Source organism: Acomys russatus, chromosome 17 (assembly GCF_903995435.1).
Source record: "Acomys russatus chromosome 17, mAcoRus1.1, whole genome shotgun sequence".
Taxonomy (NCBI): Eukaryota; Metazoa; Chordata; class Mammalia; order Rodentia; family Muridae; genus Acomys; species Acomys russatus.
In genome coordinates this window covers 3,865,256-3,936,901 of record NC_067153.1, presented here as the reverse complement: position 1 = coordinate 3,936,901, position 71,646 = coordinate 3,865,256, and the positions used below count along the sequence as shown (strand labels likewise).

Genomic DNA, 71,646 nt, shown 5'->3' with positions numbered 1-71,646 from the left:
TTAGTGATTCTAGTTATAAAACTTGAGCAGCGGTTCCCAGCCTTCCTAACTCCGCGCGATGTTGTGGTGACCCCCCCGCCATCAAAGTATTTTGTCACTACCTTATAACTGTGATGTTGCTACTGTTGTACATCCAGATGTAAATGTGTGATGTGCAGGATGCCTGATGTGAAATCACAGGATGACCTCTGTGAAAAGATTCTTGCAGCCCACAGGTTGAGAACTGCTGAGCTAGAGGCTCATCGTTTCAGATAGACCAACGGGGACGCAAGCTCCGTGGCCTCAAACCCTTCTCCTCACATCTATAGAGCGAGCATTCTCAGCCACCATGTCCCCAGACCCCGGGATTTTCAACTGCTCTTCCCACTAAATTCCAGACTCAGACCAACAGACAGTATTTCTTTTTCCTTGATTTTTGCTCCATTTCCTTTTAAGCCAGTGGGTATTTTGGTTTTAATTGGTCATTGGCGTTGCGTTCTTCATGGTTTAAAACTTAGGTTAAAAAAGCATGCCTTTGAGACATTCTGCCCCATCAAGCTGCCTCAGGTCCTCTCACTGGAGACCCCATTTGACCAGGCCGGGCACAGGTGAGCAGCGTGTGTACACACAGCTCCACGGACACTCACTTTCCTTTTTCCTTAGTCAAATGACAGCATAATTTCAGGTAGGCAATAGACAGCACTTTGTCTCACCTTTTATAGAATTCTCAGGATTGAAACCCAGAGGGACAAGACACCTGTGTGTGTGTGTGTGTGTGTGTGTGTGTGTGTGTGTGTGTGTATGTATTCCAAGCTTCACCATTGTAGAGGAAACATATATTAGCTGATATTGCCTCCTTTTTTAGCTGTTTACTAAAATGTTTGAATGACTCAAGGGAAAAAAAAGAGAGAGAGAGAGAGATGCAATCTTTTTGCTGTCACAAATAAGAAACACAGGAAGAGAACCGTGGGAGAGCATTCCTTTGTGCTTAAACCATTATGTAAGCTTGAGGAGTCAGGAGGCCACAGGAGACCAGGCAGCCTCCAAAAGTCCTAACATTCTGTACTGACAACGAGGCTATCTAATTTTCTCTTTTATATTATCACATTGATGTGGAAACTCGAGAGAGATTGTTCAAGCTGAAGTGAACAGAAGGCACAGCTGAAGTAAGGAGCCTGGATGACTGAAGCGTCCTTCTGTGTCACGGGATAAACGTCACAGTGGCGGCTGAGTCTTACTGAATTGGCTGGTGAAGGACAATTCGCTTTAGGGACTGTCTTACACTTGAATATGGACTAGGATCTTCCAGAAACTGACAATGCAGTTAACATGTTGCTTATAAAACAGACAGCCTGGGCCCCCAGAAGTGCAATTATAAACCAGAAGGCCCAGAATGGTACTACAGATGCCATGTCCCTCTCCACCCTGTGACATTTCTTGGGAATAATAGAAGGTCAATTTCTCTTCCATAAATATATGTCCTCATTAAAATACTTAAGTAGCATTTTAGACCTGATAAGTCTTCAAAAATAGTATCACCTAGCTGGGCCTGGTGGTACATGCCTTAAATTCCATCACTCAGGAGGCAAAGACAGGTGGATATCTATGTATCCAAGGCCATCCTGGTGCACAAGTGAGTTCCAAGCCAGCAGAGGCTTCATAGTGAGATCCTCTCTCAAAAACACCACCACCACCACCATCACCACCACCACCACCATCACCACCACCACCACCACCACCACCACCATCACCACCACCACCATCATCACCACCATCACCACCACCACCACCACCACCATCACCACCACCACCACCACCACCATCACCACCATCATCACCACCATCATCACCACCACCATCACCACCACCATCACCACCACCATCATCACCACCATCACCGCCATCACTATCACCACCATCACCACCACCACCACCATCACCACCACCACCACCATCACCATCATCACCACCATCACCACCACCATCACCACCACCACCATCACCATCAGCACCACCATCACCATCACCATCATCACCACCATCACTACCACCACCATCACCACCACCATCACCACCACCACCACCACCATCACCACCATCACCATCATCACCACCATCACCATCATCACCACCATCACCACCATCACCATCACCACCACCACCACCATCACCACCACCACCACCACCATCACCACCATCACCACCATCACCATCACCATCATCACCACCATCACCACCACCATCACCACCACCACCACCACCATCACCACCATCACCATCATCACCACCATCACCATCATCACCACCATCACCATCACCATCATCACCACCATCACCACCACCATCATCACCACCACCACCATCATCACCACCAACACCATCATCACCACCATCACCATCATCACCACCATCACCACCACCACCACCATCACCATCACCATCATCACCACCATCACCACCACCATCACCACCACCATCACCACCACCACCACCACCATCACCACCATCACCACCACCACCACCATCACCACCATCATCACCACCACCATCACCACTACCATCGCCATCACCACCATCATTTCCCAGCTTGAGCAACTGCTCATCTCAGTCATCCCTCCTGACCTCTGACCCTGGAAGAAGGAGCATGTCCATTTCATTAAGCACAAGTCAACCGCTGGTGTCTCAGATGGTGATGCCACAAGAGGAATTCCAGAAACGTTGTATGCAACATCAGCAACATTAAACAAGCGTATGGTGACATAACGTCACCGTTCCCCAGACTATCTTGAAGAAGATACCTTTGTGTTCTGGCAGAGTCCCTATCAACCACCACCATTGCTGCAGAGGCAAATGCAGCCTTCCAGGCTTAGGAGCCATGACAGGAAGCAAACCCAAGACTTGAAACTGATTTCCAAATTGGTGGCTTCTCCTGCAGACTTTGATCACATATTGAAATATTGCCTTGAAATATAAGCAATAGGAAGCACTTGGGTGGGTCGGATGCCCTCTGCTTGTACTCTACTCCTTTAAGGGTTTGTTTCTGAGTTCTTCCTAAGCTTGTGTGATAGATGAGGAATCAAGAGCAAAGCTAAAAAGTGCAAGCCTTGGCCGGGCGTGATGGCACTCCTTTAATCCCAGTGCTCGGGAGGCAGAGGCAGGTGGATCTCTGTGAGTTGGAGGCCAGCCTGGTCTACAAAGCGAGTCTAGGACGGGCAAGCCTACACAGAAAGACCCTGTCTCAAAAAACCAAAAAAAGAAAAAAAAAGTATAAGCATTATCTCAGACAAGGACATACCATTCTTCACCCTTGTGTGGCAGAATATTATCCTAGTTTTAACCTGGTTCGAGTTCCAAGTGATTATCCTCAGTAACATTTTCCTGGGTAGACCAGAAGACCAACCTACAAAAAGCACCTACATTTTTGTTTGGTTGGTGAGTTTTTAGATCAAAAAGATCCTAAGCCTGTTGTTTTGCATTTCAGCAGGGAATGGCTCTGTTTCATCTCCCAGCCTCCCCTAGCTCTGCCCTCAGGCGCTGAAACTTGGCCTTCCCCCCAGGACACCTAGGCACTGAGAGCTCTAAGTAGATGCCTGGATTTTTCCAGGAAATTCACTTTTGCATCTTTTAGCCAATTCTGGCAGCCAGTCAGGACAAGCAGCAGGCCTTTCGGAAACTGGCTCAGGGTCTGGTCTTCTTCTTTGATGTCAGTAAACTCCCTTGGGGGGTGGGGACGTGTGACTGTTCATAAGGAAGGTCCTTGGCTCCAGCCAGACCTAGCTCCTTTACCGAGAAGAGACTTGATACCCTATGAGCATATACAGGGGGAGGTAATCCCTCTCAGGAACAGTCATAGGGGAGGGGAATAAGGGGAAAGGGGGAGGGAGGGAAGAATAGGAGGACACAAGGGATGGGATAACCCTTGAGATGTAACAAGAATAAATTAATAATAAATTTTTTTTTTAAAATCAAGCCTGGAAGAGGATGAAAGGGGGTCTGTCACTGTCTTCATCAGGGCTTTATTGCTGTGAAGAGACACCATGGCCACAGCAACTCTCGTAAGGGAAAACACAACACACAACAAGGGCTGGCTCACAGATTGCCAGGTCAGTCCATTGCCGTCGTGGCGGGAGGCATGGCTGCGGCATGGAGGCAGACACGGTGCTGGAGAAGGAGCTGAGAGTTCTGCATCTTGATCCGCAGGCAGCAGAAGGAGAGAGGCTGTCTGCTCTACCAGATGTAGCTTGAGAACAGGAGACCTCAAAGCTGGCCCCAACAGTGACACACTTCCTCCAAAAGGCCACACCTACTCCAGTAAGGTCCCACTACCTAATAGTGCCACTCCCCACGGCCAAGCCTTCAAACACAAGAGCCTAGGCAGGTCACTCCTATCCAAACCACCGCAGAACCTAACAGGTGTCTCCTTCTTCTCCCAAGTGGAAGCTTCCTGGTTTCCTTGTTCCTTCCACAGACATGGAACTCAGAGGGCAATGTGACTTGAGAAGTCTCTGTTCCAGTTCGCAGGGAGGGAGGTGACCCAGATGGTCCCCAAGTCCTCAGAAATACTGTCATCCCAAGTCCAGCTTGTCTTTGTTTACCTCAAGGGTTAGAGTCCCCACGAGACAGCATTCTCTCTCAGGATGTGGATTTCCCACATCTTGATTAGGAAAATAATACAATATAAATAATTTAGTTCATTTTAAATAAATCCAAATCAATTTTTAAAATGTGTAGTTGATGATATTCGCTTCCCTCTTTTTTTTTTTTTTTTTTTTTTTACCCCTTCTTATAAATTTTCTCTTAAATACATAGAGATCCCACCTTCACCCTTCTGATTATGGTAATGCCTTGAGCTACAAACATTTGTAATAATTAAATTATAAACTTCTAGAGAATAGAAATAACAGGGCTGCTATAGGAGGGAGGGCCTGGGCTGGGAGTTTCCCTTTCTGCTCTCCGTGTACTCAGTGTCTGACCTTGGGCAGGGCCTTTCTCTCTGGATTGCCACTTTCTTGTTTATAAAATGAAGGGATTGGGCCAGGTCACCTCTAAAATCCCTCCAGCTCTGAAATTCATTGACTCGCTGACCCATTGTGGTCGCTTAATAAATAACAAACTCGCTTCCAGAGAGCCTTGGAAATGAATTGCTTTAGGCACTTCAGTCAACAAATATTTACTTAATGTTCACCGAGGGGAGTCAGATCCAAAAGGGGGAGTTAGCGCTCGCCTGTCCCTGTTGCTGCCCTAGTCAGTTTTTCATAAGATCATTAGAAGCAGACAGCCCTCGCAGAGGGAAGGAAGGGCCGGCACACTGCAGGGGGTGGTCCTGGAAGGAAGGGACCCCATGTCCTTTCACCAAAGTAAATCCCAGAAGTAAGGGAGGGAGATTTTTTTCCCCATTTTGTCTTATTTCTTTGTCTGTTTTACAAGGTAGTGAATCAGTGTTTGATTTTCACACTCTACATATCAAAAGTAATCGATTTTGAGGCCAGCATGATGCTACAAGCCTTTAATCCCAGCACTTGGGAGGCAGAGGACCAAGCTCTGTGGGATCTAAGCTAGCCTGGTCTACACAGTGAGTACCAGGCTAGTCTACACAGTGTGACCTTGGCTTTAAACAATAGCCACAGCCATAATCTGACTGAGGTACTGAGGTATAGCCAGCAATAGTCTACTTAGCATGTGCCACAGCCTTGAGGGCAACTTCTAGCGTCCTCCCTCAAACAAAGACATTATGTGCGGCTGAATCACAAACAGAACTGTTGGGCTTGTTAGATTTTCTCTTTAGACCTGTTGTTGGCGTTGGGTGTGTAGCTCAACATTAGAGCCTTTGCCCTTCTGAGGACCGGACATTGCTAAAGGACATGGCTGGAGTCTCGTAGCCTCCACGAGCACCAGCCAATCCCAGTTAGAGTCACAGATAGGATTACTCTAGAAGCCTTTAACTTTAAACCCCTACCCAGATCTAGCCAATGGTCAGAACAGTCTCCATACTTGAGTGGAGAGTGGGATATGATTTTCTCACGTACTCTGGTGCCTCACATTTGACCATGTCCCCTGGAGGGGGAGACCTGGTGGCACTCAGAGGAAGGATAGCAGGCTACCAAGAAGAGACTTGATACCCTATGAGCATATACAGGGGGAGGTAATCCCCCTCAGGAACAGTCATAGGGGAGGGGAATAAGGGGAAAATGGGAGGGAGGGAAGAATGGGAGGACACAAGGGATGGGATAACCATTGAGATGTAACAAGAATAAATTAATAATAAAAATTTTTTAAAAAAAGAAAGAAAAAAAAAAGAGTCTGTGAGTTTACCCTCTGGGTCGCCGCCAGTTTGTGTGGCTGGCTTACCCCTGCACGCAGGCTGTTTCTGCAGAATAACCGCTCTTTGTTTGTACATACTGTCTGAGTCTGGGGTCCTTCCTTCTCTGATTTTCACATCCTTATGCCCGGTAGACAGAAGGCCCTGCGTCACCTCCCAGTGCTAGAAAATATACATTTTCCATTTCATTGGAAGAGTGCCTTGTAGCATGCAAGAGACACTGGGTTTAATTCTCAGGACTCTAAGACTCAGCATGGTGGTAGACACCTGCTGTAATCTTGGCACGTGGAGGCAGGAGGATTAGGAGTTCAAGGTCATGCTCAGCTACATAGCAAGTTTAAGGCCAGCTTGGGTTACATGAGACCCTGTGTCAATAAAATAGTAGTAGTAGTAGATTTCAACTATTATGAAGTTTTCTGATTGATTTCTGCTCTGAATTGTTTATACTTTTTCCTACAATTAGAGCTCCAAACTAATAGCATCTTTTAGAATCTGCCAGTTACTAAGTCATGAAGCCAAAACAAGGATAAAGTATTGACATTGGTCAAAAAGTGTATGTGTTCCTCGGATATCCCAAAGATACAACAGGAAGGACCCACTTGTTGTCATAAACAGACTGAGAATGGAGAGAAGCGAGAAGGGGGCGGGGCCTCCTCAAAGTCAATCTACTAATACATATGGCTTCCTTTCCTAGCTCTCATGTGTCTAAAGGGTTGAAGAAGAACTCCGAATCTCAGCACTTCATTCCAATTGTCTCATAGACGCTTGCGGTACTGTGCTGCACGTCCCACAGGACAGGCACCATTCAAAGGGCCACATGTTTGTCTTCCCAGGTGGTGCAAACAGACAGAGGCTGGCATGTGAGTGTTCTTCACATGCTAGACTGGACAAGCCTTTCTCTATTTGCACATTGTAACTATACTCTCTCCGTCAGCAGCCAAGTGTGCCTGACACATTCAGGAGCAGCATATAATTTATGTGCATGCTTACAGATCCAAGAGACTTGTGACACTCGGGCTGCTTCCTGCTTCTTAAGCAGTGTATTGATTTGCTTCCTGCCTAAGTGGATATGAAGTTAAGTCATCAAGAGTAATATTGTAGGGCTGGCGTGCAGCTCAGTAGTGGGTCTCTTGAGTGGCGTGCACAGTGCCCTGCATTCGACCTCCAGCATGGCGAATAGTAAATAAATACACAAATAGCTTTTAGCAAGGTCATTGCATGGCTAGCAAATGGCACCAATCCTTTTAGCCTGAGACTTGCAACGTTTTTTGGTTTTGGTTTTGTTTTTTTAAGGCCAGAGTCTCTTCCAAACTTTGAGGTCATGAATCTCCAATTTCTTTTATTAAAAAACAATCTAAAAGAAGGGGTCCGTTTTAAGGGACAGTTTTTAAAGACATAATCAAAACAAGAATAACCCATCGTGCACACATACACACAAATACAATGTAATATAACAAAGGCAGATGATGTGCAGAAATCACTCGAAGATTAATTCTCAACAGACAACCCCTGGTGTGGCTTCTTCGGGAAAGGGAAAGCTATATGAAAACGTTTTTCCTTGACTTGAATCAGATGTCACCGTGACTCTGTCAATGTCCTCTATGGATAAAGGTCAAGTGTTTGACAGCTTTGAGTACTAAGCTGAGTATCTGACTCTGGTCCCCTGACCAGCTGAAGCTGCCTCCATGATCCTTAAAACCACAGCACTGAGTGGAACCCCAGCTACTTTGGAGGCTGAGGCAGGGGGATTACCTGAGCCCAAGTGCCCAAGCCTGATGAAAACAGTAAGATAGCATCTGATGTTTTAAAAAAAGAAAAAGAAAAAAAAAAGTCACTCCTTCGTGGTTTCTTAGACAACCTCTGTGTTGGTCAGTCTTCACCATGATAACAAATACCCAGGAGAAACAAGTTAAGAAGAAAAGGTCTCTTCGCTCATGGTCTCAGAAGTTTCTGGGCAACATTCCCTAGAAGCCCCACGTCAAGCAAGAAAGTGTGTGTTAGACTTCACGACAGCCAATGGGGAGGCAGAGAGACGCTGTGACACACTCTCTTCTCGCCCTCAGCTTATTGGATGGTGCCAGTCACAGGCAGGACAGGTTTTGCCCCATTTCCCAGTCATGAAACATTCTCTCAGATTGCCCCAGATATGTGCGTTAGGAATCATCTCGGTGTCTCAGCCCAGTCATGTTGACCTCACAGCTTTTCTTTCTAGAAAACTCTGCGGAGAGGATCATGGCTTCTCTACCAACTTCCTACGGCTTTATTGGCATTGTTTTCTACTGAGAATTCTTGTAATTTGAAGACATTTGCTATGATGATGAGCTTTTTGTGGTCCTGGTCTCTTGGTCCTCTGGAACACACACACCTGGATGGCAGAGGAAGAAGTTTGGGGCCATGAAAGCATCTCTGTGCTGGTAATTTGTAACCATCTCTCCATAAGATAACTATGGGCAACTCTCAATGTCTTTCTCTCTTCTCCCTCCTTACACACACTGGTGAGTGGCATCTTCAATCTCCAATACCTTCTACTCTTTATGAAACAGGCTGACCAAAACCTCACTGGATGTGGTAGTATAAAAAAAATATGAACCCACCGGGCGGTGGTGGCACATGCCTTTAATCCCAGCCCTTGGGAGGCAGAGGCAGGTGGATCTCTGTGAGTTCGAGGCCAGCCTGGTCTAGAAAGTAAGCCCAGGACAGTCAAGGCTACACAGAGAAACCCTGTCTCGGAAAAAAAAAATGAACGCCAAGGGCTGGGGATCTAGCTCAGTGGTAGGAGGCTCACCTCTCATGCACCAGGCCCTGAGTTTAGTCCTCAGTGCCACAAACAAAACCACAAACCCTCTGTCTGTTCATCCATAAGTGTTTTTGGAAGATGAGGCTTCAGGGATCATTGCTCCCTTCCTTAAGCACACTGATTGTAGGAGATTTCCTCAGAACAGGTCTGCAAAATTTAAATAAAATGCTACTTTGTATGCCAGATGGGGTGACCAACACCTTTAATCCCAGCACTGGGGAGGCAGGTGGATCTCTTGAGTTTGAGGCCAGCCTGGTCTACAAAGTGAATCCAGGCCAGCCAGGACTACACAGAGAAACCTTGTTTCAAAAAACCTACAATAAAATAAAATGCTTCTTGCCAGGGTTCATTTTGCATTGTTAACTATAAACGTTTCAAAAAAAGACTGAGTATTCTAATCGTTCCCTGCTTCCCACCCGCTGAAGCAGCACAGAAATGTGGGAGAGCTTTGCTTTCCCGGCTTCAAGTACTTGGTTTCTTGAGGCCAGTGACTCATAAAGACAGCAAGCAGCCGGAGTCCTGGGTCAGGGTCACATGGGAGGGGCCTAGAGATGGCTTCAGTGAGTACATCTGTTGTTACTCTCATAATTATAATATAGTGCTTTTTACATTTTTGTTTTGCTGAAATCACAGGTGAAACGCTTTATAAATCTCTTATTCACATGATTATATTTATTAGTTTAAAAATATACCAACACAGCCAGGTATGGTGGGTGGTGCATGTCTTTAATCCCAGCACTCAGGAGGCAGAGGCAGACGGATCTCTGTGAGTTCAAAGTCAGCCTTGTCTACAAAGTGAGTCCAGTACAGCCAGGGTTATTACCCAGAGAAACCTTGTCCCAAAAACCAAACAAATTAAAAAAAAAAATACCAACACAAAATATTTTTTTAAGTTGGGGGACTATATCATAAGTAGGTAGAAAAATGGAAAAAACCACCCTAAATCCCCCCTAGTTATGCCCTGCACCCCCAGCCATAGTCCTCACCCTCTCCCTCTCTGTGCCCTGCCGTCATCCTGTGTGAGATCTACCTGAAGACAGGAGGGCCAGGGAGAAGAGAACAAGGGAATGGTTTTGTCTTTGCATGGCCACAGTCACCTCCTTTCCTCAGTCTGGCTGTCATTACAGTCTGATTGCATTGCAGTCATATGCTGTCCCCTCACCTCTTCTGGGCGTCAAAGAGCAAGTGTGCTTGGTGCTGCCTTCCAGAGACAGATGAAGACCCTGAGCCCTTATAAACAAGACACTAAGCAAACTCCAGTTCTCACAAAGTGAGATCTCCAGAAGGAGTCCTTGTCCTTGGACTCTGGGCTGCTGAGGAATAGTTGTGTCTGGAGATGAGTAAAATTGGAATCTGCTAAAGATTTGCCTTGCTCCCGTCTGCCTCTACTGCTGACATCAATGAGAGGGACCTGTTTGGAAAGCACCACGGTGAGCTCAAGGTTCTTTCTGGACCTTTCTATCACATTTATCTGAACAGCTGCAGCGATACATACCTGTAATCCCAGCATTCTGGAGACTGGTGCAAGTGGATCCTGTCACAAAAAAACAAGAGTACTAACATAGCACAGTGATAGAGCACTTTGGGCACTCAGGAAGCTCCCCAGGTTCAAGCCCTAGCACTACAAAAAGAGAAGAAAAAGAGCCTGGTTTGGTGGCGGCCCACACCCGTATGCACACCATCTACTTAGGAGAGTGAGTCAGGAGGATTGAAAGATCAGGGCTGTCGGTGATACACAGTGGGTTGGAAGCTGTAATGGGGCAGTTTAGCTAGGCCCTCTTCCAAAAACAAAAGGGAGCGGGTGTCGGGGCTGGCATGTGGCTCGGCCGTAGAGCCGTTGCCTTGTGTGAAGTTTATGTCTCATGCACTCTTACAGGGGTGCATCTTCTGACAGGAAGGTCTGTGAAGATGAGTGAGGACAGATGTGCTACTTGGAAGAGAGCCACATCCTCCTTGACGCTCGGAGCTCTTACCCACTAGGCTTCGCCTACTTGGAGTCGGTACCCTACTCTCCCTGCTGTGGGTCATCCCTATCCCTATATCCAATGCCACAGTGCTCTCTGTCCCACGGTCCTCCTCCTTCCCACAGTCCTCTCTGTCCTGTGGTCCTCCTCCATCCCGCAGTCCTCTGGCCTGCGGTCCTCCTCCATCCCACAATCCTCTCTGTCCTGCGGTCCTCCTTCTTCCATGGGCCTCCAGCTCTAGAATTGTCACCACACTTCAGGTTTTCCTGTCCTCTCTGTTTTTTAAGCTGTCAGTCCATTCCTCTCTGTCTGTCTTTCTCCTGCTGTCTCTTCCTTGTACCTTGCCCTTGCTTCCTCCTGCCTTCCCCCCGCCCCCACACCCACACCCAGATATTATTTCTGGCCTTCTAATTTCCCACTTCTCATTTCTTCCATAAAAGGGATAAGTCTCACCATGGCTGACCAAGTCGGTCTATTTTTTGCTCACAGGGGCTTACATGCGCACCCCACTGCCAGTGTGTGCACCAGGTTCCGATATGACCATAGAGAGCAGAGAGCCCGCCCTGAAAATAAACACTCACTTCCTCCCCAGAAGGGCCGTTTAGCAGTACAAAGAACACTTCTTTTGAAAAGCAAACTATTTCTACACCAATGAGCAGCAAGAAAGTGGTCCAGGTCAGCCAACAACTGCTCCGAGCTGCACAGGGGTTGGCCAGCCGTGTGGAAGGTGGGGAGTTGAAGAAATCTCCCAAAGGCTTGGTCCTGAAGAAGACTCAGGAGACAATGGAACAAGACCATCCTCAGCGGCACACCCTCCATCACATGCTCCCTCCTTTTTCTTTATGTCACTCATCACCTTCTGATATGCCCTATGTTTTACCTATTATTTAATCAGCAGCACGCACGGGTGCACACACACACACACACACACCCCTCTACCGGCACTGATGCAAGCTTACAAAGGAGTCTTGTTCCACCTTGACCACCGCTTAATCCTTAGTAGCCTAACACGGTGACACCTCAAGCTCTCAAACACTGTGCTGGTTTTGCCACGAAAACACAGACATTCTCTAACGGGTGAGAATGTGTGAGGCCGGTGTAAAAATCTACCCCAGAGACACCTGGTAGGTTTGGGTTGACGTTAAGCAAATAAAGGGGACTCAAATGGGCAGAGTCATCTTTTGCTAAGCAGAAGAACTTTGGCATTCTCCGTCTCCAAAGCTTTCAAGGTCCGCAGAGAGAGGTCCACACCTGTAACCTTGGGAGGCCCAGGCAAAGGATTCTGTGAATTCTAGGCCAACATGGGTGACCCCGCAAGTCCCACCCAGGCCAATCAGCACTGTATGTCAAGACCTTGTCTCAACAGAGCACAAGGCTGTGGTGATGGTTCAGAGGCGAAGCTCGTGTGGTCCAGTCTGATGACTTCAGTTTGATGCCTGAGACCACCCAGGGGAAGGAGCGAGCCGGCTACCAGAAGTTGTCCGTTGACCTCTACATGTGTGCTGTCCACATTCATGTGTACTCACACACATACACACAATAAATAAAATACAGCACAAATTAAAAACAAAAATTAAACAAAAGCTTATCGTGCTTTTTGCCTTGGGGGATTGACCTGGTAGTGCTGGCTTTTCGTCTTAGAGAAAAGGAAACGCACAGCATCCCTGGAGCCTCGGAATAGAAAGGGAAGCTCGTCTCGACAGAGGCGGGCAGGACAGATTGAAGGGTTGAGTGTGAGTGTGGCATCTGGGCCTCCTCTCTGACCCTGCTGGGTGACCTTCAACATGTGACCTTCCTCCTCTGAGCCCTGCTTCCTCCAAAGACGATGCTGCAGACCACCTTTGAGATTGTCCAAACCTGAACCGAGAACACAAGTTGGTGTTCACCACAGTGCGTCTACTCAGCCCAGGAGAGCAGAGCAGCTCATAGAGTTCAGGGCACAAGGACAAACGTCCGAACTTGTACCTCTGTCCTTCCCAACTGCTAAGGGGGGCAGGGGCCTTCTATAGCTCCAGGGCTAAGTGTGTGTGTGTGTACATTTAGTTCCCAGGTCAGTTTCCCCCAGCCCTTTTACTCCTACACAAAGTAACACTGAACTGAACACAAATTAGGTGCCAGTAAATACTCCCCCCACCCATTCCAAGCTGTCCCATATCTGGCAGGGACTCAGAACAAGGAGAAAACACGGCCACACTTTGCCCTTCTACTGCTAGGAGGCCAGCCCACTTCCTCCCACAAACTGTAGGCCCTGGATGACTCAGCCATTAGCTGGCTTTCCCTCCTCTCCACCTACCTCATTGCTGGCCTTCCATCACTGCTGAAATGCTCTGAGCGGAAACACTCGGACAATTTCACAAGCTGGTAAAGCCATCTCCTTAGTGCGTCTCTTCTTTATCACACAACTGTATTTCTGAGTATACGAAACAAACCCCTTTTCTCCAGGCTGGAGGGAAAAAGCAAAAAGACACACAGTAGGACAGGAAGAAACAAGGTGGCAGGATGTGCTGGCCATGGTGGACTTCCCAGGGCCTGAGTAAAGGTGTGTGTGAGGACCACTCAAGGAAGGGACTGGATTTCCAAGGCCACCTGTGCCTCCAGGCCTCATTTCCCCTGTCTGGCCAACTTGAGCCCTAGATAAAATTTGGAACCCTTGAGACTAATCCTGGGACTCTAGCTGAGGTTACCCCCAGCCTGCGGCCCCGGTTGGCTTTTATTTGAGTCATTGATTGCTGACCACTCTAGAGGTGACAGGACCCGGAAGAGCGGAGCCGGTAAACAGGGCAGATGAAAGTCTCATGCAACAGGCAACTTTACCCAGAGCATCTGACCCTGAGGGTTAAGATGGGTCACACGGGTCAAGTGAAATCACAGTAGCACACGTAGCGGGCAGGTGGCACCTGGCAGGCAAGCTGCATGTGACAAAAACATGCTCTTCCGGAGAGGAATATAAACTAATAACAACAGCCAGTTGTAATGCAGACTCTGAAGCAAACTCGCTCCTACCCGCTACGCCTAGGAGGGGCACGAACTTTCATTCCCAAAACAGTTCCGTGTTGTGAAGAAACCGAGGTCACTTAGACCCTTGTCTGGGTTGCTTGGAGTTTTCCCGCAAGCACTTAGAATTCTTCTCACACGACTCCTGCTCTTGGACCCTGTTTGGAGAGCTGCTGTCACCAAAGTAAAGCCTGGAACTGGTGCTGCTGTTGCTGTTAAGGATCACATCTGCCAGGCCCTGAGACGGACTCGGAAGGAAAAGAAGCTCGCTGGCCCAGACCAGTCCTCACACACACCTTCGCTCAGGCCCCAGGAAGTCCATCACACCAGCACATCCTGCCACCTTGTTTCTTTCTGTCCTGCCGCGTGTCTTTTTGTTCTTTTCCCCACCCTGGAGAAAAGGGGTTTGTTTCATATACTCAGACACGTAACGATTGTGATAGGTAAGCACCAACTCCTGCCACTGGTCTTCAGACCTCCCCATATGTGCATGATGGCACACTTGTGCATCCCCTACACACACACACAGACACACACACACACACACACAAAATACTTCTGTATGTAACTTCCTGTTGAGTTTGGGAGCTACAGCCATAACCAGACAGATCAGGCTCTGGTCTTTCTCCCATGCAGTGCTGGAGATCCTACTCAGAGCTTCAACCTTGCAGGCAAGGCCTCTCCCACTGAGCTACGTGCCCAGCCCGAGACACCAAGGGTTTCTAATTCCTCAGAAACTCTCCTTATCAAAGCACACCTAAGTCTTCCTAAGTCTAAGCACACATCCCCACCCCCGGAAAACCACTATTGACTTCTGTCACCATCAATCCATTTGCCTACCCTTGACCTTTGACTGCGTGGGACCACACAGAAGGTGTTCATCTGTATGAGACTCTTTCCACTCCGCCCTGTGTTATGCCTGTGAGAGCCACCCAAGTTGCTCCATGTGAACGTAGTTTCTCCTCTTTTATTACTATATAGTGTCCCTGAGTATAGATGGCTTTTCTGTCCCTAGCTGTTGACATTTGGGTGGTTTCCAGCCTGAGATTGTTACGAGTATTTGTTCAATGTCTCTGGGTAGATGGACCCATGTCTGTCCTTTGGTCCGGGGGAATTCTTCGTTTATAAACAAGACCCACATTCAGCTTTTGATGGTTAGTGATGAACATGTTTTTTAAGTGTTTGCATTATGCTGTGCTCATATCACAGCTCTGGAGACGTACTGTACGTCTATCTACAGTAGATGTAGTCTACACCACCGCCCTCCCATCCTGTCTCAAGGGGGTGGGGCTGAGCCTTGGCTGTAACCAGAAACACACTCTTTTGATCCCCATGCATGCATACTTAGCCCTTGTACACAAGCCAAGGTCCCATCACTTCCTAACAATAGCTGGTACCTGAGGGTCTTTCTGTGTGGACCAGTCTGTCATTGTTTATCCCCAGGGTCGTCTCTTCTTATCATTCAAGTTTCAGCCAGTCCCCCCCCCACACACACACACCCCAGCCCACCCCCCCCCAGCCACCCCCACCCCATCACCATCTAAATTAGCATACATCTTCATTCTGTCACTCACTAAGGCCTCACTTTCTAGAACTTGCCTTGTTCGTTTGTCAGTTTAGCTATTACTCAACTGTCCCTCCTTAGGAAAGAGCCTGGGAAAACTTAGTCTTATCTGTTACAGAGTTCACTACTGACTCCTGAACAGTGTCTGGATGCCGTGGGGGCAGCGTGGGAGCCAGACTACAAGAATTCCCCACCATTCTTTGGCTTCTTATAGTCACACCTGTCCTAGACTCTATAGAACTGCCTTGTAAAAGATCAATGAAATACTGCAGAAGTGACACGGTGTGACATCCAAGATGCAGTAATAAAAATGTCAGGCTCAGAGGCTGGAGAGATGGCTCTGGGGTTTAGAGTACTTGTTGCTCTTGCAGAAGATTGGGATTAGATTCTCAGAGCCTACAGGGGCCTCATGACTGTCTGTAGTTCCCGACCCAGAGGATCTGATGCCCATTTCTGACCCCCACATGCACCAGGCACCCACACGGCTCACAAACATACATCCAGGCAAAGCACTCATACACATAAAATAATAAAATAAACCTTTTTTTTTTTTAAGTCAGGTTTTGCCTTGCTTCCCTGTGGATCATCTGCTGTGAGAAAGGCCACATGGTGGGGACTTCAAGCTGCCTTGGGAAGAAAATGTCACGAGACAAGGAGCTGAGGTCTTTTACCAACAACTGTCTTCACTCCTCGCTGTGTGAGGCACCACCTGGGACACAGAACCCAGCCCAGACTCAAGAATGACTGACTGCATCCTTACTGACACTCGGCAACTGCATGCTCAGGACAGAGCTTGAACCAGAATCAACCAGCTGACCTGCTTCCAAACCCAGACCCATGGAAACTATGAAAAAAAGGTCATGTTAACTGTGGGCTTGAGCAGGTGGGGACTAACGGAGTCATACACAGTCTCATTGTAAAAATTTTAGCATTGAGGCTGGCCACTTTGGGATTAAAGAGGGAAGCAGAGGCAGGTGGATCTCTGTGAGTTCGAGGCCAGCCTGGTCTACAAAGCAAGTTCCAGGACAGCCAGGGCTACACAGAGAAACACCAAAAAACAAAACAAAACACAAAACAAAATTAACATTGAGTACGTAAATACTGGCTAAACCAGTAGGTAAGGAAGAGACTGAATAAACTACAGCCTCCCCACTGCAGCTTTAGCCCGCTGGGGTGAATGGGCTACTTGGCCTCTGCTCTGTGCCTTGAGTTCCAGGTGAGGCTTACTCAAGTGCTGTTGCTATCCTGGGCCACATAACCATTGCTTTGGGGACAGCCTCGTTCACTAGCTAAGGACATTAAGCACCCCCCACCTCCCACACCCCCACTGTCCACCCTCCTCACCCCCACTCCACTCCCACCCCTCTCCATTCCCCAGATGCCAAGAGCAGCCCCTCCCCCTCTACCAGAGTTGTTATATGGCAAATTGCTTCCGGACAGTGTCACATGTCGGCTAGAGCACAAAACCAGCCTTGCTTAAGAACCAGAGTTTTGATCTCTTCATTAAAAACTGGTTAGAGGGACTCTCATTGGGCCCAAAGCTGGTACAAACTTTTAATAGTGCTTATAAAATATGTAATTAAAAATGCAGACAGTGAATAAATATTTTTCAAAAGAATGTACTTACTTATGCAAAGTAAACCTATATATAGCATACTACTTTAAGATACCACGCTCTGTCCACCCCATCCCCCACCCTTAGGCTGGGACTTGAACTCGTGGCTTCCTGTATGCTGGAGAAGTGCTCTACAGAGCTACATATCCCTGCAACTCTACAGGGTAGCTCTTCTCGTGGTCATCTGCTGTGCTGTATCTTCTTGAGGAAAAAAAAAATGCCTGTTAAGGAGCTGGCTGTAGAGCTCTGCTGGTGGGGGTGGGGGTGGGGGATGGGGTGGGGGTGAGAGTGTGAGGGGGGCTGGGGGGTGGAGGGGTGGGAGTGTGGTGTTGTGAGGGTGTGGGGGTGCTAGGGGGAGTGGGGGGCTGTGGGGTGGAGGGGTGGGGGCTGGGAGAGTTGGGGGTAGGGCTGGGGGTATGGTGGTGTGAGGGTGTGGGGGTGCTGGGGGGTGTGGGGGCTGTGGGGTGAAGGGGTGGGGGGCTGGGAGAGTGTGGGGGTGTGGTAGAGTGAGGGTGGGGCTGTAGGGGTGAGCCCCCTGGCATAGGCAGCCCCACTGGTGGGCAGATCTGGCCTACATGGTGACACATACCACCACTGAAGCTCCCACTATGCTCACACCACCACCACCACATTGTGCTCACACCACCACCACTGAAGCTCCCACTATGCTCACACCACCACCACCACGGAAGCTCCCATTATGCTCACACCACCACCCACTGAAGCTCCCACTATGCTCACACCACCACCACCACGGAAGCTCCCACTATGCTCACACCACCACCACCACGGAAGCTCCCACTATGCTCACACCACCACCACCACGGAAGCTCCCATTGTGCTCACACCACATCACCACGGAAGTTCCCATTGTGCTCACACCACCACCACAGAAGCTCCCACTATGCTCACACCACCACCACCGCGGAAGCTCCCACTATGCTCACACCACCACCACCACGGAAGCTCCCATTGTGCTCACACCACCACCACTGAAGCTCCCACTATGCTCACACCATCACCACCACAGAAGCTCCCACTGTGCTCACACCATCACCACCACCATCTTGGGCCTACACCATCTGCATTTCAGAGTGCTCTGGCTCCTTTGTTAGATCAATTGGCATTGTTGATGTGGATCCATTTCTGGAGAGAGAGGCTCTTCACTATATCGTATGTTCTAGTTTATCTTTTTGGTTTGTAATCATGTGAAAATAGTAACTACTTCAGATAAACAAAAAGAAAGCCGGAGCTAGTTTCAGCAGGAATGCCTGCTTCACCATCTCAATATTTCTTTCCATAACTATCACACTCCAAAGCTGTGTTAATTCTTATCCTTAGTAAAAACTGACTTTAATCATTATTGCTTGTGCAACGTAAGATGATAGGTCCTTATGATACGCATCCCTTAATATCAGAGTCGGTTACGTTACACCTCAATATTCTTTCAGTGGTTTTAAAGTGTTTTGGGACCTAGACACTAGCCCTATCCACACCCTCATGCAGGCTACTTCTTACGGCTTCAGTCATCTGTGCTCAAACAGAGATCTGGAAATGCTCAATGGAAAACTCCAGGCAAGAACAACGTGTCAGTTTTAAATTGTGCATCACTCTGAGCAGGGTGGGTATTGGCCCTGGCGTGTGAATTGCCGCTTTGTCCAGGATTTCCAGGCTGTATAGTGCTCCTGTCACCTAGTAGCCATCTCAGCCATCACATCACCTGTCACGGTACTCAGTGGGTGTCCATGCCTGCCAACCATGTCGCTTTACTTCTTCTAGGGACATTGTATTGTTTTTCATCACCATTACAAGAAGAAAGGGGGACTACAGAGCAATACCTAAGAGAGAGAAACCGGGCAGGGCGTGGTGGTGCACGCCTTCAATCCCAGCACTCGGGAGGCCGAGGCAGGCAGATCGCTGTGAGTTCAAGGCCAGCCTGGTCTACAAGAGTGAGTCCAGGACAGCCAAGACTACACAAAGAAACCCTGTCTTGAAAAGCCAAAAAAAAAAAAAAAAAAAAAAAAAAGAAAGAAAGAAAGAAAGAAAGAAAAAAGAAAAGAAAAAGAAAAAAGAAAAAGAGAGAGAGAAACCATGTTCATGTGACGTCTGTTATTACGGTCATTTTCAAATCAGTATATTTATTAGCTATTATTGCTAGTCTCTTAGCAGATGTACTTTATTAATTAAGCTTTCTCATAGGTATTTACGTACAGAAAAACATAGTATATACATGGTTTGATAGTGCAGGCACACATGGGTGGCTCAGGACTGTACCCTTCTTGCATAAAGGAAGACCTACAGTGTGAGCAAAAACAAGAAGGCAAAGCTACCTTCTCTGTGTTGCCTGGAATAATACAGAATAATGTGTTTTGGAAACAGAGCCCGGGTAGCCCAAGCCACCCTTGAAATTGCTATGTAATTCAAGCTAGCCTAGAGATAGCCTAGAATGCCAGGACAAGTATTTTAGGGCATGTCAAATCTATTTAATTCAATGGCTACTTTTTGAGGAAAGTAACCTGTAAACTTCAATAATGTAAAGTCAAATACTTAAATGCATCATTAAGAAGTGCTAATGTGGAATTTTTGTATTTAAATTGAAGAGAATTCTCTGCAAGGCACGTAAATCTCCCTTACTCTATCCCGTCCTGCCCTTATCTTATTACGTTATACACAAGCGTCACACAGGCCTCCCGAGTGACTGTGTTAATTGTGTGAGGCCATGCCTAACGGCAAAAGGCCCACTCATAGGGAGAGGCTGGACGAACAAGTGAAAGAGTGGATACAGCAGATAGCAGGGCTCTTCTGTGACTAAGCAAGATGAGACATCCACTTCCCGTCATCCATCTTTTTGGAACTGCATGGAAGGGAGCTAAACGAAGCAGGGGGAAGAAATACTATTTTAAGGAAAATTTTCCTGTAGGATACTTCAAGTATCCTGAAGGATTATTAGTATGTCACAAAAATGAAGCAGACAGATAAGCCATCCCTCAAGATTAGAGATGTGTCCGGTGCTTGGTCAAAACAACCAAGACAGAGCAGAGGGGAGATGGTACTCATGGGCTTAAGAAAGCTGCTTAGCAGCTGGGTGTAGTGGAACAGGCCTGTAAACCTGAGTACGTAGGAGGCTGAGGCAGGAGGATCATGGGTTTCGGATCAGAAATACCTAGGCTACATAAAGAAAACCAAACTAAACAAGCTGTTGTCAGGATAGTTTTCAGAGGCCAGTGCTTATTTTTTTGCTCACTTTTATAAGAAAGAAATGACAGCATCATTATTGCTTTCAAATTCACGGAACATTGTCTTAAAGGAAGCGGCATCCCAGATCCCCAGTGGAGGATAAAGTTTACTGCAAGAACATGCTGGGGTGCAAACAACACACCTCTTCTGCCCTTGCTTCCGGGCCACGCTGGGGTCTGAACAGCTTGGTGCACCAGGCAAGAACGATGGCAGCAGAGCATCCATCAGGAACACAGCCTGAGCTTGTGCGGCCTCTCGTTTGGCTTGAGGTCTTTCAAAAAGTGTTGAGCCTCTCAGTCCCTATTAAAAGACAACTTTGCATCAGCCCACCTCAAGGCTGCATGTGAGGGCCTGTGTCTGTGGATTCCTTCCAAGGCCCCTCAGCTGCAGCTGAGGATGGTGGATAGTCCCTCCCACGAGAGGCTCAAGCCACGCCAATTTGCAGCCACTAATTGGTCTGCTCTTAGTAAAGGCATCAGTGGGTGTAGGGGGAGTGTGCTGTCTCAGGCAGGCTGCCCCGGCTGACAGTGGTTCTCTTAGTCAAAGGCTGTGCATCTGCCCAATCACCAAGACTTGTCATGACTTCTGTACAATAGCTCCCCAATTCTTTCCTTCTCCCTCCTGGGGCAGACACAGGCATGCCTCACTCCGAGCCTTCTTCAAGACCTGACTTGCTATTGAGCTGTACTGGAGTGTGGTTGGCAACAGCCTCCGGATCTTGGCTTCCTTAGGGTCTTCCTCAATTCTCTAGCCAGTCACTGTCTGGGGCAGTCTTCTGTTCCTGTGACTTAACCTACAGGCTGGGGATGGATCAGTAATAAAGGTTGGCTCAATTCATGGCTCAGGAGGCTGGGAGAGTCAAGGTCACGGAGCCACCTTGCTGATGAGGTGGGACAAGGCCCCAGGAGCTCACGGAGGGGGGGTGGGGGCCGTACAAGAGATGGAGCTAAACCAGCTTTTGTAGTAGACCCACTCTGGTGGTTAACCTAGAATCCAGACCTTCATGCCCTAATCACTCCTTAGACTCCACCAAGCCCGCCTCTTAAACCTTGGAATGTGGGCCTGGTCCCAGGTGGGAATATTCAAGCTATAGCACTCACACTCTTCTTGGGGAGACTCATGCAGCTGAGCAGGACAGTGTGCAAAGGCCCAGGCGTCCTTACTTATTGCACTTGTGTGAGCAGAGTGCCTCAGGTAGAAATCTGTTGGGTCTGCTGTGGCTCATAAGGGTAGAGCACCCAGGTAGCAGTCAGCCTGGCAGGGTGGTACCTGCCAGTCTGCTTCCTTCTCTTAAGTTTTCCTTCCCAGCAAATATTTCCACCCTCTTCTCAGCTCCTGCCCTTGGGAGCCTAAGCTTCCAAAGAGGATCCCCCTCCCCCAACCCTTCCCTGAGGGGCTGTCAGAGACCCTGTGAAGACTGCTGATTAGGGGCATCAAGTTTCTTGGGGCACATCTGATCTTGATCGGCAGGATGGCTTCAACCAGCAACAAGCAATCCAGAAAACAGCAAACAGCAACAGCAGCCTGAGCTGCAGGGGTGACAGGAGCCACCACTACACCTCTTTCTCAGGGCTCTGGCAGTCCCCAATTCCAAATGTCATACACTCACAGAAACTATTTTCAGCTGGCAAAATCACGCCCCTGCTACAGCACGAGACAAATCATAGTCAGCTGCCGTGGACAGTCTGCAGCAGCCCCATATCCCACACCTGGGATTTAAACAGAAGCTGTGGGTGCAGCATGCAGGGAAAGCCCTCCTTATACCGGGATTATTCACATCCAAACAATAACAGTCATTGTACATAGCTATTGTACGTAGCTGCAAGAGAAAAAACATGTTTCTATTGTACATATTATGGGGCCTGTGCCTTCTCCCCTTGAGTTTTAGTCTCTGCAATGACTGTAACTAGCAGACTTCTGTGAAATTGACATTATTCCATGTGCAAGGCCAGGCCCTAAGGAGCTCTCACTCCCACCCCTGCCTCTTGGGTAGGAGCCTGGGGTAAGGATTCAAGGGCCTGTGCCCACCATGCTGAAGACAGCTCTGCCCAACACCAGGAAGGTGAGTAGAGCCAACGCCAGGTCTTTAGCCCAGCCCATCACAGATGTCTAACTTTGGTTCCGTTCCTGAGATGAGGCGCCTCAGAGCCATGTAGGGGTACAGTACATCTCAGTAGGATGATCACATGGGATCCAGCCAAGAGGCAGAGAACACATCAGTGTGCTTGTTCTGTTTATTCAGCCCACGATCCCAAGTCCAGTGAGCGGTACAGTCCACAGCAACTGCTGGATCTTCCTACATCAGTTAACATAATTCTGACATCCCTGACAAACATTTTTAAACTTAAAAAAAAAAAAACTTTTAATTGATTCTTTATGGACTTTACATCATGCACCCCAATCCCACTCGTCTCCCCATCCCTTCATATATACCCTTCACCCCTGTAACCTCCTCCCCAAAAAAAGATGAAATAAGATAAAATTTTTTAAAATCTTGTTATAGAAGCTATAATGTGTCAGTGTGTTTCACACAGCATACCACGTTGACATAATGTTACTTGTTCATTCAAATGCTGGTTTCCCTACCCCACTATCTGGTTTCAATCAGGCATTGCATTATGATGTGTAAACATGCCACCATTGGTTCTCAGTATTGCCAATAAAAGCCAATTAGCCAATGCTGAGAAATACAGAGAATAGGGCGGGACATCCTGGTCCAGTGAAGGGAAGAGAAAGAGCAGAAGGACAGAAGGGATCCTCATGTAGAGGACAGGAAAACACCAGGAGAAACAAAACAGACCTAGGAAATGAGAAAGAAGCAAGTACAAAGTGGGAAATCAGAATGGGAGGAAGCTATACTAACATGGAGGTTTAGGATGGAATAATTATTGCTCAGGATTGTGCTCTAGGCTAATTAAATAGATCCTAGTCTCTCTGTGCGGTTATTTGGGTATCAAGCTGGTTAAGAAGTAACCATTGGTTGATTTATTAAAATAATAAATCAACATTAAATATTAGTGATTGTTCAACAATACCCCTTTGTCCACACATCTTTACTGGCAAGTGTTCATTGTAATGAGCCATTGGTCTGTTTCCAGGCCCCTGGCTTCTGCTACAGTATCTATTTTGGATCCTCACGGGGACTCCTCTCAGATACCCTGTTGTTGCCCTCTGTTGTGGAGAACCTACAGCTTTAGATCTGTAGGTCTGAACCCTTCACGCACTCCAGCAGTTCATTATTGGTGTGGGCCAACTCAAAAGTCCTGAATCTGGAACTGGGTGGTAGCTGAGTTGGTCAGCCTGCCAGCTCTCCCGCACCCACACCACTGGGGCAAGCTCTCTAGCACTGCTGGGTCATCCAAAGCCACAGCCAGCAAGGGGCAGAGCAAGCTCTACCACTCTTATGCCCTTGGGGCCAGCTCATCAGCACCCACACCAGCAGGGCCAGCTCAATTGTTCCGCCCGGGCAAGGTACAGGTCTTATTCTCCCAAGTGCTGCAGCAGGCAAGGGGCAGGAACAGCTCCTCTGCTCTCACACCCTGGTGCTGGCTCACCTGCAAGCCTTAGAAGTCGAACCATGGTGTAGGGGAGATTGGTTGTTAACCAGCTGAAAAACATCCTTGAACAAATTCTGAGAGGAGATATAAATGTGAGCCAAAAAACAGGAGGCGGGGCCTTTGGAGACTTGGGATAGTTTTGGCTGTTCATTTGCTCCACTTCGAGACATTCCTAGAGAGAACTGTTCAAGGAAAGGCTCTGGGGCTCCAGGCTCTGGCTGAGGCTCCAGGTTCTAGTTGCTCCAGGTTCCAGCACAAGAAACCCTGCTGATTATGCCAGGAGAATCGTTCCTCAGAACTGATATCCTTATGGTTTCATTATTGTATTCTTTAATCTCCTCTTCTTCTTGTTTGGGTTAGTCGGGTTGTAAATGAGGTACACTCTGTTAGTGAATTCATAATAAAGTGTAACTGTTAAGAAATTTGAGTTTACAGGTGGTGCCCAACATAGGGCTCAAATCCATGACCCTGGGATTAAGAGTCCCATGCTTTACCGACTGAGCTAGCCAGGCCCTCCCACACTTCCCAACCAGGGCCAGCTTTATTATGCTACCCAAGAAAGATACAGGGCCCGCTCTCCGGAGTGCCACAGCAGGTGAGGGGCAGGGACAGCTCTCCTGATCTCATGGTCCCGGGACCAGATCTCCTAATGTTGGCAAAGGAAGGTCATCTCTCCCTTACCTATACCACTATAATACAGACAAAAGTGACAAGGCTAGCTCTCCTGTGCTCATGCCCTCGGGGGCCAGCTCACTTGCAACCCCTACAACCAGGGTCTGTTCTCCCAAGTGCTACAGCCGGTGAGGGGTAGGGCCAACACTCTTACTCTCAACTTTTGGAGCCAGCTCTCCCATTATGGTCAGGCAAGGGGTGGGGCCAGCTCTGAGGGAAGCTGAGCTTGAGTCTAGTATCTTAGACACTTGGCCAGTTGTGAGTTTGAAGCCAGCCTGGTCTATAGAGCTAGGTTTAGGACAGCCAGGGCTATTCAGCCAAATCCTAGCCCTGTCTCAAAAACAAAAAGAAACAAACAAAAAACAAATAAATAACTATAAAAACGAGGGAAAGAAAATGGCAGTAGGCACTCCTAAAAATGTCCACCATCATTTGTTGGAGATATATCTTAAAAATCACAGTAATGTGATTACTATGTACACACCAGAGTGGCTAAAATAAAACATACATAGCTAAGTGTTGGCAAGGATGTAGGATTTTCCATATTGTTGGTGAGAGTGCAAAATAATAGCACCACAATGGAAGAGACTTTGCCAGTTTCTTACAGGGATTGATGTATAGTTGCCATATAACCCTGATGTCTACTCCAAGATAAGAAATTAAGATAAATCTCTCTTTACAAAACTGGGTATGTACATGTTCATAGGACTTTCATAACATCCCAAAGCTAAAAAATAACCCCATATCCACGTGGATAATACATAGTGGTATATATCCCTAGGAGCAGTGCTATTCATAAATGAAAAAGGAATAAACTGAATATACCACATTTTAAATTTAATTTATTTTTATTTTTTTATTTTTGAGACAGTCTCATGTAGCCCAGACTGGCCTCACACTCTCTATGTACCTGAGGTGGGCCTTGGACTTTTAGTCCTCTCCTGTCTCCACCTTCTGTGTGTTAGAATTACAGTGTGTACCACCACACCTGGTTTTATGAAGTACAGAAGCAGATTGGACCCAGGGCTTTGTGAATGTGCAAGTGCTTTGCTGACTGAGCTACATCTCAGCCACCCTGATGTTTTTTGACAAAGACAAAAAGCCAATTGAATACAGAAAGGCTAGGCTTCTCAGGATAATGCTGGAGCAACTGGACACACGACCGGGGTTATGGACGGTTGTGAGATACTGTGTGGTATTGTGTGGGTACTGCTGCTGAGTCATTTCTCCAGCCTCTATGAAAAACCTAGATATCATCAGAATTGAAAGCTTCTGCTCTGCGGGAGGACACTATTAAGACAGTTAAAAAGAAGAGATAAGACACAGAATGAGAAGACATTTGTAAGCCACATATGTGACAAAGGTCTGGTGTCTAGGTTGCTGTCCGTCAGCTTTTCATTGCTGTAGCCAACAAGAGAAAATGTGCGTTGTGACTGGTTCCCCAGGTCATGAGGCTCCATTGCTTCCGAGCCGAACACCTTGACTGGGAGCATTCCATGGAGTAAAGAGGCTCACTTCACCACAGAAAGAGGCAGTCAGGGAGCAATGGAGCCAGGGCCACCCAGTGACCTACTTTCTCCACTTACACTCACCTCCTCATAGCCCTGCAGCTGTGAACTCTTGCAGGGGTGGGGGTGGGAGGTGGGGGGATGAGGTGGGAGGGGGGTGAGGGGGGATTGGAAGAGCATTAGTTGTTCTCCTGTGACCTTTTTACAAAGGACTATGAGGAACCAAACCTTCAACATAGGAGACTTTAGAAACATTTCCTACCCAAACCAAACAAGAATACGCAAAGAATTCTCTTTTTTTGTTGTTGTTGTTTTTTTTTTTTTTTTTTTTTGAGACAGGGTTTGTAGACCAGGCTGGCCTCGAACTCACAGAGAGCCACCTGCCTCTGCCTCCCGAGTGCTGGGATTAAAGGCGTGTGCCACCACTCCCAGCAAATGTCAACAGTTTAAAAGAATTCATTTTTAAGATAGAAATTCCACCAGATACAGGATAAGAGGACAAATGATACATGAAAACATGTTTAACATCATTAGCCAACAGAAAACACAAAGTACAACCACTAGGGGCTATTACTACCTGGCAGATGGCTAAACTAAAAAAAAAAATTACTGATAGCACCAACTAGAGAGAAACTGGACCACTCACATTGCTGGTTATAATGGTGCTGCTCTGGGGACGCCAGGCAGGTGCAGGTACTTTTACCACAAGACCCACCAACCAGACTCTTGGGCACTGTATTTGTTTTGGCTCACAGTTTTAGGGATACGGTTCATCATGGTGACTAGGGCAGCACTGTGCGCAGCTGCAGGAGCCTGCAGTGGCAGCCCCTCACATGAAGGTGGTTTAGGAACAGAATGGGCAGGAACCAAAAGTGGACATCGCCTTCAAGGCCCACTCCCAGCAACCCACTTCTGCTCACAAGGCCACAGTCCCAGAGAGTTTGTAGCCTCACTAGCTGTGGGCAAGTCACTCAGACGCTTTTGTCTGTAGAAACCGTTCGTGTTCACATTCAAATCTCAGCAGAAATGTATCTTTTTTTTTTTAAAGATTTGCTTATTTATTATTTATTTATACAGTATTCTGCCTGCATGTGTGCCTGCACACCAGAAGAGGGCACTATAGATGGTTGTGAGCCACCATGTGGCTGGTGGAAATTGAACTCAGGACCTTTGGAAGAACAGCCGGTGCTCTTAACCTCTGAGCCATCTCTCCAGCCCCCAGCAGAAATGTATCTTAAAGAAACAAATCCTCTATGTGCTGGCTGGTTTTGTGTCAACTTGACACAAGCTAGATTCATCAGAGAGGAAGGGGCTTCCAAGAGATCCAGTTGGAGGGCATTTTCTCAACTAGTGATCAATGGGGGAGGGCCCAATGTTGCAGGATATTTGAGCCCATTATGAACCCTGATTTTTAAAAAACTTGTTTCTTGGGCTGGAGAGATTGCTCAGAGGTTAAGAGCACCATCCGCTCTTCGAGAGGTCCTGAGTTCAATTCCCAGCAACCACATGGTGGCTCACAACCATCTATAGTGTGATCTGATGCCCTCTTCTGGCCTGCAGGTGTCTATGCAGGCAGAGCACCATATACGTAATAATAAATAAATACATCTTTTTTAAAAATTGTTTCTTGTTTGGTGTGGTTCAGCCCCAGCACACACTTTTAATCCAAGAGCTTTCTGTACACAGGATTTAATAAAGTTAATCCTAGGTCAAAAGGCTGAGCAAAAAACGGCTGACAAGGATTAGGTAGAAAGGAGAGACTTTGAGAGAAGAGTATTATAAGACTGCATGGAGAAGAAGGGTTTTGGCTTTTAGCTTTTTCCTCCTTGATTGTCAGATGAGCTAACAGGCCTTTTCCTCCGGGGCCATCAGCAGAGCTAGCAAGCTTTCAGCTTTGAGCTTTTGGCTTTTTCCTTCCAAGATGTCAGCTGAGTAGAAAGGTTAGCTGGGTGCTTTCTCTGCCTCTCTGAGCTACTAGGTTTTCACCTGAGCATCTGGATCCTGGGTCTTTATTGGTAAAATTGAACATCTGGGATTCTCTTTCATTACAACAACAGCCCAACCCATGTTGGATAGGGCCATTCCTAGGCTGGTAGTCCTGGGTTCTGTAAGCAGGCTGAGAAAGCCAGGGGAAGCAAGCCTATAAGCAGCACCCTCCATGGCCTCTGCATCAGTTCCTGCCTCCAGGTTCCTGCCCTGTTTGAGTTCCTGTCCACACTTCCTTTGGTGATGAACAAACTGGAAGCTTAAGCTGAATAAACTCTTTCCTCCCCACCTTGGTTTTTTGGCATGGTGTTTCATCACAGCAATAGAAACCCTAGCTAAGACACCAGAGTCACATGGGAAAACAATATACAAGCATTCATAGCAGCTTTGTTTGTAACCGCCAAGTCGCGAACAAGCCATGGCCATGTGTCCAGCGACACAGGTGAACAAGCCATGTCTACTTGTGTGTGCAGTGACACAGGTGACTCTCCAGAGAGCTGCAAAGGGAGCAAGCCATTCCCCAAAGTATTCCATTCATAGAGCAGTCTTCAAATGCTAAGACGGAAATGAGGCAGAGCTTGCTGTCTGGGAGGGGTTACAGAGAAAGGATAAGGGTAGGTGGGAAATGGCCTAGCCAAGAGGGAAAGACTAGGGGATGATGGGAGTGACTCAGTCATGACTGTACCAATGTCGCTGCTGGGGGCTGGGTGGAAGGTGTGCGGGATCTCTCTGCATTACTGCGCTAAGTGAGAAAGGTCAGACAGAGGCCCTGTGAGTCAGCGCACACCTGTGTTCCTGTAATTTGGAGGGCAGAGACACAAGGACTGTGGGCTTGAAGCAAGCTCACCATGCAGGGAGACCCTGTCTGAAAACAAACAACAAAACCACCAAAAATAAAAGAAAGAGAGAAGAAAAAGATGAAAGAAAGAAAGAGAGAAAAGTGGGGCAGAAGATAGTATATAACACATGATTTAATTTATGGGAAGTTCTAACTCTATTGAAAAAAAAAAAAACAAGAGCAGTTGGGCATGGAGGCCCAGGAAAAATTTCAGCCGTGGGAGGAGTTAGGAGAATCCACAAGTCCAAATCTGTCTACACCATGAGCTCCAAGTTGGCCTAAGCTACAGAATGAGACCTGTCTCAAAAAGACAAAACAAGCCGGTGGTGGTGGTGCACACCTTTAATCTCAACTCAGCTTTCAGGAGGCAGAGGCAGGTGGATCGCTGTGAGTTTAAGGCCAGCCTGGTCTACAAAGTCAGTCCAGGAAAGCCAAGGCCACACAAAGAAATCCTGTCTTGAAAAAACAACAACAACAACAGCAAAACAACAACAACAACAAAAAAAAAACAATAAAAAAAAAAAACCAAAACTAAAATAAAGGGGTTGGAGAGATGGCTTGGTAGTTAAGAGCACTGGCTGCTCTTTCTGAGGCCCAGGGTTTGGATCCCAGCACCCACATGTTGTACACACCTACATTAATACGTTTATGTACCACACACACACACACACACACACTCGCAACCCAGCATGTATGTACCGACATAAATCCCAGGCCTGGAGAGAAAGACCACAGGGTGAAACCAGTCGCCACTAAGGTCTGACAACCAGAGTTTGATCCCTGGAACCCACACAAAGGTGGAAGAAGAGACTGGACACCACAGAGTTGACCTCTGACCTCTACATGTGTGCTCCCATATACACATCATACGTACGTACGTACATACATACATGAATGATCAAGTTTAAAATGGTTTTTGGGATGGAGTGGCACTGACTTTTAATCCCACCCTGCCTTTAGTTGGGAGGCAGAGACAAGTGGATCTCTGTGAGTTCGAGGCCTGCTCTCAGCTACAAAGCAAGTGCCTGGACACTCAGACCTATTACAAAGAGAAACCCTGTCATGGGGAAAAGAATTTAATCCCAAGTAAGAGACGTTTCTATTTTATAAGCTTCTATTTATTGACAACCAAACAAGTATGAAGTCCACAGCTCTGGACTAGTGTGACGACCTCACGTTGTGGGAGCCTGGCCCCCTTTACCTCAAGCTTCTGCTTTTCTGCATGCTGCCTTGGACCAGGTGTCCTACCAACATCTGTTCTATTCTGCCAGGTAGAAGGGGAAAAGACAAACAAAGCGCATCCCCGCCTGCTGAGGATGACCTCCCAGAGGCCTCTGAAGCTATCTTTTCCATGGTGCGCTCAGCCGGACAGGAGGTTGAGAAATGCAGCCTTTATTCCAGAGAGCCAAGTGCACAGAGCCTATCAGCGTCTATTAATACACAAGGGAAGGAGGAAATATCTTGGAAAAATTTGCCGACTCATCCACAGGCCATACTTGCTTTTGCTTCTTAATTGGGCCCCATGTTTCTATTTTTTCATTAATTTGAACCAGAAATATGACTTTTCTTTTTTAAAAATTCTAATTCATTTACTCATATTTATCCAGTAATTATAAAATATTTTTCAAGAAACTGGGGTAGGTGCTAAATTATTAAGACAAAGACACAATGTGGATGAAACAAAAAATGCCTTATGAATGATTTAAAACCTTATTATTGATCTGAAATTTTGAAAGTACGTCTTTTGAAAATTTTCCAAGCCAATGCTCTATGCAGTGGGATTAACTCTTAGCTTGAAAGAAAACTGGCTTTTCAGAGGTTGGGAGGCAGAGGTGGGGAAGGCCGCTGCAAGACCAAGGACAGCCAATTCTGTGCCACATAGTGAGAACTTCTCAAAATGAAAATAAATAAACATAGGATTTATATTATATACAACCCGTTATCTGCATTTTTAAAGAAATATACTGGAAGACGACATTTGAATTTTTACACCCTCTTACATTTATCCTTTCAGTCTGAAATCAGGTACCTCTGAATCAGGCAAACACTTGGCGGGGCGCAGGGGAGAGAGATGATGTCCTATTTACTATCAGTATTCACACACAATTGGATTATTCAGGTCTTATTTCTTTTTTAAGTTCTGATCTCATTTTAAGCCTAAACAAATTAAGGCTATGGTCCTTCCCAAAGAAACAAAAATAAAATTTGCACTTTAAAAAAAAATTGTTTTGCACCAGGGCCTTTAGCCTAGGCTGGCCTTGAACTCCATGTGAGGAGGATAGCCTTGAACTTCCGTCTTCCTTCCAAATCCCAGAGTGAGCCACCATGCTCAATTTCACAGATTTTCTTTCTTTCTTTTTGGTTTTGTTTTGTTTGAGACAGGGTTTCTCTGTGTAGCTTTGGATGTCCTGGAAGTTACTCTGTAGCCCAGGCTGTCTTCGAACTCACAGGGATGCACCTACCTCTGCCTACTGAGTGCTGGGATTAAAGGCGTAAACCACCACTGCCTGGCTCAGATTTTCTTAATAAGGCGCACTTCTCAACCTGGTGCAGTGGTGCCAGTGATCCCAGCACTCCACTGTGGATACAATCCAGGGTCTTGCACGTTCTAGGCCAAGCACTCCACCATTAAACTTCCTCTCCAACCCTTCGCTTTTTCTTTCATCCTTCCCACCTCAGCACCTGAAATACTTGGTACTTATAAACAACTATTCAATAAACATTTAAGAACAAATGAAAGAGCTGGGCGTGGTGGCGCATGGCCTTTAATCCCAGCACTCAGGAAGCAGAAGGCAGGCAGATCTCTGTGAGCTCAAGGCCAGCCTGATCTACAAAGTGAGTCCAGGAGAGTCAAGGCTACACAGAGAAACCCTGTCTCAAAAAAATAAAAAATAAAAGAATGAATCCTTTGACATCCAAATACAATTACAATAAATCATGGTAGCAGTGGAAATGATACTGACATTCCAAAGTCCCTTGGTCCCTTCTTTGAGCAGAGTCTACGAAGAACAGGGAGGTGTGGCAGCTAAGGTCTTCTCACGCTGGCTGCTTTCCACTCTGCCCATACAGCAGGCACTGGACCCGGAACTTGCTCCTCCCCTTGTTCTCAGCCATTTCTTCTCCCTGTCCTGATTCGCCTTGCTCCAATAAGACAGTCAAGTCTTCTTTGTCCGGCGCTGAGGGTTTCCTTCATACAGCTTGTCCCTCCTAGGGTCCTCCCACTGTCCCTGAACTTCTTGGCTCTACAGCGGCCACCTGTCTTCATTTGTCTCAAGCCTGTGTAGGGCCAGCTGGGATAGAGCAGCCACAAAAGAAAGGTGACTTCTTGAAAACAGCATAGGTTGGCCTTTTAGCAATAGTGGAGCCCCTTGCTGTGTCTTTGCTTCCATTGGTCACTCACCAGTGAGCAGATCGTCCTACAGGTTTTTAATGCTCCGAGGATGAAGCCTCCCAATAGTATTAGCCTGACTAAAAAAACAAAACAAAGCAAAAAATCAATGTTCAACAACTAAGTGAGGCATGAATTGTGTGAAAGTGAGTCACGGAGAGGAAAAAGCCACATCTGAGTTGCCCGGAATAGCCATCTTGTGTCCTATATAATAGGCTTTGTTTATATTTCCTATCTGGGCGCTGAAATATTGAAATAGCTCAGGAATTTTGAGGAATCTGTGGCTATGAAGGAATGGGAACTTCTCCTCAAGAGAACTTCAAGTCGAGGGAAACTGCCCCGAGGAACACAGGGAAGGACTGTGGAAACTGCTCTCAGGCCTGGGGAAACTTCCTGTCAAGTTCCAGGAAAACTGCCAGAAATTCACTGCTGCTCAGTTCCTTCCCAAACTCCTGTTTTGCTAGAAAGGGGAAAAAGAAAACATTTTTTTTCTGCTGTGGTGTGTGTGTGTGTGTGTGTGTGTGTGTGTGTGTGTGTGTGTGTGTGTGTGTATGGATGCATGCATGCACACACATATGCATTATACATTTAAATATTTAATATCCCAAACATCTCCTTCGCTGACCCTTGGGTACTCAGACTGGACCATAGGCTGTGGAATCAGTCTTCTGACTTCTCTCTGGGGCTATCTTTTGAATTGTGAACTGTAGCCTGCCTCGAGGGTTCAACAGTCAGGGGGGTGCTTGTATTTCCACACACACCCCCCCACACACACCGACTCGTTCCTCCTTTTCCTTCTTTGCTATTTTTGTGTTTGAGAAAGGGGTTCTCTGTGTAGCCTTGGCTGTCTTGGACTCACTCTGTAGACCAGGCTGGCCTCAAACTCACATCTATCTGCCAGCCTCTGCCTCCCTCCCGAGTGCTGGGATTACAGGGATGCGCCACTGTGCCCAGCTTCTTTGCAATTTTTGCATGGATAAGTACCTCTCCATAGAAATGCTTCCTGAATTCAGACAGATATCTGCTCTCACAAGCCAATTCCTTCCTTTCAGACTGGAAGAAACAGACAAAACCTGACCATATGGCTGTGGCTCTAGCTTGGCTGGAAAAGTGTTTGACTGAATTTATAGAAGTCAAGGGTCAGTCCTCACTCAGAATAAGCCAGGAGGGTGGCCTATTACAGAGATGGAGGCATGGGGATTCAGAATTCTGGGTCATACTATACTGCACAGTGACTTTGCAGCCAGCTTAGAATACATGAGACCTCAATTCTTTTTCCTTTCTTTTTTTCTTTGACATAGGAGTTGGAGGTTCTCATGCCTCTGAGTTCTGGGATTAAAGTCATTTCCTACCATGTCTGTTGGATGCCCTACCTCAAAATACACACACATGCACACACACACACACACACACACACACACACACGAGAGAGAGAGAGAGAGAGAGAGAGAGAGAGAGAGAGAGAGAGAGAGAGAGAGAGAGAGAGAATTTCAAACTATTTACAGAATCAGCATTTACAGACCCCAGGAAAAGTCACAGCAGAAACCCCCAGGCCTAGAAGACAGCTGGCTGCACACTGGGGTGAACAGAGCCCAGAACACAGAGCTGCAGATAAGGCTAAGAGCAGACGGAACAGAGCTCCGAAAGCATTCCAGCTTGCACTTTCCCACTTACCAGAGCTGACTGAAGAAGCACAGATAGCCTCTACTTCTTGGCAACATAAATTCCCCTCATTGAAAACAAGTGGGCAATTGGCGTCAGGAAAGCTCTTGTAATGGAGGCCACTAAGGAGGTGACAAATGGAAGCAGCTGCTGGATGCCAGGATTGAGTAGGTCAGTTGGTTTCTAAGATGACAGTCAAGACAGGAGAGGGAACCCCACCATCTGGAAGTCACTTCCCCTTGGACGGAGAAGAGGTGAACAATCACCAGCAATTCTAGAGCACAAGGAACTAACTGTCTGAAGACCCAGGGAAGAGCATGTGGCACTCACTATGGAGTGAGAAGAGAACTGTAGGCTAGGGACTTAGCTCAGCAGCAAGCGGTTACCCAGCAAGGGTAAGACCCTGGGTTCGGCTCCCACCTTGCGGGTAGGGGCATGAGGAGTTTTAGGAAGCATTTGTGTTCTCAAAAGGATGCAAGAGACACACTCTATTAACCAAGTGCCCCAGGAAGAAAGAACCTACAGAAATAACAAATGTGGTGGCCTATACCTGTAACCGCCGTTCTCAAAAGGCAGAGAGGTAGGAGAGCTGGGAGTTCAGGGCCAACCTAGGCTATAAATGAGCTTACTAATTAATTAATGGGAACATGGATATTATTTCATTCTGCTGAGATGCAGAGCCTAGTAAAAGGCAACTGAGTCAGCATGTACCCTTAAAGGATACTGTGACCCTGACCCGCTACGTTCCTGGTTTCACAGCTAAGTGTGAACATGTCTCCTCTGCCAGGCCCAAAGCAACAGTCAACTGCTGATGGATGATGAAACCTTTGAAACTGTGAATAAACTCAATGGCCCCTCCCTTTCTCAGGTATTGTGCCACAGTTAAAATGAACAATCCCATTGTGTGTATGTGTGTGTGCATGTGTGTGTACAGTGGATATGTGTGTGTGTGCGTGTGTGTGTTTGTTGATCAATCAACACCAGGTATGTTCCTGAGTGGCTCTGTTGTGTAGCAGTTTCTTACTAGAGTGAAAAATTCCATCTGGCAAGGAAGCTCCTTAAAGCCAGAAGGTTAACAACTCAAAATAGCTCAAGAACTCCCTGAAACTGACCAGATTTACTGCGACCCTCTCTCCCCAAGAGTAAACAATAAATCTGCAAAGAAGACAGACCGGCCTGAAAAGCAGCAGTGAGGCTGTCTGGGAGAGGTTTAGATCAAGGTCCCTTTTCAACCCACTGACCTGCCTGCAGGCTGCGCAGTGTTTTCCAGGTCCCTGTGCGAGGGCGGGCTTTGGGGAGTTACTGCTGTTGCAGGAAGTCAGCCCTCATCCATAATTCTGTTAAGTAATTCCTGTAGAACTCATCGCTTTGGTGGTATCCCTACTTTGGTCTGTCATAGGTTCCGAATCTGGGGTGAGCAGATGTGTGTTGGATCTCCCCTGAAAAAGTCTGTCATAACACTCTCCATCTAACTTTTTAGGAACATTTTTTAATTCATTCTTTGAAATGTTCATACACTTGCGTTCCCCTAGTGCCTCCCCCCTATCTCAACTTCATAGCCTCCTGTTTTTGTTATTGTTAATCCCACTGAGCAGGAATAAGTCCACTACCACAAATTTTGAGCCAAATCTGGAGCAAGCTTTATTAAATACTGGGTAGGGAAATGGACACTGGCCAGGTCCATAGCTGGGATTAGTCATGTGCTTATAAAGGCAGAACCCCAAAGGCTAGATACTTCCTGCCTTCATCCAATCAGAGGCAAGCATATATCCTACCCACTTCCTGCCTGCCTGCGTGTGATGGAGAACATCTTGTGCAGTTGGGGCAACCAACCTTGTTTACAGAAGTGAAAACTAGTGGCCTGTTATCTTCCACGAACAATAGCCCCCAGCATTCCAAGAAGTTACCTGTCCTTGGGCAAGTAAAGCTTACAGGCTTATCTGTCCTTAGGCAAATGGGCCTTACAGGTTAGAGGCATTTTTGTTCTACAGATCTCTTAAGCACTTTAAAGCATAACTTTAGCCTTCACATTATTAATAACCTCCTGACTCTAACCAAGCGCTGCCCATGTGGTTATACACTAGGACACAGGCAACCTATCAACGGCTGTGGCCTTAAAGGAACATGACTCTTCCTTTTTAGCAGCCATCAACTACCCATAAACAGCTCCTCTACCAAGGGTGAGGCGTCAGGAGTTCCTGCCTCAGCCATGCTGGACTTTTGACTGGCACGTGACCACGCTGCTATGAATAGTTGGATGTATGCAATAGCCATCACGTTCAGAAGACAGAGCTCCACAGCTCTCGTCACCATTCTCCAGCTCACGGTCTTTCCTCATGCACAGTAAACACACTTATCCTTGGCGCTTTGACCAGTTGAAGTCTGCGTTAACCACGACCCATTGCAAAGAGACACTTGTCTAACCGAAGCTGAGAGCAGCGCAGATGGACAGCACAGGGACGTGAGATCCCTGAGGTGCTCACCTCTGCCTTGTTGTTTGAGGGAGGTATTTCACTGGACCCAGATGGTCAGTAAGCTCCAAGGAGGAGGGTATTTCACTGGACCCAGATGGTCAGTAAGCTCCAAGGAGTCTTGTCTTGCTCTCCCCCGTGTGCTGGCCCCGCAAAAAGAGACCAGAACTCAGCGGTACTTCATGAACGGAGTTATCTCTCCAGCCCCTAACATAACCTTTTAAAACCAACCAAGCCAGGCATGGCGGTGCACACCTTTAATCCCAGCACTCGGGAGGCAGGGGCAGGCAGATCACTGTGAGTTTGAGGCCAGCCTGGTCTTCAAAGGGAGTCCAGGACAGCCAGGGCTACACAGAGAAACCTGTCTTGGAAGAAGGAGAAAAAAAAAAAAAAAAAAGAGTGAAGTAAAATTACCAGCTAGGACATCATGAACACACAAAGGGCTTGGAGTTAATTTGGTTTTCTTGGCTTTTTGTTTTAAGCACAGATGGGGATTTAACCATGGATGTGCATGTCCATTGCACTTCTAGGGCTCTTACTCAACTCACTGAACCATCTCTCTGGCCCTCCTCCCCTCCGCAGCCCTCTTGTTTTAAATCAATGTACAGAAATTATTTACCCAACGTTTCAAAGAACATAGGGCTAGAGCCTGGGATGTAGGATAGAACATGTCCAGAATGAGTGAAACATTCAGAAAAGAAAGGCCAAAGCCGTAGGCAAAAGCCTGAAGATGGTATCAACAGTAAAGCAGACATGTGGTGTGAGCACTGAGGCAATCTGTGTTGAGGGAACACTGTTGTTCTGAGGTCAGGCTAAAGGTTAACGGATGGCTGACCTCATCAAAGTTACTGCACTCCCTTTTTTGAGACAGAGTCTCATTATGTAGCCCTGATTGTCCTAAAATTCACTTTGTATCCCTGGCCAGCCTCAAATTCACAAAGAACTGCCTGCCTCTGCCTCCTGAATTCCAGGATTAAAGGTGTGTACCACTAGGTCAGGCTATTTCATTAGTTCCCCCTTTCCTCTCGCCTCTGCTTTTTTTTAATACAGGATCTCATCTGGCTGGGCATGACCTTGAACTCGTCCTCTTTTCTCTACCTCCTGAGCGATAAACATGGACGTGTTGTCACAACCAGTGTAATGTGGTTCTGGGTCAGATTCAGGCCTTTAGGAGTAAGCAAACACTCTAGCAGTTGAGCCCATGCTCAGCTTCAGGACCTTTCATTTCAGGAACCCACGCTCCTCAAATGCCTTGGTCTGCTCTTTGGTTGGTAGATTTGGGGTCCAACTATGATCCTAGCAGGGAAGACTCAAGGTTCATGTCCACAAGGAGAGGGCATCACTTTGTGTCCCGCTAGCTGGCAGCGGGTCAGTGGCACACCTGGCTCCAAGAGACTAGCCAGTGGGATCCAACCCCAGCAACTGGAGAAGCCCGTTTAACAAATAGCTTGTCTCTTCTATTCCCACCTACTCCAGCATGGATCCCTGGAGTCTACAGCACTATCTGTAGCCCTCTGCTCTTTCCCCAACACTGTAATAATCTCATGGGACTGGGGATTAGTGTGTCCAATTTAGTACCCTGAAGAACGCACTTCTGGATGACAAAGCAAGATTGGCCCCTTCCAACTGCAAAGCCCTGCGCATCATGCTTCGCTAATGATGCCGAGGTGAGACTGTAGCCTGCTGGATTGTTTACAACACCAAAAGATCGCCCTTGACTTGTCTTTCCAATTGGAATGACAGATTTATGCTAATTTAATTGAGCTCTTTCTCACTTCACCATTTAACATAACCCTGAAAAGATCCGAATAGTCTTGGGACGGGAATAGAATGCTCAAAATACTAGATCGATCGATGGATCATCTCTCTTGTTGAGCTAGCACACATGTTCGTGTTTGAACTTTAAATCTACAATTTTTAACAGTTTCCCTTCATTTCCGTTAGTTTTTGAACACTAGGGACATCTATTACCTGTAGCACCCCCCACTGTAACAGACGGCATGGGAACGATGCTAAAAATACACATGCGCCTATGTGCATGGGCGCTCCCTCCTCAGCCCCAGAGAACGCGTTTATTGCTGACATTTTATTACTGTGGCTATCAAGGTACAGATGAGACAATCTACTGGATGAAGTGAGACCTGAGAAGAGAAGAAAATAAAACACACCGGTCAAAGGCTTTAGTAACTTCCCCAGGGTTCAAATCCATCTGTTTATTGTTTTTGCTACACGCGATTTCTTGTTTTTTAAAATATTTTTCACTCGGGCCTTCCACGGCAAATCTAACTCTGGCCCCTTGCAGCCTTGCTACGCCTTTACTAGGCAAGGATGCTGCTTTGCATTTGTAAAAGCTAAAAGCACCTACTGATTTATTAACACACAAGCAAAGAAACCTCGCTAGTTAATGCACGAGGCAAAAGCCCACACTAGCTGTTTCCCAAAGCAAGTCTGCAATTTACGCAGGAAAAAAAAATCACTTAACTTTCCCTGAGGTGTATATTCCATATAGACATGTATTACAGACATTAACAGCCATTTCCATTTTACAAAAGATTTAACCTAGTATCTTGTCAAATTTCTAACGCCTACTACAAAACTGGAAACTTAAAAGCTTTTGAAATATTAGTCATTTTAAGTGAGTCACTCCCTGAAAGAAGGTAAGTCGACTTCAGTATCTTGGAAACAAAACCTCCATTAATTTGCTGATCTGCTTAGCACGTTATGAATCCGATGACGTTGAAACTCGGGGAAGGGGGATGACACTGAACTGAACTGGTCACAGGCAATTCTCGGTCTATCTATCTATCTATCTGTCATTCAGGCAAATTATAATTTGTAGGATAAGCATGTGGTTCAGACAATGTATCCAACATACTGATAAGGCAGAGTTAAGCAAAGAACAGCTTGAAATGGAATCTTCCAGAGAGCTTTGGGCTGAATTCCTAAGGTTCTTCTTTTCTCAGCCTTGCTTAGTGTAGGCCTCCAGCAGATGCTCAGTAAAGATGTCTTAGCTCAGAGGCACACATTTAAAGGGGGCAAGGGCAGATAGATACTTCACACTGAGATTGCCATCTCCTTCAACTTCCGTCAACTGGGTGGAGACCTTGCGGGTTCGGGCACCTGCAATTTCCGCCCTTTTCCTTCCCCCTCTTCCGGGCCTTACGAACCCCCGCTCCTCCTCCAGCTAGCGGCCCAAGGAACTCTCCTAAACCTGGCTCCCGAGACCTTTATAAAAGGGTCATGCCCTTCCAAAGCGTTAACTGGGACGTGTCTCCCAAAGAAAGCCTTACAGAGAGTGACAGTGTAGCCCACGGAGAACGGCTCGGTGTGTTCCAGCCCGTTTCCCGCCTCGCCCCAGGTCTGGCTTCCACGACCACGTCCAACCCGCTAACCCGCGCCTTTCCCTGTTCCTCCCGGCGCCCACCCATTGTTTCCGGCGGCTGTCACGGTGCGGACGCCGAGCTCGCGCCTGGGAAGGGCAGGGCATCATTCAGCCGCGCGCCTTTCTAAGCCTTAAAAGGGCTAAGGGCCGCTTCCTGCAGCCAGCAGGTAACGCGGGCGGCGGGAGGGAGCGGCCACGCCCCGCGACGGGGATGGCGCAGCCGCCGCCCCGTTCCCCGGGTCTGATCACAATGGCCTGGCAAGAGGGCCACCGTCACCCTGCCCTGCAGCCAGCCGCCATTACCGGCGCAGAGAGAGGGCGGCCAGGAGGGAGGGGGTGGGTGGGGGATGATGCAAAGGTCCCGGATGTGCCCGCCAGTGGAGGTGGGGGCGGGGAGAGGCTTCCTTCCGCGGGCCGCAGGGGCGGGGAGGGAGGGCGGCTCACGGGGGCGGCGAGGAGGGAACCGAGCACGCGGGTGAAGGCAGGGTCGGGCGCCGAGCGCAGCGCGGGGTACGCGCTCTCCTCCGCTCGCCTCGGGCGCGGGCGGGCGGGGCGCGCGCTGGGGAGCGGCGGTTGCGCTGGGCACCAATCAACGGTTGCCATAGCAGCGTTTGACGTCATCGTGCGTGTGGTGCCCCTGCTGCCAGGGCTAGTGATTGGAGGAAACCCCGTGTCTGCGGAGCGGCTGTAGCCTGTGAGCAGCCAGATCAGGGACAGAGTCTCAGCCTCGCTGCCGCCGCCGCCCAGAGACTGCCGAGCCGGGTCCGTGTGCCGCCACCCACTCCGGACACAGGTGAGGAACCGACCCGAGCTGGCCTCCGCTCCCTTCGGCCAGCCGCCACGCCGCGGCCCGAGAGGGGTCTCCCCAGGAGGACCCGGGCGGCGGCTCGACCCCTCCGGGCCCGGGCAGGCGCCCACTGCCGCCCCCGGCCGCTTGCTTCTGGCCTGCCCGGGATGCTCATCGCCCCGTGCTGGTCCCCGGGGTGGGGGTGGCGGATGAGGTGCCCACGCGCGAGACCCTCCCCGGGGGGAGGGGGTGGCGACCTCGAGCTGCCCCCGCTGGCACCCTGCTTCCGCCCGCGACCGTGACTCGGCCGTGGCGCAGGTGAGGCCGCCCCCACCCGCGCGGCGCCCCCGCCGCCCCTCCCCCACCGCGCGGGCAGCCAGGTAGCGCGCGAGGCTCTGGGGTGGGGCTCGCCGGGTCCCGCGGTGCCAGAAAGGACTCTCGGGGCGCGCGGTGGGGGGAGGGGGCGCAGCCAGAGCTAGGCATGGGGGCACCGGGGTCCCCGGCGTCCCGGGCTGGGTGGGAGGTGCGCATCCTTATGGGAGCCGCGGCCCCACGGTGGGGCTGCGCCTGTCTGGGTGGGGCCCTGCCCCTCCCCCCACTGCAGCTGTCGGGGGCTTTTCGGGGCTCGGGTCGGACACCAGCGGAGGGGGACCCTGGGCGGGAGCGGGGTGTGTCCGGCGCGGGTCGGCCACGGTTCCGCTAATGCGGGCGCCGCTGGCATCGGGGCCCCTGGGGAGGGTGATCCGCTCCCCCCTCCTCGACTGGGGCGGGTGCGCGGACTGCTCCTCCCTCTGCTCGGGTGTTGGGTGTGGGGGGGAGATTCACAGTCGGAGTAGGTTGGGCTCCTTGACACAGTTCCGCCATGACAAAGAGAGTCGGGGACTAACGCGGAGGCACCAGCCTGGGCGGAGCCAAGGAGGGGAGGTGGCTGCGGATGGCGCGGACGCAAGGACTTGCGCTTTAAAGTCACCGCTCGGCGGTTTCGGTTTGCCCCACCCGCCGGCCTCGGGCAGCTAAGGGTTAAGTGGGTGCGGCGAGTGTTCCCGCAGTCTGGAGGCGAGGCCCCCGGAGCACTAGTTTTTCTGTGAGAAACCTAATCCACTTCCCCATATACGGGAGAGGTTGGCTGGGGACGGTTTGTACTGACTGGGCTTACATCATTTTTTGGAAGCAACGTTAACCAGAGACCATTTCTCATGTTAAGATTTCGAGCCCCCGGGGCAAGTGTGCCTTCACAAATTTTAAATAGTTAATGCGCTGTAGGTACTACCTCTCAAATTCAAGCTAGCCCAACGCTTGTTTCAGTTGTGGCCACTTCTCATTTGATTACCAAGAAAAGGTCGTACTTTCTGGAAAAGGAAAGGGCGTGGTGATTATCATGGTGGCAGTGACGTCAGGTTAGAATCTTACTCTTGACATCATTCAAGGAAAAAAATGAACAGAAGTAAATTAGAATCTAGGGAACTTTACAATTGAGTGAAAGAAAACTGGGAAAATATGAAAAAACAACTTGAGTAGTAAATTGTGCCTGCTATAAATACTGCAGTGGTTCTACCTCTAAACTGCAGTAATGGCACGAGAAGCTCTTGGATCCTTGCACGTAGTGGGTGCTCCTTAGTGCTAGCTGACAGAAGGAATTGAGGTATGCTTGTTTGCTGAGAAAGTGCTCCTTAGCGCCATACAGACATACCTGGTCTTGGGGCTAGTGATCCCTAGTGGTTTTATATTCAAGATATCTTAAGCAGTAGGTAGTTATTAAGATAGTTTTCATTATGTGATCAGCTGGCAAATGTTACAAGTGTAGGTTGGGGCTGAGGAAGTTGCCATAGAAAATGTAGTTACTTCTGATAAGAGTGAATGAATGCAGAGCTTAGACTATGCACATTCATTACGCTGACTAGGCTCATGATTCTGGAAGTGTGCTGTAATGGGCACTCAGGTTGCAGTCCTCCCTCACGCCACACACCTAGAGGGACAGCTGCTAAGTGTGGTCCGTTTAGTGGTATTGGATCAAGTTGATCTTTTGACCAAGGAAAATAGGTAAGGGTTTTGATGTGGGTGTTGTGTTGTTTGGTTTTGTTTTTGTTTTGCTTTTTAAGAAAAGTATGAGTCCATGGCAGAGGACAGCGGGCTGAGCAATGACTAGCGTGCCACCTGCAATTTAAAGGTGGTTTTTGAGGTCGCTCATATGCCATATATTCCTTGATCTTACTAGAAATCGGGATCTTTTGAACAGTTGGTTTTATGCAGACTGTGCTAACTTTCTAGTTGGGATTGGAGGGCTGCATTTAATTCCTCGTGTGAATCTTCCAACATAGCTAGCTTTGAGGTGCTAGTGTGCCTTGTTTACCACAGCTATAATGAGTGTATTTTTAATAGGAATTTTCTGAAATACTCCTTTTCTTCCTTTTGCAGAATATCCAGTTATGGATAAAAATGAGCTGGTGCAGAAGGCCAAACTGGCCGAGCAGGCTGAGCGCTACGATGACATGGCAGCCTGCATGAAGTCTGTAACTGAGCAAGGGGCTGAGCTTTCTAACGAGGAGAGGAATCTTCTCTCTGTTGCTTATAAAAATGTCGTAGGAGCCCGTAGGTCATCTTGGAGGGTCGTCTCAAGTATTGAGCAAAAGACGGAAGGTGCTGAGAAAAAGCAGCAGATGGCTCGAGAATACAGAGAGAAAATTGAAACTGAGCTGAGAGACATCTGCAATGACGTGCTGGTGAGAATCATTTGGTTAGCTTCGTAAACTCAAGTTTTTTGTGTCCCCCCCCCCCCTTTTAAAAATTTGACTATTGTAAATTAGAAGTTGCCTGTCATTTAAAAGATCATTTCTGTAACTAAGGTAATGCAGTAATGTTTGTCAAGCTGTTCAGGTTAAACAGAAACTAGGAAAACCATTTATCTAATGGTTTGTGTTCTTGTCGTGTTAGCGCTTATACTCATAAATGTATGTATATAGACGCTGGAATTTTACATCCCTCGCTTTAAGTAAGACGTGGTATAGACTATTGTATGTGTCCAGTTCCCATCTCTGGATTAACCATGATAATAGAATGAAATTCCTTGTTTGGACTTATAAGTCAACTTTGAATGTTGACAAACAATGAAAGGTGGTTATGAATGAATTCAAACTTGGCTTTCTGGGTTTTAAAAGCACCAAAGTATTTGGCACTTACTGTGTTGAAATACTGTGCTTCTAAGAGATTAAACTGTACATTTGTTTGGATTTCCTGTATTTAAAAATAATGGCTTTTTTGATTAAGAAAATTTTGAGGCTAATCTAATAGAAAACCAACCAATTACTTTTCTGAGGCAGGATCTGTCTTATAACCCTGGCTATCCTTAAAACTCAAGTTTATCCTTCTGTCTTCAGTCTCCCGAATTAGAATTCTTTTAAGACTGTCAAAATGTTTTCAGTCTTTTGAAGATTGAGCCCAATTTAAGATGAAAAACACAACTGAAATCAGTCTTAAGTGGCTTTGCTTTGGGAACATTTTAATTTTGGGGGTGTTTGTTTGTTTGTTTGTTTGTTTGTTTGTGACAGTTTCTGTGTAGCCTTGGTTGGCCTGGACTAAACTCACAGAGATCCACCTGCCTCTGCCTCCTGAGTGCTGGGATTGCAGGCGTGAGCTACTGCACCCAGCTCACATTTTTATTTCTTTAATCAGGTTTTATGACTGCTGTTTTTCCAAGGTTGAAAAGCACTATGTTGAAGGTAAATAATGTTCGTATCTTAAAAGCAGGTGATTAAGAACACGTAAAACTTGACAGATGTCCATTTCTAATAAAAATGTTTTGGTTTGTTTCTTTCTATTTTCCTTGCTATTTCACTAGGTTTTATTCAGACTAATAGGTTTTGTGGAGGCTTTTTTTCCTCCCAAGTACTGATTTTCCTAAGACAAAAACATTTTGGGAATAAAGGGGACATGCTGACATTGCACTTTATGGGTGTCTGTGCTGCTCCAGGTTTGCATATTCCCACAGGCAGGAAATAGAGAAGTTCCCAAATTCTAAGGAAAGACTAGCAGATTCAATTCTCTCCTCTTTGGTTTCCCCATGAAGAAAGCTACAGGAGAGGTAGAGGAAGATGGAGTTATCTGTAAACAGCCTCTTCTGAGGGTGTGAAGGGTTCTCAGTTCCTGCCTATCTGAGGGTCAGCTTGACAGGCGTAATTGAGGTGTTTCCTGGGAAGCTTAGTCTCTGCCATGTTAGTGACCTAGAGACTAGTGAACCAGCTTTTGCCTCTAGTCTTGTTCTTTTCAAAAGACCAGCTCTGGTTTATAACGTATTAATGCTCGGATACTGAATAGTCCTTGGGAGAGAAGAGGGCAGAGTTAGGTCAGCAGCATCGCTGCTCTTCCAAGGCGTGTTGTGTTTGTCACCTTGAGAAGCTCAGTGAGTGCCTCTGTTTGAGGTGGACATCCTACCTGGTCTTCCAAGGTGAGACTGAGGAATATTTTTCATACAGTTCCTTCTTCCCTTTCTAATTAGGAGAATACAAGAGTAAAATGTAATGGCACACTTCTCTTAGGGGAAGTACACCATCGCACTTCATGAGTCATGAGTATGGTGTCTTTCTCTGGGAAAAGTAAGCAGCTACTTCTGCAGAATTTGTTATTGGCTGGTAGCATCAGTGATGAGTACAACCTAATTATTCCATTAATCACTTGCATTATATTAGCTGAGAAAAAGTACTTGCAGTTCTCCAACATTCCATTCTGGCTTGTGCATTTACTGTTTAGTGTGTGCCATTTAAAAGGTAGACTAGAGGTGGGAATGTGTTACCACATAGCAGCAGTCCTTAGTGCGCTCATCACAGCATGGTTTCCTTACATGGGGGTGTGTCCAGCCTTTCCTGGGTCCTGTTGCTAATCACAAGTTGTAGTACTGAATCTGGCCTAGACGAAAACGCTAGTGAGGGAGAGACCCAGACGCCATCGATAGATACCTAATGATAATTCTTCATAAACCCAAAAGGTACAGCCCCAGTTATGCAAGTCATAATAAAATCATGTATACTGAAAAACCTAATTCAGACTTTAAATATGTTGTGATAATGGAAAGCTCAAGTTTTTATATTTTAAGTTACAATTTACAGAGTAGTAGAAAAATGAGTCCAATTTAATAGGAATGAAGTTGTAGACGAGAGGCGGGTGAAGCTCCTCGTGAGCACAGATTATCACCTCCAGCCCTCAGACTGACTGTTGATTAGCTAGTGCAAGAGCAAGATAGAAACCAGGCAGCTCTTTTTTTTTTTTTTTTTTTTTTTTTTTAATAAATGTCAGTATGTGCCTTGGACTTTAAGAAAAGCTGTATAGACTTTATTTTTAGCTGAAAATCACCAGGTGGCTCCTATTACTCAGAATAAAGACTTCCCAAAAGAATTTCTGCAGTGGCTGGAACCCATTCTCACTGCTTTCTAGATAGTGGATTTTATTTATTTTTGAGGCAGGGTTTCTCTGTTTAGCCTTGGTTGTCCTGGACTTGCTTTGTGCACCAGGCTGGATTCAAACTCATAGAGATCCACCTGCCTCTGCTTCCTAGAGTGCTGGGATTACAGGTATGTGCCACCACGCCTGGCCGGCTTTTGGTATTTTAACATTCAAAGAGCTAAGATGTATATTGATACAGTGCCTTCCGGGAAAGAATAGTGGGGTTTGGGGGAGTGTCTTTTTAATGGTGATTTGCTAACATTTTTCATCTTAAGGAATAGCATTTGCTGACCAGTGAAAAGGACTAGGAAGGTGGTGTTTGTTTGATATGAACAGTAACAACCAGTAACTTGACCAAGAAGAGCACATGACCTATTCTTTCTTGGAAAGCAATATTGGTCCCTGCAAAACTTGGACTTGTGTAGAGAAGACTTGTAAAAATAATTGACAGTGAGTGGGAGAAGCTGAATTCAGATGAGAATTAGAAGGAAAATATAGCCCTAGCTGTCTTAGAGTCTGAAGGAGAAATGTTCACTTCTGAAACAGTGACTTAACCCTTTCCTTGACCTGTCCCAGAAAAGAGATTTTCTTCTTTGCTTATACATTTGGATTGGATGAGTAATAGACCACGTAAGGGTTGTGCTAGCTTACAAAGAGGTTTTTTTTTTTAAGTGCTGTTGGTTTGTTGTTTACATTGGAAGTGGTACTGTAGAAGCTTCTAGTTGGCTGAGTGATGGTTCACCCGTATGTGGTGATTGTGGTTGGCTTTAAGCACTGAACTAAAATGTAAATATGTCTTTTAGATGGGATTCAGATCTTTGTATAGATCAGAAATAATTTATTGCAGATTCCATCTTTGTAAGGTACATCTTCTGTAAGATGGAGTTTTAGATGAGCACTTAGATGTTCAATAGGCCATCACTCAGAATGTAAAGTTTTTTTTTTTTTTTCGGTTTTTGGTTGTTTATAAACATTTTGTCATACTTGTATTTCATTAGGAATAATGTTTAAGTGATCATGGCCAGTGTGGTGGCATACATTTGGCAGTAGACACTGGGCTTTGGTTAAGCTCCTAGTTGCTTTTAGAACCAAGGGACATTGGAGTGGTCGGGAACCCTAGCTTGCCTCAGACACCTAGGCAAACTTTGGGCATCGATGTGTATGATGAAGTCAACTTAAACCATTCTTCTCAAGTAAGTGCAGTTAATTGTCAAATTGACATGTTACTTGATGCTTCTCTAAGAGCTGTTCTTATTGAGAGCAGAGAGCCTTTATGTGCTCAAAACAAAACAAAACATTTCAGTAATTTCCCTAAGAGATGGGGCTAGTAGGAAAAATAGGCATTGGCCACATCGTGACAGATCCATTATAAATAATATAGTAAGATTAAGGACTTTAAGTCATGAAAAACTTATACAAAGAAAATGACACCAAACTATCTGTCAAGAGTAGGAAAATGTAACAATAGTCAAATAAATATAGGCTCTGAGGGGATGGCTCACACCTTTAATCCCAGCACTGAAGCGGCAGAGGTAGACAGTTGAAGCCTAGCCAAGGCTACATAGTCTCAACACAGAAAGAGAAGTGTATATATTAGTTCCTCTTCTTGCTGTGACTGTGAGGCGGTTGTTGGTTCCCCATTTGAGGATACACTTACTTAGGGTAACATAGAGCACAGCCGCCGATGCCCCAGTGTGACTCACCACCAACCCCACATGGACGGCCATGCTGCCTACACTCCGTGCAATTCTTCCTGTTCAGTTAAACCTCTGAAAACAGTCACAGAGATGCCTAGAGGTGTGTCCTGTGCTGAGATGAAACACTGTGACCAAAGCGACTCCTGGGGGAAAGGCGGGTGCTGACAGAGACGGAGGAGGGACCCTGGCTACTGCCTTACCCTCCTGCTTGGTTTGTTTGGTTTTTTGTTTGTTTGTTTTTTGTTTTGTTTTTCAAAACAGTTTCCTGTGTGGCCTTGGCAGTCCTGGACCCTGGTAGTAGACCAGACTGGCCTTGAACTCAGACCAACCTGCCTCTGCTTCCGAGTGCTGGGATTATAGGCGTGCACCACCACACCCAACTAACATGCTTTCTTATAGAGCAGTGTTCTCAACCTTCCTGGTGCTGCAACCCTTTACTACAGTTCCTCATGTTGTGGTGACCTCCAACCACAAAATTATTTTCATTGCTGCTTCATAACTTTAATTTTCCAGTGTTATGAACTACAACTGGAGCACACGGAGATATTTTCTCAACTGATGTTTATGACAAGTTGACATAAGACTAGCCAGGACAGTTGACTCCTTGTCAACTTGACACACAAACAATAACGTTTCCCTTCTTCCCCTTGGTCACATGGATATCAGCATTTTGTTACAAACATTGCCAGTTTTAAAAAGTCCCACAGCCTTTAAAATTTGCTGGGTGTGGTTGTGCATGCCTATAATCCCAGCATTCAGGAGGCAGAGGCAGATAGATCTCTGAGTTCAAGGCCAGCCAGGAGTATACAGAGAAACCCTGTCTCAACAAAACAAACAAAATAAAATAAAATAAAAATTCAAACACTTAAAGAATTTTAGTCTCTTAAAATCCAAAGTCTTTGTAAAATTCCTAGTTCCTTAAAAGTTCAAAGTCTCAACTGTGGGCTCCTATAAAATAAAAAATAAGTTGACTACTTCAAGAAGGAAGGGCCAGGCCATAGTTGTAATCAAGTCAAAATCAAAGTCCTAAGGTGTAAGTGGCTCAATGCCTACTATCCAGGATTCACTGTCTTCTGGGATCCTCCAGGGGCTCCGGTCACTCTTCTAGCTCTGCCCTCTGCAGCACACACTGGCTTGTCAGGTAGGCTCAGGCTGTCTCCACTTTATCGCTTGTGGTGTTCTTGGTGGTGATTCCATGGCACTGGCGACTTTGAAACGCTGGAGTGCAGCTGGGCTGCACTTGACCAACAGCCTCTGCCATGCTCTCTTGTGGTGCCAAGCCTCAGCTTCTCTACACGATTCCTTCAGTCCTGGGCCTTGGGCTGCTGTTAAGGCTGTACCTTCACCAATGGCTTCACCAATGGCCTCTCATAGACCCACACCGTAGCTGGTCTTCGTGCTTCCTCCAGGCCTTCAACCCCAGGGCCACCTAGGTGACTGCCAGCTCATGTGCAACCTTGGCTGCCTCTGGAACACAGCTTCTCTGTTTGCTGACTCGCAGGAAACACTTCATAGAAAATTTCCCCTCATAATACTGGTCTCTTGTTTTGTTTTGTTTTTGTTTTTCAAGACAGGGTTTCTCTGTGTAGCCAGCTTTCCTGGACTCACTTTGTAGACCAGCCTGGCCTCGAACTCAGAGATCCGCCTGCCTCTGCCTCCCGAGTCCTGGGATTAAAGGCGTGCGCCAACACGCCCACCACAATGCTGGTCTCTTAAGCTCTGCTAATTTCTCAGCTGTAGTTAACCAGCATCAATTGTCCCGGCAAAGCAAAAGGTTTCACTTGAAGGGTTCTGTCTTCTGTTAATCACAGCTGACCCAAACCACTGAGTCTTAGACAGTTTCCCAGTACCTCGCCCTCTGGAACTTCACAAGTCAGGACTCCATGGTCTGCATTTCTCTGAACACTTTTCTTCCAAGCTCCCACAGAACAGCTTCAAACTTTGAACACTCAGTTGCTTTTGTCTTCCAAAGTCCTTCCATAATCCTCCCAAAAACAGCATGGTGGGTACAGTCACTGCAGTACCCTGCATGACCAGAGCAAGTTGGGGAGGATAGGTATTTATTTGGCTTACACTCCCACATCCAAGGAGGTCAGGACAGGGAAGTATGACAGGAGCTGATGTGCCCTGAAGAGTAGAGAGACAGCTTGGTGAGTGATGAGAACTAAGGACATACTGGGAGGGAAGCCATTACTGCTTTCTTGTAGAACCCAGCACCACCAGGCCAGGGATAGCACCACCCACCATGGGCTGGACCATCCCATAGTCAGTGACTGATGAAGAAAATGCCCTATGGGCTTAGCTGCAGCCCTATCTTATGGAAACAGTTTATTTTCTTTGTCTCTCTGTGTTAGCCTTGGCTGTCCTGGACTCGCTTTGTAGACCAGGCTGGCCTCGAACTCACAGCGATCCTCCTTCTGCCTCCTAAGTGCTGAGATTAAAGGCGTGCGCCACCACACCCAGCTGGAAACAGTTTCTTAAATGAGGTTCCCTCCTCTCAGATTTTTTTTCTCCATCAGCTCATTATAATTTATGGAGCTGGAGAGGTGGTTCAGCATTTAAGAGCACTGGTTATTCCAAAGGACCCTGGTTCAATTCCTAGTCACCCACATGGTAGCTCAAAACTGTAACCTCAGTTCCAGGGGATCTGACACTCTCACACAGACATATATGCAGACAGAACACTAATACACATAAAACAAAAATTAATAAATTATATAAAATAATTAATATGCTAATATTATTTGTGCAGAATTGGATTTCACTTGTGGAGCATCTTTAGCCCATGAACTTAGGATTTTTTGAGTATAATAATGTATTTTAAGCTTTTGAGTAAAATACATTAAAAAAAGAGATCTGAGTCTAGATAACAGCTATGCCTTTATTTATAACCTTTACAGTACTGAAAACAGACATTTTTGGTTCTAGAAGAGAGATGCTTTGGCATATTTATGCTGAAGTATTGGGTTTTTAGAGTCAAGATTGGGATGTTCTGATGTGAGCGAAGTTGCATCGGTATTAATCCATTGGCATCCTAGTCAGCTTAAGTTGGTCTAGGGTGTTTGTTAGAGGTCTTGGAACAGCTATCTGTGCTTGGAGCCACACTCTGTTCTTGAAACGGCTGCTCCAGATCCTCTTCTGTGCTGCCTGGCTACTGTGTCCACCTGTTCTGTTCATTCACATAATGTGCACGGTAGGCTCCCTGGGCAGTACCCAGCTAGATGTTCCTAAGTGTCGATTAGCTTTAGCTTTTCTAAGTGTCACTACATTTTAAAACCCAGTTGTGTGCGTGCACCGCCCCCACCCCCACACCATAGCACTTTGAGGAGTAGGGACAACTGGGATATTTTTGTTCCAGCTTTTAAAGTCACATGATCGGCTTGGTCTCTAACATACTTATTCTTCTGAGCTATCTCTTTGACCCTCATAGGATTGTTTGTTTTTTTAAGACAAGGTCTGGCTGTATCCTAGCAGATGCCTGCTTAAAGGCATGCAATGCATTACACCCAGGCCTGATCTAATCTTAATAGACAATTAAAATATCCCTTTTTTTAAAAGATTTTTTTTTAGTACTTTATGTGTATAGGTGTTTTTCTGTCTGCCTGTCTGTGTAGCTCAGAGCTGTCTGTAATTCCAATCCAAGGGCATCTGACAAATTTTTCTGGTCTCTCCTGGCAGCAAGCATGCGTGTGTACAGACAGACAGACATGCAGACAGAGTATCTATACACAAAATAGTAAATTTAAAAATAATAAAGCTCAGTTTTTACAGTGACATTGAACCCAGAGGCTTTGGGATTGTTTTGACAGAATAAGCAACTTAGTTGCTCCCAAGCTCAGTGTGCTTCACAGAGTCATCCTGTGCTGGCTCCTGTGCGTCCTGCGTTCTCGTCTGACCACACTCGGCACCAAGCTGTCTCTTTGAGAGAAGTGATGTGCCCTGAGGAGGGCATTGCTGTGTTGATCTCTATGTAAATTTCTGTGGTAAGGATGAAGTTGGGCTGGTTGTGCAGACCTAACTCTCCTGTAGTTAATATTTCTCCATTGACTACCCATAAGTCCGATGCCATAGAAAGTAGATATAAAAAAGCTCTGTTTGTAAGTCTCAACTAGAGAGGAAAATGCCTTGTACACAAATAGGATGTAAGCCTGGGGAAGTTGCTTCAATGTGTTTTTAAAGATTGATAATAGGGGCCAGGGGAGTGGTGCTAGGGAATTTATAGACTATCTAATGTGTATGTCCAGGTCAAAACCACTACTAAAAGTGTTGGGCTAGGGATATGGCTCATTTGATGCAGGAAGGGCGTGTGTAGTGTACACAGCACCTGGGTTCCATCCTCAGCACCCCGTAAAGGGCGTAGTGTGCGTGCTGTGGTCCTAGCATGTGTCTCAGGAGGTGAGGGCAGAAGGGCCGGAATGGAGCACGCCTGCACCACAGAGCTGCTTCAGGCTACAGCCCGAGCCAGAGCCTCAAGGTGTCATGTTCCTGTAAGCCTAGGGCCCTAAGCGGGAAGGTAACAAGTCTGAGGTCAGTTTGAGCAAAATGTGATAAAACCTTGACTTGGAAAACTAAATTGTAAAACGAAACTGTTGGAGGCAAACTTCTTTTTAGAAAATGTGATGTTGCTGGAGGGAGGGCTTGGTTGGTAAGCGTGTGCTGTGTACGCACGAAGACCCAGATTCAGATCCCAGCTCTTCTGCACAGACGGTGACACGTGCCTGGAGTCCTCGTCCTGGGAGGCAGAGTGCCAGAACTCATGGCCTCCAGGTCTGTTCATGAGACCTTCCTCACAGAGACTCAAGGGTCTACCACAGGAAGCCTCAGAGTGGCTGTCAATTGCCATGGACTATGTATGCTGTTAGCACTTCTTGTGAACATTTCATTACTTGGTTAATTTGAAGCAAGTTCAGCCACAAGGGGGAGTAAGAGATTAAACTCAAAAGTAGTGGGCCCTGTTATACTAATAAATTTGTGGCTTAGCTTTTTATATCAAAATTTAAGAGAGCTAGAAATGACGGGAAGTTCTTTCTGTAGGTCTAACAGAGTAAAGTGAAAGTGTGGGAACACCAAACGGGAAAGAGTTGCACAGGGCTAGAAGTGTGGACTAGAGTGTTAACTGAATGACATGACAACACAGTGTGAAATAGAGGATGGGTCTGCAGGTGTTCCCTTGCACTCCATTGTCAAGGCCACATTAAAGTTCAGCTGATCTTCAAAGTTCAGTTAATTTGCTGTGTGTGTGTGTGTGTGTGTGTGTGTGTGTGTGTGTGTGTGTGTGTGTGTGTGTGTGTGTGTGTTATATAAGATTAAAGTCTTCTACCCCACACTGGCTTTGAAATCCTGGTCCTCCCATCTCTACCTCTCAAGAGTTGGCACTTCCACAGCCAGTGCTATGTGTTTTGAAATAGGGTATATTTCATACCAAAGCTCAGGCTGCCTTCAAACTTGGAGCCTCCTTCCTCCCAAGTGCTAGGCTTACAGGCACAAGGACCAAACCTAGCTTAGGGCTTGTTCTTGCTCATGAGTTAGTTACCTTCATAGCAGTTGGCCAGTTGTTGAAATACTAGGACAAAGTGAGAACTTTCTTCCCAAATCTCATATTTACAAATGCATCAGTGTTTCTGTTAGTGTGGAAACCTGAGCAACTTGGCAAGGAAATTTGAACCAAAACATAGAATGAGCTGGGAAAAAAGACAGAGCAAAGCACTCTGTTACACCATCCTGTCGAAGGTCTCCCTGCTTACGATGGTGGGTGCATGCACCCAAACCAAAGGACACTTTGCAGGCGTCACTTGGCCTTCTGTGGAGTCCTGGAGCTTGAAATCATGTCACCAGCCTTGGCCAAAGAGCCATCCTGCCTGCTCTTATTTTTATTTTTTAAATGTGTCTGTGCACCACATGCGTGCTTGGTGCTTTTCGAGGCCAGAAGAAGGCATTGGAGCCCTAGGGACTGCTAGCCACCCGGTAGGAGTCTGCATTCCCTCAAAGAGCAGCCAGTGCTCTTAACCACTGAGCCACCTCTCCAGCCCCAATTTTTATGATTTTAGCCAGGAATCTTAACAAAAATTGTTCACAAACTATATAACCCATAGATCTTTCTCTTTGTTTTTTCAAGACAGGGTTTCTCTGTATAGCCTTGGGATCTTACTTAAATATTGAACCACCATACTTGTTAGATGGTTCCAGTGTTCCATTTAGAGTCACATTTTACATATTTCATTTACTGTCCTTGATTTGGGCCGGACTTTCAATCTGCTTTGCATGGTTTGGCCCTTCTCCCCATGTATTTTGCAGATTATTTCTTGATATGGTTTACATTTGTACTCTTTCCTTCAGGCTGTGTGATGGCTATGTTACAGTGAGTGAGTCATGCTTGGAAGGCATGTGCCTCTGTCCTGTCCCTGCCCCAGCGCTGCGCTCTGTTTTTAAACAGTGAAAGGCTTGAGGAAACCCGACTGCTGCCAGTTGTCTACGAACTGCAGCCACAGCAGGCCTGCGAGTGGAAACTCCAGATAGCATCAGAACAAACGCTGGTTTTCATTTTTTGTTTTCTGAAGGGTAAACTCTACAAATTACTTAGAAAAGTTGTATGTCCTAAATCCTATAAGAAAAAGGGAGGAGGGGGCCTGGAGAGGTGGCTCACTGGTTGAGGGGATTGGTGTTCTCGAGACCAGGGTTCAACTCCCAGCATCCACGCGGCAGCTCACACCTGCCTGTAACTCCAGTTCCAGGGGACCCAACCCTCTCACACAGATAGGTATGCAGGCAAAACACCAATGCACATAAAATAAACATTAAAGTTTGTGTTTTTTTAAAGGGAAGGGGTTGAGAAAATGTGCTTTTGAATTTCAGGGAAATCTGAGGGTTTGTGATAGATTGGGGGACACGGCATATTAGGGACATTTTTCCTGGGATAAAATGGAAAGCAAACTTTGAAATTAATGCTGTAGTATGAAGCAAGATCTGCGTGGAGAATTGTGTCATAGCTGTGTGAGCGACTCACTGTAGGGTCTTAATGGCAGCCAATGTCGGACGGACTGTTGCCTCACACCGCCTTCCTGTCCGTAGCTGATTGTTGGTCTAGAAAGTGGTTGGTGTTTTAGGGTCATGTAGGGTAAGTGTGTGGTGGAGCGTGCTACACCGCTGGTGCTCCTGAGCTTCTGTGTTCTCTGGCACCAGCATCCGAACGAGCACTGGGGTTTTAGGAACACACTTTTTTTCCCCTCTGACAGTGTCAACCTCAGTTTCTGTTGTGTCTGAATTGTTTAAAATTAACCAACTTGGTTTCTATTTGAGGGTCTTAGATGCAGGCAGCGTGATAGTTCTTGCTTTTTGTTTAGCTTGTGAGATTAAAAACCATAAGAGCCTATCGTCCTAACCACTAACTAACGGCGTTGAGGCAGGGTTCCTGGCGTCTTGAGTTCAGTTCAAGCCTGGATAGTAAGTATCAAGGTCTAGCTTAAAAAACAAAAGTTGAGTATGTGAAAGTTAAAGGCTGTAAAATTATGTTTGTTTTAATAATTGTACCTGCTCTGAGATAAAGTAAAAACATCTTTCCAGTTTACTCTAGACCAAATGCTTCATTCTCCTTCCTGTGTGTGTGGCAGCATTCGCTGGTGGGACCTGTCTTCCAGTCCCTGGCTGCCAAAGGAAGGCTGTGCCCTTGTTCTCCAACCAGCCCCTTCAGAAGTAGACACAAGGGAACCCAGCACTTCAAAGATTAGCTTTAGGAAGAATGCACTGTTAGTATTGAAAAGTATTTTAGCACAAATTACTATTTCCTAGTCTTTTGAGGTTTGGTGGACAATAAAGAAAACAATTGCTGTCTTTAAGATAAAGAACAGCACTTGGTAGTCATTTTTGCTAGTACTGTGTGGTACAGTCGTGACCATTTCAATGGCAGTATAAGCAGTCATTACCTTCCTGTTTTTTGTTTTTGTTTGTTTTTTGTTTTTATGTCTGTGCCTGTTTTGTCGGTATGCGTGTTTGTGCACCATTTGTACACCTGTTGTCCTTGGAGACAAGGGTGCTAGATCCCTGAAACTCACATTACAAATTGTTAGGAGCTGCCATGTGGGTACTGGGAGATGAACTTGGTTCCTCTGAAAGAGCAGCCTGTGATTGTAAGAACTTGAGATAGACAAGCTGTGCTTACTCAGATGTGTTTGGTAGATACATTGAAAATTAATGAAGTGAGTCACTTCATAGAAGACAGTATTTGTGATAGTGCCACCTGAGAGTTGTGCACAGACGTGCTTAGGACTGTAGATCCTGTGTCCAACAACTTAATGAGTGCAAAGGGTGGTTAAGACCAAAGCTTCGAAGCATAAACATAAATTGCATATACACAGTGTGCATATACACAGTGTTATATTTCCCACGTACTTTGCTGTGCCCCACCCTCTTCCTTTTAAATTAGGTCCTCTTTACTCTTACTGTCGTTTCACAGAATTTCTTCAGAGCGTATGTGCGCATACTTGCAGACAACTCACCATCCTTTCCCTTCCTGCCTGCTCTGCTGCACTTTTAGAATCCTTTATCCTTTGTTCTTGTTCTTTCTTTGTCTGCCTACAGTGAAATCTTATTGTGGCTGTGTGAGTAGATTTCAGTAGTTGGTCAGTTGGATAGTTACTTGGCTCTTCTGTTAGCCTCATGCAGTGCATTCAGAGTTGAGATTTGAAGGGACTAGCTGGTTTTTCATCTCATCATCATAAGAGGAGAGGCACTTGCTCTCTGCCCAGCAGCACTGACTGCTGGTCTGCTTATATGTAGGGTTTTCCTCCTCTTACGAAATTTAACCAGTTTTGGGGTTTCACAGGGAAGGAAGTTCTCATGTAGCCAGGCCACTTTGGTTGGGCTGTCTCAGCCTCCAGTGCTGGGGTCACAGGCGTGCCCCTCCAAGTCAGCTTTACAGTTGGAAAGCGGCTTACCTGTTGGAGGTGTTCCCTCCCCCCTTCGTGGTAGTTATTTTAAATAATCTATACGAAACACATACCAAAGATGTATTGCTGTTTGCTGTTGAAATACTATGGCAGGGAGGCTGGAGAGATGACTCAGCAGTTAAGATGCTCTTCCAGAGGTCCTGAGTTCAGTTCCCAGCAACCACATGGTGGCTCACAACCATCTATTATGTGATCTGATGCCCTCTTCTGGCCTGTATGTGTACATGCAAGCAGAATACTATATACATAATAAATCTTTTTTTAAAAAATACAGTGACAAATTAACAGTAGACTCCCCCTGTGTTACTCATCAGTTGCTCCATATGACCATAAAACTGGCTTATTATTCTTAATGATTCTGTGGCTTGCCTGGACTCTCACTGAACAGTTTCTCTCTCGCGCTCTCATAGTTTTATTTATTTTATGTATGAGTGCTCTATCTGCATGTATGCCTGGATGTCCCCAGCAGGCCAGAAGAGGGCACCAGGTCACTGCCTAAAGGAGTTCCTGTTAAAGATTTCAGTGTTTATACCACACTCTCCACACACAGCAGATTGAGTCCATGGCTTTGCTAGGCAAGTGCAAGGCCACTGATAATATATTTCCTTTCAACTCTTTGGGTGGTTTGTTTTTATTGGGGAGCAGGTATTTTTAGAGGCAGAACCTTTAGGTGCGTAACCCAAGTTACCCCTGAACTTAGAATTACTCTGTTGCCTTTTGAGTGTTGAGGATTACAGGGGTGCCCATGCTGACTGCTGAACTTGACATTGTGAGGGATTGAGTCACTCTTAATTAATCGCATCTTTATGACCTGTCTGCATACACAGGACTGTATAGCGGGACTGGCGCTGTTCACCGACTTCCCCATCACTGGGACATAGATAGTCGAGTAGTCAGATCTTTTCAGGGATTAGAAACCGATCAATACAGGTCCCCTTGTAAGAAATGGCTTTTCTGGGCTTGGCCCAGATGAAAATAGATTTCACTTTGATTTTCAAAGTAACAGTTACCAAAAGGAAGTAGGTATGGCAAGAGTCTGGGTCTTGTTTACTCAGTTCTACATCTTCCCCTTCTTCACAGTTACAGTGTTTGCTCTAAATCAGCTATGCAGGGTTTTATTTGGTATATGACAATTCCAGTAAGCTTCAAGTTAAGTTTTAAGCAAAACTACAAAATGAAATTTTATCATTTATAATGATCTGTAGATTAAAAAATAAGTGGCTGTGATGAGATTGAAGGTCTTTTTACATCTGAGGTCTTTTTACTGCCCTTACTTATTCCTTAGTTTATATTTTTGAGGGAGTTTCTGCTTGTAGACCAGCCTGGCCTCATTCGTGGCAGTTCAAAATCAAGATTTTGTTCTGAATTTTTAAAAAATTCAGTACATAGTGTTTGTTTAAGACATGTACTTAACTTTGGTTTGTAAAATATTATCTTCTTACTATTTCTGCTTGTTTTTCTTCTGAAGTCTCTCTTGGAAAAGTTCTTGATCCCCAATGCTTCGCAAGCAGAGAGCAAAGTCTTCTATTTGAAAATGAAGGGTGACTATTACCGCTACTTGGCCGAGGTTGCTGCTGGTGATGACAAGAAAGGTAAGCTGGTTCTGTTTGTCTGGGCTTACGAATAGTAGCTGTGGTGGAAACCCACAGTTGAAAGTACACACTCTTCTCAACTGTTCAGAGCAATGTGTGGAGCTCACTCTTTTCTGTCTGTGTCTTTTGCCTATTTTGGTATTTTAAACTTGACGCTTTCTCGAAAGCCATTTGGTGTACAAGCATGTCTCCACACTGTGTCCAGGGTGTAACCTCTGAGCACAGGTGCAACAGTGATGAGGCTCCAGGGTGGCTTAGTGTCCAGTGGTCTTGGAGGTCAGAGCAGCACAGTCGGGTCTCCTGGAACTGGAGAACAGGCTGTTGTGAGCTGGAATTGAACCAGGCTCCACTGAAAGAGCAGCCAGTGCTGAGGATAATGAATCTCCAAGTCATTATTTCACCGTGACCCTACTCCCAATTACTTTTCTCTCAACAGTAGCGAGTGGCTGGTGTGCTTCCAGACGGCATTTTGTTTGTATGAAAAGAGTCTGATTTAGTTAAAATGGCTAGAGCTCATATTTCAGAGGACACATGTAATTTTAAATGAAAAATCTGGCTAACTTAGTACTCAGCTTCACTTAGTACATTTACTGTGTTTTTTATCAGGAATTGTGGACCAGTCACAGCAAGCATACCAAGAAGCATTTGAAATCAGCAAAAAGGAAATGCAGCCAACACACCCCATCAGACTGGGCCTGGCCCTTAACTTCTCTGTGTTCTATTACGAGATTCTGAACTCCCCAGAGAAAGCCTGCTCTCTTGCAAAAACAGTACGTATTCTACCTGTTACTTGAGAATTTAGCAGGTTTCATTATCTGAGCACTGAAGTGTACTTTGTTTTTTCAATTTCAGGCTTTTGATGAAGCCATTGCTGAGCTTGACACATTAAGTGAAGAGTCGTACAAAGACAGCACGCTAATAATGCAGTTACTGAGAGACAACTTGACAGTGAGTACCTGCTGGGGGGCCAGTCTGCTGTGTGAGCATGCGGTAGGGGTGCTTACAGCCGTCTACGTTACTAAATACGGTGCCCTGTCTACTTGTAAAACCACACGGAGAAGCCAGGCGTGGTGACTGTGCTCCCAGCACTGGGGAGGCAGAGGCAGGCGGATCTCTGTGAGTTCAAGGATAGCCAAGGCTACGCAGAGAACCCCTGTCTCGGGGGAGAAAAACGCACATGCAGAAGAGAACTACCGTACTGAAAACACATTGCCAGTATTCCAAGTCTTAAGTATTTTCCTTTTTATCCCAGAGTTAGTTGTTCTGAGCACAAGTGAAACTGAATCCAGGCTTCCTGTGATAGAGGGTGGATCGTGAGTTACAGGCTACACTGAACTACACAGTGACAAGCCTGCCTGGCCTACATAACTGGATTCTGATTCAAACAACAAACTTATTTTGAAGATGTCCCATCGTCTCGTCCCCCCCGCCCCCCCCCCCCCCCCCCCCCCATGCTATTTAGTATTCCTTGTGTTTGTCTGGCTATGACAAGTTAGACAGTAGGAGCTGTGAGAGCTCAGGTCTCTGTGCAGCCCTTGCTTGCCTGGTCTCTCGCTCCAGGGAAGGTTGCAGTTGGTGCACTGCTGTGCTGAAGATTGGAACATGAACCCAGAGTCATTGTCTTAACCAAAACAAAACCAGAAATTCTTACTACTGAATTAAGAATTCATTTCAGTGGTTTTTATTTATTAATTTAAATTGGGATCCCAATAAACAGCCCGTGCCTTACAGTTGGCTTCTTGGCTTTTCCCTTCTCCAGATAAGTGTTTCATTTTGAGGTTTTGAGGCTTGGGTGAAAAAATTATGCAGCATCTGCTATGAGTCAGGCAAAAGATAGAGATGAGCATCTATTGTTCGCGGGGTTGAGTGTGTCTTAGCCCTTAGTCTACAGCTACAGTTACTGTAGTCCATGCAACTGAGGCTGTCTACAGACATCAGAGACTTAAAGGAAACAGACATGTGGGCTACTGTAGAACTGACTTGCTGTGTGTACTGGGGCTGGACTTCAGGGCCTCATATGTATAGTTAGGCAAGTCCTTTACCGCTGAGCAGTATCCCTGCTCAATGGAAACACAAAACAAAACAGCTGAAGCAGTTGCTTCATTAGCTAGTTTGTAATAGTGAGAATACGTCTTGTTTGAAGTGATGAGATGGTATTTAAAGTAGACCTTGCCTGGGTATGTCACTGTTGGAGGTTCCTGATAATGCTCTCATCCGTTGGAATTGTGGGGTGAGTGCAGCAAAGCGTGTGCTGCAGCCCTTGAGTGAGCACAACTGGAGGCGCTCTCTGCTTTGAGCCCGTCACTGTTGCAGTCTACCCTGAGCTTGTTAGTAGGGGCCTGCTGTCAGCCAGTTGACGCAACTCTGAATCTAGCCAGCACAGCCACACCTCACCAGAAATGAGCTGTCCCATGTCTAGTGTTAATGTCTATTCACAAAATGTTTAGAGCCCTTAAAGGACAGGAAAGCGAGAGGAGAGACTGTTGACGTGTTCGTGAGTAACTGGAGCACATAGGCCGCAAGAAGTCACCTGGCTAGCTCCATATGACTACACCATGGAGGCTGACTTGGGGAGGATAGAGCTTTGCTTTTTAAATTTTTTTAATAGTTGGGAATTTTTAAAATTTGTCTATATATTTGAGAGTGAGGTTGTGTCCTTGTGTGATGAGAGGCTTGCAGGAGCAGGCTCCGCTGCTTGGGTGGGTAGGCTTGGCAGGGTTACGGCTGAGTGACTGCACCTTCTTGCCATCTTGACTGAAAACTTGAGATTTTCTCTTAGTGACTGACCATTAGTGATCTAAATCAATTTTATTTAAAGACACATGTGCTGTGTTTCTACCATGCCTCCACATCAAGCTGTTTTCAGTGATGTCTTTTAAGCTTTCCAACTAAAGCATGTGGTCACATACCAGGTCCTTGGGGCGTACACAAAAAGTTGGGAGGTTCTTTGGTTTTTCAATCTGAAGCATGCTGAAAAAAAATCTTTCCCTCTCTTACCAGTTGTGGACATCGGATACCCAAGGAGACGAAGCAGAAGCAGGAGAAGGAGGGGAAAATTAACCGGCCTTCCAACCTTTGTCTGCCTCATTCTAAAATTTACACAGTAGACCATTTGTCATCCATGCTGTCCCACAAATAGTTGTTTTTGTTTACGATTTATGACAGGTTTATGTTACTTCTATTTGAATTTCTATATTTCCCATGTGGTTTTTATGTTTTAATATTAGGGGAGTAGAGCCAGTTAACTTTAGGGAGTTACTCGTTTTCATCTTGAGGTGGCCAATATGGGGATGTGGAGTTTTTACACGAGTTAGGCGTGTTTGGCACAGTACTCTTGGTGCGCTGGGCTTCAGAAGGGCCAGTGTTAGAACTGCTTTCATGTCTAAGCAAGGAAAACTTCCTGCATATCGGTGTGTGCTAGTGGGGAATAAAAGGGATAATTGGTTGCAGTCAGGAGTGTAGTTTTTGTGGGTACTTGAGAGGCTGTGGTACAAACACCCCATGGATGCACGTTGGGATGTGTGTCCCTGCGTGCACGCCCTTGACCGCAGCTCCAGAAGGGGTCCCCCAGACAAAGTTGTGACCCAGTTTACTCTAATAAGGGCAGAAACGGTTCACATTCCATTATTTGTAAAGTTACCTGCTGTTTGCTTTCATTATTTTTGCTACACATTTTATTTGTATTTAAATGTTTTAGGCAATCTAAGAACAAATGTAAAAGTACAGATGCAGTAAAAATGAATTGCTTGGTGGTCACTGCTCCATGTGTATCAAGCACAGCGGTAAACAAAAAGCCCGTGTATTTAACTTTTTTTTTTTTTTTAGTTTTGTTTTTTTTTTTGTTTTTTTTTTTTTTTTTTGCTTTTGTAATTTTTTTTTCTTTTTTGATACTTGCCTAACATGCATGTGCTGTAAAAATAGTTAACAGGGAAATAACTTGAGATGACGGCTAGCTTTGTTTTAATGTCTTATGAAATTTTCATGAACAATCCAAACATAATTGTTAAGAACACATGTATTAAAGTTCATGTAAGTGGAATAAAAGTTTTATGAATGGACTTTTCAACTACTTTTCTCTACAGCTTTTCATGTAAATTAGTCTTGGTTTTGAGACTTCTTTAAAGGAAATTGTCTTCTTATTCCCTCTTGGCAGCTAATGGGCTTTTACCAATTTTGAACGCAAAGTTTATCATAAAAAACGCTAATGTGACTACCATTCTCAGCCATGTCTCACGCTCTTCCCCTTCTTCCCCCCATTCCTCGGTTGAACTTGTTCTTCTCGGGGGTGGGGTGCTATTGGCACAAGGTGTTATGTGTTGTATTTAAAATGTTGGTCTGTGGGTTTTCTGCCCTGGGAAACCACGGTGTCCTTGGCCATCGAGACACTGGGCAGCAGTAACTGCTAAGCTCTGTGCTTCCAAATCGCTGTTGGGTTAAGAATTTCCTGATGTTCTCACAGCCTGCCTTTGATTCCAGCCCTTTATTTCTCTGTCACGGGCACAGGCTCACTTCCCTTTTACTCTGTCTTGTCACCAGCCTTTCCGACTTGGTGGCCATGTATTTGGGAAACGGCCGCATGATCTTTCTGGCTCCACTCACTGTCTGTGATGCCCGCCCCCTCTGCTTGCATCCCACAGCCTCTCTCATCCTCCCTGCAGCCCAGCTCTCCTAGGTTGAGCCTCCCTTAATCTCCCTGGAAACCCTGCCCTGAATGGTCTGTCAGTCCCCCTTAAAATCCTTCCTCTCCCTCTCCTCAAATGATGGGGCTCAGTCACACCCAGAGCCCACACCCTACCGAGTATTCCTCAGTACTTTACAGAAAACACCAAACAAAAATGCCATTTTACAAGAGGTGTATTTTCTTTTTTTCTTCTAGAATGTAAGCTCCTCAAGAGCAGGGAAAATGTTTTCTGTATGTTCTGTTGTGCCTAGTATACTGTAAATGCTCAATAAATATTGACGATTGAAGGCACTGAGTCTCGATGACGAGGACGAGAAAAGCCCAAGCACTGTTCTGTGGCTCGCATCGTTATGATCTCATTACATTCGGAAATCCCAGTCCTTTCGGACAAAGTATTCCAAATACTGCATTCAAGTAAAGTGCAGTGGGGGTGGGGGGTATTTTCGGGAGAAATAAAATCGCATGCATTTGTGGTGCCATGAAGCATCTTCATTCACAACTCATTTACCTTGATTTTGCCTCCCCTCCCAGGCCAAGGAGAATAGAGCAGTGGACAGCAGGATGTCATCTCACTGAAGTAAATCATAAGTGGCACCCAAGACCTGCCACACTTGCCTAATTGGCTGTTCATATGCGTTAGGCATTGCTAAACTAGTTTGATTCTGAAATTGTGATACTTAATGCTATTAGTTACTGATGTTTTTTATGAATAGTGGCCAATAGATGGAGAAAGATTTGCAACCTCAAATTTTCCACCCCTTGGAATTTGAATAAATTTGTTTTTAACTTATTTCCCTAATTGTCCCAAATAAGGCTTCACGTCTGTTTTGTTAATACAACATAAAGCCAGGAAATTTGAGTCCAGCAGTGGTGTGTGTGTGAGAGAGATACTGGAATTACACCTTTAAAAAAAAAAAAGACTGCAGTTGTACTGTGCGAAGTTGAGCAGTAGTACTGTGCTGAGACAAAAGGAACTCTGGCCTTTGCAGTTGTCAGCTGTTGATTTTCTCATGCTGCCAAGAGGGGAGGTGTGGGCTAAGAGCATTGAGGGAAAATAGGTTAAGTGTGTACTCCACTCACAAAGCAGTAACCAGTCCCACCATGATGTAAAGCATAGTTGGCAACCTGCCACAGTCAACCTTAAGAACTTGCTGTCTTAGACAACCTAGCTTGACAGTGGAGTTGAGTGTAAACCTCACATAGGCTCTGAACACTGACCCGTAATTGTGTGGCAGAAACATCCGGGACTGCTCTTAGAGAACACTGCCCTTGAGTACCACCAGGGAAGCACGGGTGTGGGCTTTGAGCCTCAGCAGACTACCAGGTGTAAGCTCGTCTGGAGACATGAGTCCAGATCCCCTCAGTACCCACTGTGGTCCTTGCAGTCTATAGTCAAGTGGCTTAAAATGGGTGTTGCTAGAGAACCTGACCACATGGCTACCTGGTCTGGTAAAAAAATCTTCAGTTTCCTGGAGAAGCAAGTGCAGAAGTGGTGACTATATTCATAACTAATTCTAGGTGATGCCAGAGACCAAAATACGGTTGTTTTATTTGCTTCAGAGCAGTTCTGAAAACGCAAGCTCTCACATCCTAGGGGGTGTTGTCTTGGACCAGCTGCTGTTCGGTGGTGAGCAGTGTCAGGTTTATGTTAAAGTTAATCGCAGTGAAGTGAGTGGAATCCATGTGGAAACCTGGACAGGAAAGGTACCAAGATTGGGATTGCCAGTCAAGACAGCTGCTCATCACCAAGCCTGATGACTCAGTTTCTACCCCTGGAATCCACAAGGTGGAGGGGAGAGAATGTTATGCTCTGACCATAGGCACATGGTGGCCGGCATGCGTGCACAAGTACACGTGCGAGTATGACATAAACAGAGGGAAGGTACTCCAGCTGGGGTGCAGTCTAAACGCTTCAGCTGCACCTGATGCTGTAAACGGAAATAGCTACTTACTCCTTAATCATTAGTAACTCTACTTTTTAAGGTAAAGGCCCAGGAATAGACGTTTTCAGCAAAAACTTGTAGGTATTAGTATGTCAAAATAGCTGTAAAGTTTATAGGAGCCCAGGGAATGCAGTTGATACTGAGGGAAAGTAAGGATATGCTTTATTGAACCAAAGGATGCCTAATCCTACAGAGAGAAGACCCCCAACAGTTTATAAAATTAGTTTGTAAACTTGCTTAGCAATTGTCATACCCCCCCTCCCCCACCCCCGAAGAGGAGTAATGCTAAGGATTATCAAAGTAGGATTTTTCACATCAGAGGACAGGAACACAGCTTTTACTCTGCTGGGGGTTGGGGGGTGAGGGACAGGAGTTATAAAAAACGTGGGAAACAAAGGTTTTCATCCGTCATGGCAGGCACAAAAAGAGGTGATGGGAAGGGCAGAAAGTGGGGCAGGATACAGCCCAGCGGCAGAGCAGGGAAGACAGGAGCTGCCCCCACACAGGCTGGTTAGAATCCCTGGGCCATGGCGGCAGCAGGGTGAGGCTTCTGAGGCCCCACCACAGGCAGTGGGTTGCTGGGCGTGGGAGAGCCGCTTTCCTCAATGGTGGAGTCACTGTAAGAGGTAACCCCTCTTGTCAGCATATTGAACCAACCCTAACAGAACTCAGTTGCACACAAGAAGACAGGACCCTAGAAAATGGGACTAGTTTAAGAGGAGAGGTTCAGAGAGTGAGCAAAGGGATGCGGGCAATGAGTGAATCTATTCAAAACACATTGTCCACGTGTATGAAATAGTTCTTAACAATGGGTTAAATTGCCAAAAATAAAGGTCTAATTAAACTAGCTTGCTGACCTCGATATGGAAGGAAAGCTTTTTAAGCTAGAAATGGTTTTTGAATTGTAAAGCAATATAAATCCAAGTAAACAAAAAAGTATTTAGAAGTAGAAATCAAAGCTTAACAAGATTCCTATGAATATATGTTAATATGAGTGTACGATACACTCAATAGGGCTGGAAAGATGGCTCAGGTTAAGAGCACTGGCTGCTCACCTGAAGTTCAGTTGCCAGGAACTACATGGTGGCTCACAACCATCTATAACGAGATCTGCTGCTCTCTTCTGTCTGATGCTCTCTTCTGCCATGGAGGCAAACAAGCAACAGAATGCTTATATACATAAATCTTTAAAAACAAAACATAACGATCGATAAAGGAGGCTTGTGATCCCAGCACGCTGGAAGCTGAAATGAGATTCAGTCTGTGAACAGCCTAGGCTACATAGCAAACCCTGTCTTACCGTTTATATAAACACAAATATTTATTTATTTACAAAGCAATGACAAAAACCATACATAACCTCACAGAGTAGAATCCTCCAACCAGTTGATCCGACGTGGGCCAGTCTCCTAGGAACCCGGGGCATGCGCAGGAGAAGCCAGGGACCCATCCATAGTCACCGCTACAGGGCATGCGCATGAGAAGCCAGGGACTCACCCATAGTCACAGCTACTGTGACAGATTTGGCAAAAAGCCTGGAAGCATCCAAATGTTTGTGTGAAAAGAGAATGGGCGTCTTCAGTGGTGAATATGAATCCACTCTATAACGAGACATGGGTCAAATACTAGCAACAGTGTGGGGTGCACTGACAGCTGCTGAGACTGGTGAGCCGGCTCAAAAGTTCAGAGTTCATACCACCTGTACCTCCGGCACCAGTGCGTGTGCGCGCGCACGCACGCGCAGAATTACAAAAATTGCAGCTTTAGGGTCTGGAGAGATGGATTCAGTGGTTAGAAACACTGGCTGGTTTTCCAGAGGACTCGGGTAAGAATCCCAGCGCCCAGGTGGCAACTCACACCTGTGTAACTTGAGTTTGGAGGGATCTGACCTCTTCTGGTGTCTGTGGGCACCAGGCGTGCAAATAGTGCACAGCCAAACATGCAGACAAACCACTCATCAACTTTTATTTGTTTTTCAAAAAAGAGTTTCTCTGTGTAGCTTTGGCTATCCTGGAACTCCCAGGCTGGCCTTGAACTCAAGATTGTCCTGCCTCTGCCTCCTAAGTGCTGGGGTTTAAAGGTGTGGGCCACCACTTCCCGGCTCATAAACTTAGTCATTAAAAACTCGACCTGACTGTATAATATGATCCTTAGAAAAACTTATATGAACAATTCATCATTTATCCATGATGACTCTTCCACCAAGGACGTGAAACACAAGCACAGCATCACTAGAAGAACGGGGCGGGCTGAGACTGGAGTCAGAGGTGGATAGCCAGCTATCAGTAACAGTGTTTTGGGGCTCTGCTGGGGGAGGGTGGGGGGTGCTTCCAAATGCAAAACCAGGCCTGATACAAAGGTTGTGATTAATGCAGTTTACAGAAAGGAGAAAACAAAAGCTTAAGCTTGAGTGCTTAAAAATAACATGGGAGGAGAAAATGGGAGAGCTGGTTACCAAGGTGTTTAAACAGCAGGAAAGCAAGCATGCAGAACTCGATGAAAAATGTAAAACCTACCAACCTGCTCCTTCACTTTGAGTTTCTCTTCAATTTCCTTCTGGTTAGCTCCAGAAAGACAAGAACTGGAGATCTGGGCAGAGGGAGGCCTGAGGTGGACTCGCGGGACACTGGATGAGGCAGAGAGGTCTTTAAGCACCTCTGGTGGTCTATATTCCTGTGGCCCCTGGGGAGTTACATTGAATTAGGAGACTGCTTGATTAAATTCAGCCCATCTTAAAGCTCTTCTTCCCTTCTGACCCTTGGAACCAGTGCTCATTCCGAACTACAGGTGTCTCCTACCGCGCACCATGTGGGGAATATTAAGGTTTTAATCGTTTTTTTTCCACAGTGGATTCTTCAAGACACCTGTACTTAACGGAATTACCGTTGTTAGTTTTAAAGTCTGACTAGAAAGTAAAAACACCTTTAACAACAGTTCAGATCAAAGTGAGGTAGGATTCTGTTGGTTTCCCGTTTGCCCAGATCTGCAAGCGGTGTATGGGCAGTTCCTTTGGGAAATGTTCGTCCTTAAGAGGCTGGGCTAGAAAGTTGAAGAGTTTGTAAAATTGGAAATGAATTTGACGGTGGATGTTGTAATAGTGGAAGACGTCTCCCCATCACCGCTGTCTGCCCAGTGCTATCGAGCATAGTGGCGCTCAGGCAGGTGGGAAGCAAGACAAATGGCTAGCTGGCGGTGCCACCTCTCGGGGCCTGGAGAGATGGCTCAGCGGCTAAGTGGTAGACTCCAGGTAGGAGCTGGCCAAGTTGCCTGCCGAGTAGCCTGGAATTGAGACAACTGAGAGCTATTTTAAAGGACTTGGTTTGAGACAGCTGCTTGGGTGAGGCCTCCCACAGGAGGCTCTGAGATACCAGAAGCTGGTGGAGCCAACTGGAGCCGTGGAGATGACTCACAGAAGAATCAGCAAGGATCCGTAAACCAGCTGGTGCAAGTCACTCAGATTTGCTTAAACCTCTATCAGGGGGCTGGGGAGATGGCTCAGTGTGTGTGAGGAGGACCTGAGTCCCCGTCCCCAGTGTAGGAAACTCAGAAGTCCACTCTAGAAACCCCAAGACCAAGTTCTCAGCACAGAGATGTATTTAACCAAGAGGGACAAAGGGCAGGGAATAAGAGACAAAGGCAGGAGACAGGATGAGGGAGGAGGGGAAGGGAAAAAGGGAGAGAGGGCAGGAGTATCTGTCCCAGGGGACAAAGGACTGCCTCTGGATAGAGAGAAGACAGAAGTGCCCCGTGGGAAAATGGTGGTTTATAAAGGTAAAACAGGAAACCTTGGGTTAGCATGGGGTGTTTCATTTTAATTGGGCATGTTGATTAGATGAGCCAGAGGGGGCTTTTGATTGCTGGACTTCAGTACTTTGATAGCTGGACCTTGGTAGGCAGCCTCAGGAGGAGGGAGTGGCCGGATAAGGGGGTAGGCCTGGTGGCTAGTGTAAGAATGTAATCTACCAGTTGTTAGCAGGGCAGAGGGAAGTGGGGAGAAGGGCAAAGCCTGCCAGAGCCATGCTGGCCAGAGTCCCTTCACCCCAGCACTCGTGTGCAAACATAGTCTTAGAGCTGAGGAGGTCCCTGAGGCCTAGTGGCCTTCCAGTTCAGTGAGACATCTTGTCCTCCACCCAAATACTAACTAGGCCCAGCCTAGCGTAGCTGCAGAGTTCAAATGAGACAGGCACCCCCAGGGTGGTGTGGATGAAGGCCTTGGCTTGTGAAATAAGATGGAGGTGACAGAGGAAGCCGCTGGATGACCTCTGACCTCCACATGTACACGAGCATTCATCAAGGCACATTAAGGAATGAAAACAAGGCAGTCAACTTCCTTTTGCATTAATTTGACCAAGAGCAAGACCAAATTTGAATTCTCCACTTCTTTCCCTACCTTCCATCTGTCTGTAGTCTAGTTACTGGCCTGTATATAATCTGGTGTGTGTGTGTGTGTGTGTGTGTGTGTGTGTGTGTGTACGATCTGTCAGTCTCTGTTGCCTTTGAGCTGTGCCTCTGCATCTGTGTATGTACCTGCGTGTGTGTGTGTGTGTGTGTGCGTGCGTGCATGTGTGTGTGTGTGTGTGTGTGTGTGTGTGTGTGTCTAATAAAGGGCTTTACTTTGTTTATTGAACAGCACAAAACAAAACAACAAAACATGGTATGGGAAGAGAATGAAGGATTTTTTTGTTGTTTTTTGGGGGGGTTGGTTTGGTTTGTTTTTTTGTTTTGTTTTGTTTTTCAAGACAGGGTTTCTCTGTGTAGCCTTGGCTGCCCTGAACTTGCTTAGTAGACCAGGCTGGCCTCGAACTCACAGGGATCTACCTGCCTCTGCCTCCCAAGTGCTGGGATTAAAGGTGTGCGCCACCACTGCCCAGCAAGAGAATGAGGGATTTTTTTTTTTTTTTTTTTTTTTTTAAAGAAAGTCTTTCACAGAGTTTTAGAAGGGAAGAAATTACTGACCCCAACCGACTCAGTAGCATTCAAAACCACAAACATCTACCAACCAATAATCTGCATGCTGCTTCCAGCATTTCTGGTGGGTGTTTGCTGTAAGGTTGCTTCCAACCTGTTAGCTGCCTTCAGCAAACAGTCATGACAAACGACACACGATGTGCTGGGTCAAGGGTGTGGGGGAGCCAAGGCTGTGTCTTAAGCTTTTGTAAAAGTTGAAATCCGTGGGACACCCAAGACATAGTAAGGTTACAGGGGTATTGGTGTTGTTGTTGTTGTTGTTGGGATTGTGGTTTTGTGTGTGTGTGTGTGTTTGTTTTGTTTTGTTTTTCCGAGACGGGGTTTCTCTGTGTAGCCAAAAAAAAAAAAAAAAAAAAAAAAAAGGATTTTAAAACAAAACATAGCTGAGCCGAGCGACGTGGCACAGATCTGTAATCAGGAGGCAAAGGCAGGAAAATTGCCACAAGTTCAAGGCTAACCTTGGCCAAACAAAAGATAGGGCTGGCAAGAATGCTCAGAGTAAAGGTATTTCTGAGGAGCTGACCGACCTGAGTTCTGTCTCAGGACCCACCTGGTGGAAGGGAAAATCAAGCGCGGCCTGGTGACGCCCCCACACACATAGGCTGCAGTGGTGGGGCTACACGCATGCGCTACCACACCCCATTTCTGCAGTCGCCGGGAGCAAGCCCAAGCCGGTCGGTGAGTGTGCTAGGCAAGCGGTCTGACGCCGTAGCAAGCGTGTGAACTCTCTCCCTGAAGAACGCATTGCATGGTGTTGAAGTGTGCCGTGGGCCGCTAAGAGGAGAGACCATGCCCTAGTGTCACCTCCCACTGCTGACACCTGGAGCTTGCACAGGAGACAATTTCTTTGCTTCTAAGCTCGCCTTCAGCTGATGAGAGGGACCCTGATAATAGCGTGGGAACCAGACAGCCTCCTACACTGATTTATAAGAGCTGAGACTAATGGTAGATCTGTGGGAGGGGAGGCCAGGCAGGTGAACACCTTTGCTGTTGCTCTTCCAGCCTCTGTGCATAGGCATCCAAACTTAAATAAAAAGATTGCCTTATCAAAAAAAAAATAAATAAAAGCCTCAAAATCCAATATCTTTTGCTTCAGTGGCTTTTAGCCTGGAAGAAAACAGTCCACGGTTCCAAGAAGACTGCACTTAGATCTTTTTAATAAAAATGGAATGGCTAACAGCAAAGAATGCTACCCCCTCACATTTGACACAGCTGCATCAAGAGAAGGTGTGGCATTGCCACCCACATCCCATGAGTCAAACTCCTAAAACGCGGCCGTGACAGGCTTTTAAAATCCAGGCAGATCCACAGAATGCCTTTTGATCGGGGTCACACTGGGCCAGGGAGAATGGAAAGGGTGCATCTGGACACACCGGAGGCACGCCCTGCAGTGGTCCCTTCCAAAGTCCCAGCTGATGAGTAGCAAGACGGTGCAGATGCCTCTCCTCCCGGATCAGGTGTCGAGAGAATGGCATTCCCACCCTGGAGGGCACAGAGAAACCATCAAGGCAGCCCCAATGCCAGGCTTTCAGGTAGCGCAGGACGATGAACTCTGCTCCTCAGGGGCTCTCCAGAGCTCTTGTGAGTCAGCCAGTCTTGATGCTTGGTGTGACAAGTGGGAACTAGCTCGATGGAAAGGCTCTGGTATTACAGATGGCATCATTGCCACT

The 71,646-nt window shown here is 46.6% G+C and overlaps 1 protein-coding gene and 1 non-coding gene across 2 annotated transcripts; one reads left to right on the top strand and one right to left on the bottom strand.

Annotated features, from left to right (window-relative positions):
* Positions 1-24,465: 24,465 nt before the first annotated feature.
* On the bottom strand, positions 24,466-24,538 carry Trnak-cuu (transfer RNA lysine (anticodon CUU)). The gene has a single exon. It is a non-coding gene; the product is annotated as a tRNA-Lys (tRNA).
* A 16,033-nt stretch (positions 24,539-40,571) lies between these two features.
* Ywhaz (tyrosine 3-monooxygenase/tryptophan 5-monooxygenase activation protein zeta) lies at positions 40,572-62,590 on the top strand. The gene is made up of 6 exons (XM_051159479.1): positions 40,572-40,726; positions 43,136-43,440; positions 58,261-58,384; positions 58,991-59,154; positions 59,237-59,332; positions 61,385-62,590. Exons 2-6 carry the CDS (start codon positions 43,147-43,149, stop codon positions 61,442-61,444), a joined length of 738 nt encoding a protein of 245 aa, XP_051015436.1. The 5' UTR covers positions 40,572-40,726; positions 43,136-43,146; the 3' UTR covers positions 61,445-62,590.
* The last annotated feature ends 9,056 nt before the right edge of the window (positions 62,591-71,646 follow it).

Bases quoted from the DNA above. Each gene is read 5' to 3' on its own strand.
- Ywhaz (XM_051159479.1), top strand. From the start codon at position 43,147: ATGGATAAAAATGAGCTGGTGCAGAAGGCCAAACTGGCCGAGCAGGCT. The intron at 58,385-58,990 runs GTAAGCTGGTTC...GTTTTTTATCAG, and splicing joins TGCTGGTGATGACAAGAAAG to GAATTGTGGACCAGTCACAG. The intron at 59,155-59,236 runs GTACGTATTCTA...TTTCAATTTCAG, and splicing joins CCTGCTCTCTTGCAAAAACA to GCTTTTGATGAAGCCATTGC.